At 55.3% G+C, this 70,416-nt stretch overlaps 1 protein-coding gene and 1 pseudogene across 2 annotated transcripts; both read right to left on the reverse strand.

The window, feature by feature from the left end:
- Positions 1–8,765: 8,765 nt before the first annotated feature.
- On the reverse strand, positions 8,766–8,963 carry LOC124523825 (uncharacterized; annotated as a pseudogene).
- Positions 8,964–12,996: 4,033 nt separating this feature from the next.
- TENT4A (terminal nucleotidyltransferase 4A) lies at positions 12,997–59,584 on the reverse strand. Of its 2 annotated transcripts, none has more exons than XM_047094174.1 (13): positions 58,819–59,584; positions 31,966–32,089; positions 31,366–31,412; positions 30,318–30,438; positions 28,020–28,127; positions 26,724–26,852; positions 24,126–24,339; positions 21,848–21,974; positions 20,723–20,823; positions 19,706–19,878; positions 19,116–19,274; positions 16,672–16,836; positions 12,997–14,844 (listed from the first exon to the last, which is right to left on the reverse strand). In XM_047094174.1, exons 1-13 carry the CDS (start codon positions 59,553–59,555, stop codon positions 14,653–14,655), a joined length of 2,397 nt encoding a protein of 798 aa, XP_046950130.1. In that variant the 5' UTR covers positions 59,556–59,584; the 3' UTR covers positions 12,997–14,652. The 2 variants fall into 2 exon arrangements, with proteins under 2 accessions (XP_046950130.1, XP_046950122.1); XM_047094166.1 differs by having other exon boundaries at positions 12,997–14,847.
- Between the last annotated feature and the right edge of the window lie 10,832 nt (positions 59,585–70,416).

Raw genomic sequence — 70,416 nt, forward strand, 5'->3', positions numbered from 1 at the left:
ACCCTTCTTACAAAGAAGCCCGAATTCCGTTACCTCTAGGTAGGTACTCGATCCTTTTTGGAGGAGTTGTGTCAAGGACCCACTGGGTGCGGGGGGACCCACCTCACAAACTAGCCAGCTGCTCCCCCACTCGTGACCCAAGGATCGCGCTTCAAGAAACTTCCCAACTGCTATGTGCTGTGGACGGCAGTGAAGAGTTAAGTCATTGGCAGTAAATTTACACGTGAGAAGGATCCGTTGTCCACACCACAGCACGGTGAGAGGAGGGTCGCAGCACGAATGATGTAAGTAAGGAGGAGGAAGACCCTCCAAGGTTCTTGGGGGTGATGGCGTGACAGCTGTGTCTCAAAGGAGGAATAAGACATTTTGTCATCGAGATAAAATTCACCATCTTAAAGTGCACAGTTCAGTGGTTTTGATACTGGCCGTGTTGTTGTGCAAACACCCCAACCATCCAATTCCCAAACATTCTCCCCCTCTCCCCACCTGCAGCCACTGCTCTGCTTTATGTCTACGTGTTTGCATAGAAGGGAAGCGCAAACCAAAACCACAATGAGATACGGCTTCATACCCCCTAGGGTGGCTAGAATTGAAAATTCGAGTAATCACAAGTACCGGTGAGGATGGGGGAGAGCCAGCCCCTCCCACATCGCTGGTGGGAACGTCAAATGGTAAAGACGGTTTGGAAAGCAGCTTGGCCGTTCCTCGGTGAGTTACACACCGAGTCATCATATGACACAGCATTTCACTCCCAGGTGTATACACAGGAGAAGTGGAAGCCGACGTCCAGACAGAAACTTGCACGTGAATGTTCATGGCAGCGTTGTTCGAAATGGCTAAAAAAAGTGGGCATGACCCAAATATCCATCAGCCAATGAAGAGATAAATGAAATGTACATCCACACAGTCCAGTGTCGCTCCACCAGGAAAAGGAATGAATTACTTCTCCCTTCTGCTCAGTGAAATAGGGCAGACACAGAAGGTGACGTCACTGCATGATTCCATGAATAGGAATAAGACGTTAGCAGGTGAAAGGGCGCCTGGGGGGCTCAGCGGGTTGAGCGTCCGACTTCGGCTCAGGTCACGATCTCGCAGTTGGTGGGTTCGAGCCCCATGTCCGGCTCTGTGCTGACAGTCTGGAGCGTCCTTCGGATTCTGTGTCTCCCTCTCTCTCTCTGCCCCTCTCCCGCTCATAGTCCGTCTCTCTCTCTCTCTCTCTCTCTCTCTCTCAAAAATAAACATTAAAAAAATAATTAAAAAAAAAGACATCAGCAGGAGAAGAGTGAGGGGACCCAGTGGGTAAGTAGGAACAGCAGAACAGTGAACACTTACTCTGCACAGGAATTGCCTCGCCATCCTCCACACAACCCACAAGGCAGATATTATTTTATCTCCATTTTACAGACGAGAAAGGTCCCAGGCTGAGACCTCACCTAGGAGACACGGTGGACCCCCAGCGGGCTGGCGGGCTCCAGAACTCAAGCCCTTCCCAAGCAGGAGCCCGAGTGAGGGCTCCACCTGCTGCCGAGGAGATGGGAAAGGAGCCCCTTCACCCTTGCCCTCAGTGTCTGCCCTCAAACGCCAGGCCAGTCACCAGGCTGCATCTGACATCCACCGCGAACTCCCTCTCAGAGAGTAGGAGCACCGGACCCCCGCAGGGGCAGGGGAATGGTCCCTGAGCTTGAGCCCCACCCTGAAGACGCAGGCCCATTGTCCTGCTCCCCACGAGGCCGATGACACATCACAGCCTTAGTATCACTGGTGCCCAGAGGGATGCGCTGCTGAAGACGTGACCCCCTTCCCCCTCGCTGCCCCACAGCGCCCTGTGTCTTCCCCATGGTCAGCCCTCGCCGCCGTGCGGTCCCTTCTTTGCCGGCATGAGGAGGCAACGTCTACAGAAGCTGGGACCATGACCACGTCCGCCAACAAGCCACTGCTTACCTCATCTGAAGGAGGGAGGGAGGGAGGGAGGGAGCATTGTGGCTGTATGTTTGTGTCCCCCAAAGGTCCTGTGTCAAAGCCCTAACCTCCAGTGGGATGGCATTAGGAGTGGGGCCTGTGGCAGGTGGTTAGGTTTGGAGGAGGGTGGAGGATTAGTGTCCTTTCTGTAGAAGAGGGAGACCGATCTCTCCCTTCGCAGGCATGCACCAAGGAAAAGCCCCATGAGGACAGTGAGAAGGCAGCCAGGCACCAGCCAGGAACCAAATCCGCTGGCGCCCCGACCGTGGACCTCCAGCCTCCAGAACCGTGAGCAGTAAGTGTCTGCCACGGAAGCCGCCCAGCCCGTGGCATCTGTCACAGTGGCCAAGCTGACGAGGACTGGGGAGAGAAAGCAGTGGGTTGGGGTGTGGGGCTGAACTGCGTCCTCCAAAAATGCACATCCACCAGGAACCTCAGAGTAGGATGTTGATTGGGAATAGGGTCTTTGCGGATGTCATTGGGTAAATTAAAACGAGGTCTTAACTGGATCAGGGTGGGCCCTAACCCCAAACCGGTGTCTTGAGAAGAGGAGGGAAATGGACACAGACACGGACGCAGAGGGAAGGCGGCCATGGGGAGACGAAGGCAGTGATCGCAGCGAGGTGGCCACAAGTCAGGGCCCGCCAGGGAGTGCCAGCCGCTGTGACGGGCTGGAAGAGTCCAGGCAAGGCGCTCCCCTGGAAACTTCTGAAAGACCATGGCCTCCCAGTGTGTGGCACTTTGTTAGGGCGGCCTGGGGACGCTAGGACAGCCTCTGGTGAGTTTCTATGCAGGACAGCCATGTGCGTCTGGGCTTTTCAGGCCCTGGGGCTTCAGCGCTTACGGAGCCCCGGCTGGGCCCACAGCACCCCTCCCAGCCCTGTGCACCTGCTGTGCTAAAGGGGCAGAAGAGGCAAGCCAGGAGGCCTGGGGGCAGAGGCCGCTGAGCTGCAGGTGAGGGTCTCGGGGAAGGGGGGTCACGCACGTCTCCTACCTCCTCCCCCTCCCCACCAACCTGCTGATCTTACCATCGCTATGTCCTGGGGCGTGACGGGCATTTAAACACATCAGGAGGAGCCAAATGCTCAGAGCGGTGCCTGGGGCACAGTGAGCCCCGTGTGGACCGCTAGCGTGTTGTGTGTATGTATGTATGTGCTTCTGGCTGGACAGCCTCTTTGCAGGGGCCCGAGAGCCCACACACGGCCGCCTCCTTTCTGCCACCAAGGAGCTCGTCCTCCAGAGCCGGGCCTGTGTAATCGCCTTCAATCAATACCAGCCAGGGGCCTACTCTCTTCCTTCACGTCAAGAAGGGAAAGGTCAAGTCAGGATGAAAAGGTTAAGTTGGAAAGATCATCAGCGTTCCTGTCATTTTCTAGGTCAGGTGGGTTCCACTTGAAATCCTGTCACACAGAAATTAGCTGAAATTGTTTCAGGAAGAAAATGCAATTAGAAGAAGATAGAACCAACGGGGCCCGATCACAAGCCGCCGGGTGATTATTTGACAAGCTCTGCGTTGAGTTTGACTGTGTGTTTTCCTGCCCCCTGCACACTCACCCACATAGGTGTGCACACACGTGTACGTATAAGTGTGCACACACACGCATGCACGCCCGTAGAGGTGAGTGCACATGTCCATACACGTCACCGACCATTAACACCCATTCCATCAAATTCCATCATTCGAGCCTTTCCCAGATGCAGTCTCTGAAGCGGGATGTTGTCCTGGGGCGGGGAGGGTGTTGGGCCGGGAAACAAGCATGTGATTCTTTTTTTTTTTTTTTTTTTAATTTTTAAAAAAATTTTCTAACGTTTATTTATTTTTGAGAGATACAGAGACAGAGCGCGAGCAGGGGAAGGGCAGAGAGAGAGGGAGACACAGAACGTGAAGCAGGCTCCGGGCTCCAAGCCGTCAGCACAGAGCGTGACGCGGGGCTCGAACCCACAGACCGTGAGATCATGACCTGAGCCGAAGTCGGACGCCCAACCGACTGAGCCCCCAGGCACCCCCTGTGCAGTTCTTCTAAGTCATCAATCTGCCTGCAAGAGTCAGGCTGGGGGCAGGTGGGCTTCATGCAGGTGACATTGGATGGGTCTTGGAGATTCAGTAGTGCTTCCAGGTGGACAAGGACAAGAGCTCCCAGCTGTCGCGGAGAGACCACGGGCCTGGGGGTGGGGTGGATGCCAGCATCCCCGCAGCCCTGCCCGGACCAGTGTAGGCACAGGCCAGTCACATCACCAGCTCTCACGGCCACAGCACACCGCCATGCTTGGCCCTCTCAGCAAGTTGGGGCTCCCTCCAGTCACCACCCTTGGGAACACCAGGGACTGTGCCCATCCCTCCCCGGGCTGGCTGAGGAAAAGCTCTGAGAGCCCCGGCAGCTGTCCCTGGAGGCCTTAATGTCGTAGCTGCACCAGAGGTACAGGAACAGCCGGGGAACCAGGCACGGCTCACCTCCAACGCCGCAAAGGGAGACGCCGCCCCCCAGATAGCCGGGGCCCTCCCAGGACGGGGCTTGTGAACCCCCCACCACAAACCCCACCAAACCCCACGCGAACATCAAGTATCCGGGGCCCACGGCAGCGGAGCAGAACGTACCCATGAGCCCGTAGCCCCCAGCGTCAGGCTGCGCACTGACCAAAGAGAGGCGGGCCAAAGCCACGTGGGGCTCAGCCTCCGGCAGCCGTCCCCGGTGCAAGCAACCCCGGACCCTGACCCTGCCATGCCGAGCCCCCTGCCCACGCACGTGGGCACCAACCAAGAGCAACAGAAGGAAAAGCAAGATGGCACCCCCCCACAGCGGAGTCCCCCCTTGGAGGGGACGTGCGCCATGGTCTGTTTCTTGGGGAGCGCGTGTTAGGAATGCTGACCAGTAGCATGCGCCCTGTCACCACGCAAAAGCATTTCCAAGACCTCGGCTTGAACAGCTATTCTGGACACGTGGGTGATTCCCGCGTCCAGGCCGCGGGGGGCACCAGGACCGCCTCCTGAGACGGTGTGAGTGGCGGCCAGAGGCTCACTCCCCTCCGAGCCCCTCTGGTGTCTGTCCCCGTGCGCGTGCTGAGAGAGGTCGCAGATGTCACCACGTGGGACATCTGAGTGTGTGAGGACGACCCCCCCCCCCCCCCGGAGGCCTGGAAGTGAGGCAGGAGCTGGGCCGTGTCCCTTCCGTCACCTCAGAGCCGCCTGAAGCCCGGCCCTCCCAAAGGAGGACGCGTGCTGGGTTGACCTCCTTGTGACGGCAGGCCAGGCCAGTTAGGTGCTCGGAGCTGTGAGTGATTTTTGTCCCCAGGGCTCTGGCCTCACTGCCCTGCACAACAGGGTGCCACGTTCACCTAATTTAAGGAAGCGCACGTCAGCACTTTCTCTCACTCCTCGGGGAGGCCCCTGCGTCTCCCTGTGAACCAAGAGCGCGAGCAAAAGGACTTAAGGGCACAAGTGCCGGGCCCAGGGCCCTTCCTCCCGCCTCGGGAAGCCCGAGGGGTGACGTGTCAGCCCGCAGCCGCCGTAAAAGATGGTCACAGACGTGGTGGCTCAAAATGACACCGATCCTTCCCCACACGGTTTCGCAGGCCGGAAGTCCAAACTCAGTTCGCAGGTTAGCGCTGAGGCAGGGCCGGCTCCTTCTGAGGGGTCGGAGGTCACACCTGCCCCTCGACCCTTCCAGCTGCACGTGGCTGCTGTCATTCCTTGGCCTGTGGCCACGTCACTCCGATCTCCGCTTCTATCACCACGTTGGCTTCTCTTTCTCTGTCGTCAGACCTCCCCCTACCTCCCCCCACCCCGTAGGATACTTGTAATTATAGTCAGGGCTCACCCACATCATCCCAGGCAGTCTCCCCATTTTAAGCTCCTTAACTGATTACATCTGCAAAGTCTCCCTTGCTGCACACGGCAACGTCACAGGCTTGGGGGACGAGGACACGGGCAGCTGCTACGGGCCTGAACCGCCCCCCCAAATCCCCCCCAAAATCTCCCACTGAAGCTCTAACCAGTACCTTGGACCATGACCTTATTTGGAAATAGAGCTGTTGTGGATGTAACTAGCTGACAGGACGTCACCCTGGAGCAGGGGAGGCCCCTCATCTGACGGGTGTCCTTATAAAAAGGGGAAATGTGGACACAGACTCGCACACACAGGGAGAAGGCCATGTGCAGGTGCGGGCAGACAGGGTGATGTGTCCACAAGCCAAGGGGTGCCAGAGATGGCCAGGAAACCCTCAGAGACTAGGGGAGTAGCCTGGAATGCATTCTCCCCAGGCGCCTTAGAAGGAAATAGCCCACTGACCCCTTGACCGTGGACTTCAGGCCTCCAGAACCATGAGACAATGAAGGTCTGTCATCCAGGCCGCCCGGTCTGTGATATTTTGTTACAGTGGCCCCAGGAAACTGACCTAACATCTTGGGGGCAGGACTCAGGCCAGCCGCCGAGCGGGTGGCCTATGTGGTGACCTGAGGTGGGGCCCAGGGGAAGTGGGGTCAGGTGAGGTGGGGGAAGTGAGATGGGGCCCAGGTGGGGTGGGGGGAGGTGAGACGGGGGGGGAGAGGTGAAGCGGGGGGAGGTGAGGCAGGGGGAGGTGAGGGGGGCACGAGGCCACCTTGCTCCCCAGTTTTTCCCCCACAAGATGAGGAGCAAGAGCCGTGCACCCCAACCTCTGAGTCCACAAACTGCACCCCACCCACCCGGTCACCTGCTGTCAGCACCGCAAATGAGAGACCCCCACCCAGGAAGTTCCTGCGCGCGTGCCCGTCACTACAAAGGAAGCCCGTGGATGGCTCTAGAGGACAGTGGGACCCCGCACATCCCCTCCGTTGCCCCCCGTCCCTGGAGCCTGGCCCTGCCCCCCAGCAGCAGCGGGACCAGGAACGCGACGCAGGAACGTGTTCCGTGCTGAATCCCCTCTGTTGCCCTCATCCTCAAGCCCCGTCTGCGAATAGCAGCCCCCGGAGTATTGTTGGGGTCCTCAGATCCCCCTCGGTTTCCGTGGTTTGCTAGAAAGACTCAGAGCACTCGGAAATGCTGAGATACTGGGGTTTACAGCGGCAGCAGGATACGGGCCGTAACCAGCAAAGCCTCGAGGGGCGAGCCCAGGACAGACGGCACACAAGCTTCCAAGGGCCCGTTCCGGGGAGCTGTGCGGACGGCCCTGAATTCTCACAGCAGGGACGCGTGGCCACACAGGTGGAGCACTGCCAGCCGGGGAAGCTCACCCAGAGCCTTGGGTCCAGGGATTTTGTGCGTGGCCGACCTCAATTCTCAGGCTTCAGCCCCTCTGCAGGTCAAACCGAGGCAGTGGGCCCCGCGGCCCCCGTGAATCACGTTGCCCGCCTGACAGCTGTCAGGGCCCAGAGCCCTGTATAAACAGAGACGCTCTTGTCGGGCAGGACATCACAGGGGCTTAGAGGTGACCCCTGGGAATGGTTAAGGACCGCGCGTGTCTCTCAACGCTTCCCCGCACGCTGCTCCAAGCCCAGTCCCTGCTGGTCACGCTGGGAGGCCCTGGCAGGCAGATTCCTTCTGCGCACCTCTGAATCCAGCCGCCCGGACAAGACCCCATGCCTGGATCTCGCCAGATGTAACCGTCTGTGGACGTGAGTCAACGACTGCACTGCTAACCTGAGGGAATCTCACCAGATCCCTTCCTCCAGTTGGAAGAGAAGCCCTTCCCCGCCAAGGTCTCCACATCCGAGTCCACAGGCCCCATTTTTAGGGCCTTGAAGAGCAGTAGCACAAGGAGCAAAAAGGGAATTGGCTTCATAACTCTTGTAATTTCTTCAGTATTTATAACAAATCAGTTATAGATTTTTATAATAAATATAAGGGCGGCATAATGAATCTGTGAAGCTGTGGCCATAAAACCCACCGCCCTCCAGGGCGGAGTTTGCTGGTTCGAGTGGTAGAGTGGATTTGGAGTCCTCAGAAGATATTCTTCACTCTTAGGATTTTGCAGATCTTTTTTCCTTTTTTCAGTTCTAGAAAAAAAGTGGCAGCCTGATTTCCCCGTACTTGTCTTTCACCACAGCACATGGTTTCCTTTCCAATATTAACTTATTTCACAGACCACCTTTGGGGGGCACCCACCCACCCTCAGGGGACCCTCTGGCCAGGGGTGAGTGAGCCCTGTGGCCAGGGAGGGAGGGAGGGAGGGGTGTGGAGGTTTGCAGGGCTGAGGGAGCCTACCAGTGAGGCAAGGGCGCCCTCTCTCTTCCCTGCAGGGAGACAGCAGCCAGAGCTTCTGGAAGGACGGGACAGCGGAGAGGGGGCAGGGGGGGGGGTAGACTGCGATGCCCACCTGACACCCCCTCGCCCCCCTAGCAGGCAGCAGCGGGCAGTGGGGGACACCTGTCGGCGGACACAGCCCATCCAGGAACCCGATAAAGCCGAAACAAAGCGTCGGCCGTTACGTGGCTCCCTCCCGGCTTCAGCTTTCCTTCTTCCAGGGCAGACAGCGGCAGGCACGCTATCGAAACACCGAACTCCACCCTCTGGTCACAGCTAAAAGGAGGACTTGGTATTTTAAAAATCCTGGTTCAGGGGCCCCTGAGTGGCTCAGTCGGTTGGGCGTCCGACTTCGGCGCAGGTCACGATCTCAGGGTCTGTGAGTTTGAGCCCCTTGTGCTGACAGCTCAGAGCCTGGAGCCTGCTTCGGATTCTGGGTCTCCCTCTCTCTCTGCCCCTCCCCTGCTCAGGCTCTATCTGTCTCTCTCAAAAATAAACATTAAAAAAAATTAGAATAAAAATTCTGGTTCATATCTGGATTCCAATTTTCCTTAAAAGAAAAAAAAAAAAGCACCTTGAGTCTTAAATCTACTTGCTGCTGCTTTTGGTAATGTGAAAAAATTTTTCACTCACTAAAGCTTTGCTGTCTGTTTGTTCCAGACTTTCTTTGGTATGTAATAACGGAAGCAAGGGAAGCGTGACCACGTCCCCATAACAGTTTTCAATTAGCAATAATCGCGCCTCGGATAAACCTCATTGGCTACGATACTGCCACTGCGCAAAGCTACGTCCCCATAATAAACCAGTGAGCATCTCAGGCAATTTCTGGGTGGCGCCCAGCAGGGTGACGATCCTGGGAGCATCCCCCCTCCCCGCCTCCAGAAGGCTCGTGATCTATTAGGAAGAGGAAATTGAAAAGGAAATGCCACTTTCTTGCCATGATATAGCAGATGTCAAAAGGAAGAGAAGATCAACTGGCCAGTGATGATTCCAGGACTGAACACCAGAAGAGACAAAAACAATCCTTCTGGACACCTTCAGGTGGCTCTGGGGGGAGAAGGGACCCACGTGATGTGGGCGAAGGGGCCCGTCGCAGAAAAGGTGGACAGAGATCATGGAGGACGAGGTTGCCCCCGAGGACAGCCGACATTCGTTCGGCGCTCCAAGAGACATGGGACACACAGGTGGAGACCGAGGGTGTCAGGGCCTCCCAAACTCAGGCAGGACCCCCTTCCCGGCACCAGACCTATCCCTGGGGTCTTCTGAAACTTTGCAACGAGCTGAAAATCCAGGACACGAAGAGCGAGGGAGGCCAGCCCCGAACACCCCAACTGCTTTGATCTGTACTCCAGACAGAGTTCAGCACCATTCATTATATCTTGATCTTTGTGGACCCCGCCCATCTGAGTTTCTTGAAAAGCGGCACATAGGGTGCTTAGCCTCTCTGTGCGACGTTTGTTCCTCTGGAGGTGGGAAGGACCCCTGCGCCCTGGCGGCGGGGGTGGTGACGGCGTGCCAGGTCCCTGAAGTCATTAGCTCACGTCCATGAATGGTCCAGGCTCAGTGCCCCAGCCATGCCGACCCACCAAGTGCTCACGACGTCAGCCTCCTCTCAGCGTCAGGCCCACCTGCGTGGCCTTGGCCGGAGGCCCCGGTGTCCCACACCTGCGTGTACCGGGAGAAGGGCCGAGGGAGGGGAGGAGGCGCCAGGGACAGAGGAAGACGGCAGAAGCTGCCAGAAGCCGGGCGAGTCAAGATGGAGCTACAACTACCGGCTGGGTTTGGAGCGTGCTTTTCCAGAGCCCGCCTTGGCGAGGACCCGCACGGTAAGCGTAAATGCCGACCGCGAAGGCCAAGGCCGACGGCAAACCTCCACATTTCACGAGCCAGGAGGCTTCAGCCTCACCATCGAAACACATCAAGCCGGGCGGCTCTCATCACTGGTTGCTGCGTGATGAGAATTTCCACCGTCCGGGCCAGCTGTCCACAGGGAGCCACGGATCAGGCCACAGTCTGGAAGTTCAAGGGACTCAATGATGGAAGTGGAGGTTTTTCTGCCCAAACCGGGCAGCGGCTCTAAGCTCACCGGAGGACCAGAAGGGTGGCTGCGCTGCTTGTGAAGAGCCCCCCATCCCCCCGGCCGCCGCAGTCAGGATGTGTCATCACTTCGGTCCCACCTCAGGTCCGCCTTGTGGCCCCGAGACCCCGCTCCCAGGGCCGGGCTTCAGTGTCCTCACCTGGGGCAGAGCTGCCCCGGCTGGGCTCCAGAGCCCTTCCGTCTTCACAACCCTCTCGTGATTCCCCTGGAGCCCAGCACACACCTGCTGAGTAGGCTTGCATTTGGCCACAGCCGTCCACACCCATCATCACCGTGGAGACACTCGGGACTTCGGGAGATTCAGGCAGGAAGAACTCAAATCTGCGAGCCACCCGCTTTTTACCAAAACTTTAAATGACCCACAAGAGAACCTTCATGTGACCTGTAACACTTGTCAGTGCCTCAAATATCCGGGTTCAGAGGTCACGGACAGAGCACGCAGCATCTGCAAGAACCCAAGTTGTGTTTATTGATCTTGCCCGCAGTTCACTCCAGGGCCTCGTAAGCCGTGGGCTGGCCCTTGCCCGGGACCCACTGAAGCCGGGAGACTAAAGGTGCGTGGAACCGCCAGCTTTGTCCACGATGCCTCGTGACAAATGACTTCTGAACTGCCCCACCCCCACGGAGCTGTGGAAGCACAGCGAGGAAACCGGGTTTCAAGCCATTCTTGACAAGAATTAGCCCCAACTGTGGGGTGTTTGGGCTGTTGTGTGTTTCATCCTTTCTCGGGCAGCCTCCTCTGGTCATGTAAGTTACCCCACGACGGGCCAGGACTCTGCAACTTAGCAAATACTGATAGCACACCCTTCTCCTCTCCCAAGTTTCAGGAAGATCATCACAGGGTGAGGGCAACAAACCGTGCACACGTGGGCTGGTCTGTCTGCATCGCAGAGGTCCCACCTCCCGCGCTGCACACGGAACGCCAGGAACCTGGGAGAGAGACAGCGAGGACACGAGGCCCCAAGCAACTCCAAGAGGCAGTCACGGAGCAGTGGCCACAAGGGAGCTAATTTGGAATCGTGGGATGTCCCGCGGACGGAGTCACTGTCGTGACCTGCAGGTGACCGACCTGAAGCCGTCACAGGACAGTGGGTGCAGGTATCCCCAACTGGGGTGGGGTGGGGGTGCTTACGTTTCAGGTAACTGCAGTCTCCCCATCCCCTTCCCCGAGGCCCCGGGCTCACAGGCGTGACCTACCAACTGAGCGGGCTTCTCCCAGAGGCCGGGGGCTCCCGCAGATCGCGCCTTTCAGAGAACCGTGGGCAGAAACCCACCGGGGGTGTGGGGCCACTGCCCTCCCACCCTGCCCAGTCCATCAGGTGGCCTTGCCGGTCCCACCTGCCCGTAGCTGCCCGCGGCCACCCCTGCTCACCCGGGCCACCTCAACGTCCTCCTCCTGCCCGCTCTCCGATGAGCGGCCACAGTGACTTAGAAGCCCTCCCACTTCCCGTCCGTCCCGGCTCACCTCCCTCTAGCCTCCGCTTCTGCACCTGCTCCCGGCCACCGGCCTCTTACGGTGCCACCAATGCGCCAGCTCCTTAACCCTAACCCTAACCCAGCTCAAGCCCTCTCCTGGTCGGTCCTATTCGCAGACACACCTGTCACTCTGCCTCCAGCCACAACAGTGACATCTGGCACATCAGTTGCTTTCTGGGGGTTTCTGCAGCCTTGCTGGAACTCAGGTGCACCTGCTTGGAGCACCCTTGAAACCTCTGTGGAAGGGAGGAGCGGATGAGTGAGGGTTGTACCAGGCTGTGGCTGAGGATTCTGGCACGCGCACTCCACGCAGGGGGGCGGCGGGGGGGGGGGGGGGGGGACTGCAGCTGACACTCGCTGCTCTGTAACAATTTTTAGATACTTCCTTGTAAGTTCTAAATGTGTCGCATTTTAAGTTACATTCTGTTTGGCTGTTTCAAATGTGTTATTTCTGAGTGATATAATTTGACCTACGAGAGACGGAGACGGACGCGTTTCACCGGAAAGTCTTATCAGTACGCAGTGGTATCACACATCCCCTTGTCAGAAACGGCACGTAAGTAGCGTCGTTTGAGTGGCGTTCCTGAACCCGCCGGGCTGGCGTGGAATGCGAGCGCAGACTGCCTTTCGGCCCCATTTCTTCTGCGCACAGCCTGGCACGTCAGCTGGATTCCCATTTCCTGAACCGGTGATAAAATAATTTTTCGCTGCTCTATTTAGAAACTTCAGGGACATGAACTTAGAGAAGCTCCCCCTCCTCTTGAAAGGAAAGCAAACGTCAAACACAGACACCACCTGGTTTCCAAAGTTTATTAAAAATCAAAGAATAGAAAAACTTTACATAAAAATATGTCAATTTTAGCTTCCACATTGTTGTCCACACACAAAAAAAAATCGAAACATGATATCGTTTTGTTCAACCTGCAGCGCGTGACCACAGTGGTAGCCAGGCCAATTCATTCGGTTCACCATGACGGGGACGGGGTGTGGCGCCTGTGTCTACGAATCGAGCTTTAAAATGCACACCCCCCGGGGCCCTCGCCCCGCGGTGGCTCCTTGATGTAGGGTTACAGTCAATATTGCTAATGTGCGGAGATTAGTACAGGCCTACGTATCAGTTTTTATAAATATTTCTTTATCAATAGATTCACAATTTAAATATCTTTAAATATTTTTGATAACTTTCGATCAACAAGAACTGCAGACATGTGCTACTCTGTTCTGGAACGCCGCCCCCCCCCCCCCACCACCCCGACAGCCCACAGCCCCAGCTCTCGACGGCGCTGTGAGCCAGTCCTGGGTCCGAAGGCCGGCCGCAGCAATGCGGAGCCGCCCTCCCTGGGGCCCCACCACCAGGTCGCACTCCAGAGCGCCCACTCGGCACATCGATCAGGTGTCATGGCAGTAAGTCTCGCGACTCGACGTTCTCCACTAGTGGACTTCAAAGACCAGCCTACCTGTAGTGTTCAGCAGGGCCGGAACCCCCATTTTAGAACTGGGGGCTCAGACGGCCTCTGAGATGCAGCCAACAACACCCAGGACAACTGTGGTGCTCCGAAAACTCAGGGTTAGGCAGGATGGACATATTCTTGTTGAGAACAAGGCCAAGGACAGTGGCCGCCGCGGCAGACTGAGCCCGCGTCCTACGCCTGTAGGCTTCTCCAGTCGGGCGCCAGCCGCCCCCGGCCCCACCCCTGGGCTGTGCTCTCCTGCAAAACGTTAAAAATACTCCCCACGGTGCACTGAGCAGCTGAAGGACTCCTCATAGGTTTGCTCTTAACAGAACGAAGGCATACTGCTATACAGATTCCTCAATGGAATCAACATAATTCCTTTCTCCACATTCCTAAAACTGGGTACCATTGTCCGTACTGATATTCACCAGACCCATCCTTACAGGCCACGTTACTAAAACTGACGGAAGCATCTCAAAGTTCACATTTGTTTTTTTAGGATTTTATAATGTGACAACCCTTTCTCCCCTTAGAAAGTTCTGGCACTTTAAATGCTGGATTTGTTGTCTACTTTAAAAGAACCAAAAACCAAAACGTTAAGCTCTGTGGTCAGAGCGAGACAACAGACGGGCCGGAGGGCAGGGCCGGCGGGCAGCTGGTCAGAGGGCTTGGGGGCCGAGCCGCTTCCGAGAACCGCCGGGGCCACTCGGCTCCCCCGCCGGGCGCTGAGAGGCCTCGTCCGCGTCTGACCAAAAGGAAAACACGAAAACAAACCCCGAGCCCCTCACTCGCGGTGTTGGTAACGGTGCTCATCAGACAACCAGCCGACACGATGAACCCAACTTAGAAAATGCGACTCGGGAAAGGACCTAAGCTTGTTTAAAAAAAACCTCCTCCCTTAAATATAACTTATGTGAAAATATGAATTAAATAAAAATATCTGAGTTATTGCACAAATCATAACTTTTCAGTATTTACATACAAAAACAGTTCTGACACGGGACACGAAGCGTGAGGGCAGTGAGACGATGGCGGCCTCCCCGCCCCGCCCGCCGAGGAGGACACGAGACCGGGGTCGGCCTCTGTCGCTCCGACAGACGCGCCACGAAAACAGCCGCACCGCGAGGGAGCCAGACCCGCTGCCGAGGAGCGCCGAGGCCGACGTCGTGTCCTGCAGGCCCCGTCCAGGCCCGCCCAGGCGCCGAGGGAGACGCCCGGGCAGGCGGAGGACAGCGTCCGCGCCGAGTAAGGCTTCACAGACGAGCACAGGGAGCTGTTCTTGAAGATGGACGCGACCACCACACGAGGAACATGCAGAGTGAGCGGCGGCGGGCGCCCCGAGGGGCCCGGCCCACGTGCTGGATGCTGGTCTCAGTTCCCGGCCGGGCGCGAGGTCGCCCGGCGTGAGTCTGCGGAGAGCGGGGGCCGGGAGGCGCCGTCGGGGCCATTATCTGCTCAGACTGACAGGCAGGCTGTCCCTCGTGTGTGTGTGTTTTTTCCTCCTCCAGCCGGTGCGGTTGTACTGGTGGTGGCCCCGGTTGCCCACAGGGGGCCGCACGCCTCCGCTGCCCACGGAGCCGTATGTGCCGCCCTGGCCGTGGCTGTGCGAGCCTTTCATGGACAGTTTCATGCCACTGTGCTGCTGGAGAGACAGAGGGGACAGCAGGGTCACAGGCCGCCCCGGAGCCACCGGGTGCCACGGCCACGGGAGGCTCCCCACCCGGCTGCCGCGGAGCGTCCCCCAAGCCACGTCCCCCCCCGGCTGGAGACCCGGCCTGGCCCGTGCACGGCGCACACAGGCTCCCGCCCGTGGCGGCCACGCAGCAGTCTGGTCCCCGCTGCACGCACAGTGTCCCCGTGACACTAAATGTGGAGGAGCTGAGAGAAAGTCGCCTCTTCCAGGTCACGTCGGCCACTGCATGTGAGGCGGGAAGTCCCACGCCCACTCGGCGACCCACCCGGGTCAAACCACACACGTTCCCGCCCAAAGATGTTAGCACCACACTTCCAACTGGTCCTATGTGTCCACAGAACTAAGGGGCCCCTCGGCTTTTTTCCTCCACTTTGGCTCTGAAATTCTGGAACACGTGCACGAGCTCTGTGCCCAGGAGGCTGGGGGCGCTCAAGCGAGCCCCCAGGGGTGTGACGCTGGACACGCCGTGGCCGGCGCTTGGCGCTCCTACGCCCGAAGCTCCACGCAAAGCAGAGCGGAGGAAACATGCCCGCGGTCAGGAGTGTCACAGCAAACAAGAGCAGGGGGTGGGAAGCAAAGCCAAGCAAAGCAAAGGCTCACGAAGGCGCCTCCCTTCTCGAAGTCGTCCCTTCACCCTGTTTCTAGCAGGGCAGCGTGATGCCCGTGGGGTGCCACGAACACCCCTCGTGACAGGATGGGTAAATCCAGGAAGGAATGTCTATTACTCGGCCCCAAATAGAAAAACCAGTCAGGACTTAATGACCTAGCTCCAAAGAGCCAGACCTTAAGCATCAAAAATTCACTGGCAAAATACGATCAGATAAGCATCAGAGGAACTGACTGGAGTAATCGAGGGGAGTGTCCCCGTATCCTCAGAGACAGGGGACATTCGCCTGGGGACACTGCACCCTCATTCCCACGGGCAGACGCCTGCTCTCGGAAACACTCCGGCGCTTTGAGAGCATACGAAGTTGATGATGACCTGTTTTCCCATCACCCAAGTTTCTCACGTGCAGCATCTGGAGAAGCCACAGGGGAACGGACATGAGCATTCGCAGGGACCCCGGCGAAACCAGGTCAGATGCGGGCCCTCCCAGCGCACCCCGGCCCCTCTCCACCCCAGGGCGCACACACAAAGAAGGGGGGTGAGATCACACGGCCACACCTTGCACTGGGCCACGCCGGCATTTGTTCTGGATTGTACCACTGGCTTCTTGAAATCCAAAGCATTTGGCATATAATTAACAAATGAACATGAAAGCAAAATATTCCCCACTTTCAACCTTCTTTCCAACTTCAGTTTTATGCTAACAGGTTCAATCAAAGAATTATGGGAGATGCTTAAAACTATATCACACTTGAAAATAGCTTAATACTTTTCTTTCATTACAAACAAAAGCAAACATGCATTTTGTTACGGATTATCAGAAAACAATTCCACCTTAAAGAACGTCTCTGTGGGGCAGTTAAACATCCACCTTGAGCGCAGGTCATGATCTCGCAGTCCATGAGTTCGAGCCCCACCGTTGGGCTCTGTGCTGACAGCTCAGAGCCTGGAGCCTGCCTCGAATTCTGTCTCCCTCTCTCTCTGCCCCTCCCCCCCCACTCGTTCTCCCTCTGTCTCTCAAAATAATCAAACTTAAAAGAATCGTAAGAGTAAATAAATAGTAAAGAGCTTCTCTGCGGAGCCCTGTCTCGGGCGGAGACAGCATGGAGCCCCGGCCTGTCACAGACCCGCGTGGGTGGGCACCACCAGCAAGGGGGGCGGCCTACCTTGTGATACAGGTGAGGACTCGAGAGCGGGTTGGGAGATGCGGACGGAATGGCCGGGGAAGACATGTGGTGAACGGCTTTCAACGCTGGAGCTCCTTCGACGCCAACCTGTCTGCAAGCGACAGGGGCCACCCCGAGGGTCGGTGGAGGTATCGTGAACCTGGTCTAGGAACAGAAGGAGCAGAGACATCAGCGAGGCAGCAAGCCGACAGAGGTCACGGTCCCAGTTGTCATGCTGAGCCCGAGAAGGGAGGGCGCTACTTTGGAACAGCACTTGGCAAACAGGTTCACGAACGTTGTTTGTGTTTTCCTATCACCTGACAAGACTTTGTTTTGCCGCAAGAATACTTCACATTCTGAAACAGCATTTGCAGTATCAAGTCTGCCCGGGAGGCCAAGTCATAAAAGCTTTTGCTCTTCCTGGAAGACCAAACACCAATGTAACAAACGAGTCATCAGAGTGACAACCACCCCTCGCAGCTCTGGAAAGAGCTGAAGCATAGTCCCCGCCCCAACACAGGCTCAGAGGCCGCGCGCTGGCCTGTGGAGGGGTGCTGGGGAAGGCTGCCCCTCCCCGTCCTCTCCGGCCCCTGGACTGCTTCTGTCTCCGAACAGGGTGCCCCTGGGAACTCTCTCAGACCGTTGAGAGAGGCACTGCCCACATCTTAGAATCCTCCGTGTGCCCCACAGACCCCTGGGGACTGCAGCCCCCACCCTGAACAGCGCCTGGAACAGGTTGCCGGGACAGGTGCTGGGGTGTCCCAGATGGCACTCTGAGGCTGTGACACCTGCAGCCGCAGGGTGACGAGGGCACCGGACACAGGCAGTGGCCCTTCCTTACGCTCCACCAAACGAAACTCCCCACCGGGGCCTGCAGCGCACACGGGCCCTCTCTCTTGTCGGTGGGCGCTCTGCCCTGCCCAGGAGCTGGCATCACCGGGAAGAGCCCACTGGGTCTGACAGACTCATGCCCCAGCTCCACGTGCCCATTTCGTCTCGAGCGGGGGACACCTCCATGGAGACCGCACGCACGAGATATTGCAGACAGGAGTGGTTTACTCAGTTACTCTGCTAGAAGTAATGTCTGAAGTTCAGAAAGAAAACCAAGTGGGCCTCAAGCCGTGGCTTCAAATCTGAACGACCGCAGCTTTAGGCTCACTCACTGTCAGCACGAGTGACAGAGCAGACCACGGCACCAGCACCCGGCCTTCGACCTATCCCCCAAACATTCCTGCACTTCCTGCCAGAATCACACGGTCGGCATTGGCTGGACCACCACGCGGCGGCCGTGCTGGCCTTTGGGGGACCGGGGACCTCAGGCAAGGTCAGACCCGATGACTGATCCGGGAAGACCGTGGCCACTACCACCCCCAGAGTTCGTGGCAGAATATATTTTGCTTTTAGTTTTTTTTTAAGTTTATCTATTGAGAGAGAGAGTGCGAACAGGGGAGGGCCAGAGAGAGGGAGGGAGAGAGAATCCCAAGCAGGCTCCACGTGGACAGTGTGGAGGCCGACGTGGGGCTCCAACTCACGAACCGTGAGATCAGGACCTGAGCCGCAATCAGAAGTCGGACGTTTAACCGACTGAGCCCCCCAGGCGCCCCCAGAATCCACGTTCATAGCACAGGAAGCCACCTCAGCATTACACCCGCACGCAGTTCCCGGGAGCTCTAGCGGGGCCCTCCCGCCTGCCACCGTCGCCACCCCGTGTCACGGCACGCTGCCCTCGGCCTGCGGTCTGGGGCGCGTCCTGTGAGGACAACCCTCCCGGGGCAAAGCTCCAAGCCACAGAGAAATGAGCCCGTACGTTTGCGCCCACGTCCCTCTACGCTCACCTCATAACCCGCACTGTAGAGATGACCTTTCTTGAAAGGCAAATCCACGTGTTGGGTTTCTCCACACACGTACTCAATTGTGTGTAATTGGGAAGAGCCATCAGATTTAGTGTTTTTTGAGATTACCTTTCAGACATCTAGTTTTGTCCAAATTAAAAAACAACAACAACAGGAAACATATTCTAACAGAAAAAGCCCTATAAATACTGCCTAATGAGTGACATGAGAGAGTCGAAGTTTTTGGAGACCGGGAGAGGACGCCGAGACCACGGCCCCTCCCTGCCCAGGGGCAGCGCCAGACCCGCCAAGGACAACAGTCGCACGCGGGGCTCAGAGGCGTCTTGAGACAGACGGTCGGCCCGCTCCCCGTCAAGAGCCCTGTCAGGGTGGGAGGCCAGCTGTCCCCCCAGTGCACGCCTGCCCAGAGTGGGCCTCGGGGACGCGCTCTCCCGCAGAACGACCCAAGTCACAGCCCACCAATCCGCGAAAGACGAGGGTTTCCTGCGAGGCAGAAACGTGCCTGCCGCGACTTCAGGAGTCGTTTACGCTTCAACAGCATCGGCCGGTCCCAGGGCCCGCCCCCAGGACAGGCGCCGGCCGGCCACGTACCTGAGTGTTAGTTGTCACGACCAGCGTCCTGGAGGTGGCGGGCTGGGCTTTGCCGCTCGTCATCGGCAAGGCGGTGGGCAGGCTGGCCAGCAGGGGGGTGGGCGCCTGCAGGCTGAACTGGTAGACGCTGGGCGTCACGCAGGGCGGCGTGTCGGAATCCTGTAAGCAGGAACAACGGCGAGGAGCTGAAGACGGGCGCGCCGACGCGAACGTCGGGAGCCCACGTGCCCATCGGCCCCCCGCCACAGGAGCCCGAGGCTGCCCAACGCGGCCTCCAGTCGTCTCCGGACAGAACGGCATTCGAGCCGCGTAGGAGACCCCTCGCGTCAACGTTTCGTCTCCAGACGGCCTTTGAAAAACCACTCGAGGGCGTCCGCCCTAGCGACGTGTGGACGGCTGGACGGCACGCCGGCTCCTGGGGCCCGCGGAGACCGGGGTCCCCGACTGTCGGCAGAGGCCCGCGGCAGAGCGGGGACCCGTCGGTGCGGTCTTGGGGTGCCCCCCACCCACACACGCACGGAGGGGAGAGGACCCCCGGGCTGCTAGAGTTCAAAAGCCAGCCAGAGACGTCTCCTGGCCGGCGCACTCACAATGTCGCTTCCCGACAGCGAGGACACGGAGGAGGTGGAGGAGCCGGACGAGAGCAGCTGGGGGCTGGGCAGAGACAGGGTCAGGCGCTGGCTGTAGGCGGACTCCGGGTCCCGGCGCTGCGGCTGGTCCCCGTCACACGGGCTGATTCGCTCCTTTATCTTGATTCTGTCGTCTGCGGGGGAGACAGGCCTGAGTGGCCTCACTGAGAGGACGGGGTGGGGGGGGGGGGGGCGGCCACAGGTGCCGCTGGGCCCGGACCCGGTGCGAACGAGACCGACCAATTCAATTCCTAATTTTATTCAATTTTCTTAGTTTTTAAACTTTTTTTTTTTTTTTCAACGTTTATTTATTTTTTGGGGACAGAGAGAGACAGAGCATGAACGGGGGAGGGGCAGAGAGAGAGGGAGACACAGCATCGGAAACAGGCTCCAGGCTCTGAGCCATCAGCCCAGAGCCCGACGCGGGGCTCGAACTCACGGACCGCGAGATCGTGACCTGGCTGAAGTCGGACGCTTAACCGACTGCGCCACCCAGGCGCCCCAATTTTCTTAGTTTTTAAAGCTGTGCGTTTCAGCACTGGGACACCTTCAACTGTGCTTAGAACAAGGTGGCTACGGGAACGGTTTCCGGCTGTAAACCTTACGAAATCTGAACACACAGCCCGTGTCTGGGGAGCATGCGGTGTGCACGCAGGGTCTCACGGGCCCAGCAGCACGGGAGTAAAATCTCTCAAAAATGTTTTATACACGTCGCGTGTTGAACAGAAGTTGAATAGAATACGTGAAAATGAGTTTCACTGTTTCTTTTCACATTTTTAATGCAGTTACTAGAAGAGACGCTACAAGTCCACGTGTGGCACACGTCGTATGTCCAGGGGCCTAAATCTCATGGCTGCAAACTCTTACGTTACAGAAGACGAGGCACTTAGTCTGACAGTTACCACGGAGGGACCGAGAGGCACTGCCACACGAGGTGCCAAAGTGCGCGAGTGACAGACGCGAGCAGGGAAGTCTCACCAGGCTCGGGCGCGGGGGGAGCCTTGCCGCCCCACTTCTCCTTGATCCACCTCCGGTAGTCGATCACCTCCTGAGTGACCTTGATGATTCTTCCCAGAGTGCTGCAGGAGGACACGGCGGGGGGTGGTCAGCGGAGGGCGGCAGCTACTATGAGCCCACAAGCCCTTCCGACCGGCTATTCTCTATTTTTAACAACGTATCCCTTTGCTAAGTGAAAGATAGTAGGAAGAAAGCTAAAATAAGTTTACAAAGCATATATGAATTCTGATGCTTGAGCCCAGATGTGCTTTGAGATCATAGCATAGAAATGGTGGGCTCGCTTATACAGACGTCCCGGGGCCTACAGCTACCTACAAAAGATGGTTTCCAGGAGGTGTCTAAGCAGGGGAGTGCACCCCCCCCCCCCACCGCCCAGCACTCACGAAGGTTGGACATGGCGTTATCCCCTGCGGAGGCAGCCAGGGCTGAGACTCCCAGCACCCAGCACCGGGCCGAAAGCCCTGCCGGAGAGCACCGTGCGCGGAATGAGGCTCGAAACCCTCGACAAGCCGATCACCGGTAGCGCCGGGCCTCAAACTCCCCGTCCGGCACAGTTTCCACGAGCACTGGCCACCACCTCATTGTTCTTCCTTCCCACCGCCCCCTCACTCCATCCGCCCCCCCAGCCATGCCGCAGGCACGTCTCACAACCCGTAAGAGTCCTCTGAAATGGAGACTCAAGAACGAGCACGCACAGGGAGGAGGGCTGGGGCCTGTGCGCCCAGAGGCCCAGATGCACTCACTCAGAACTCAGTATGTGCATTTTGAAGACAGCCTCAAGGGAATGCATCACGTTCCCAAGTTTTAAAAAGCCAGAAATCACTTCCCCAAAATCAAACGCCCTGAAGAAACCGCCAAGTCCCCAAACAAGAAAGTTTTGGTGCCGAGCCATCCTGAACTCCCGCCAGGCCTTCCTCATCAGCATCTTTCTGGGCTACAAGGCGGGGGCACATCTGCCAGTAACTTCACGGAAGCAATGACAGGGGCAGGCGGGGCAGGCGGGGCGGGCTCCGCAGAGGCCGAGGTGTGTGGCCGCCACACCGCGGGGGCCGCGAGCCCAGGACAGCGACAGGGGACTTGCGTTACCTTTCCGAGTCTCTGTTTGGATAGGACCTCGCGAGGGGCGACACGGCATGACTGAGAACAATGTAGGCATAGTCAAACACCTGCTTCACCTGCATGGCCCCATAGGAACTGCGGCCCACGTCATTTCCTGAAAGAGAGAGGCAGCTGTCAAACCCTGCCCAACATCCGGCCCTTGATCCAGATGTTTCCCGTCTTCTCCCGTGAGTCACTCTGCAGCGGGCCCTCCCCACTTCCGGATGCACCAGGAAGGCCGAGCCAGGCGCCTGCCAACACGCTGCCCGTCACTGGCGCCATCTCCTGACGTTCGCGGGCTACGATCCGGGTCTACCTCTGTGCGATGTCATTCAGAGACAGAGTGACAGTCCGTGAAAAAGTCAGGCAGCTCCCCAGGTGGCAAAGACACCAGAGAGTCAAGGCAGCGACTGTGACCGACCACGGTGGTGCTGGCCAGGCATGCACGAGGCGGGCGGCTGGCCCGAGACACAGCAATCCTGTCAGCACCGCCGGGACCTGCGGGGAAGCCCACCCTTTGGGGCGGAAGGCCGCAGGCCCAGACTCTCCCACGGTGAGGACCGGCCGGGCGCGGGGCGCATGGAGCCAACAGGGAAGTCACCAAGTGAGCCACAGTCGAGGAACTTTTGTCACAGGATAGTTTTGAATTTTAATCAGCATCCTTCACAATCCAAGTAAGCAGGACTTTTTTAGGAGACATTCTAAGTATTGGGATTTTTCCTTTTCCAGATTTGGTAATACAATCCAGTGATAACGTGGGCTTTCCTCTTTGAAGTATGTTTAAGCAGATAGTGAAGACACTGGAAATACCTCCAACTTAACTGATTGGACACAGACAGACGTGAAACGTGTTCCTACACTGCTGGGGAATCACTACAGAAAAAGCACGGCATTAAGTCACGTCATTTATGAACGACAGAACAGTCAGCACATTTCCTTTCAAGAGGCTGTTAAGAAGTAAATTCCACACTCCAGCAGCCCCGAAACAAAACAAAACAAAAAAACTGTTACACTTGAGGACATTAAAAAATATATAGTAACTGAACAAGAAATGCCAAATACAGATGTGAGAGACAAGCTGGGGAGAAATAAAGGACAGTGTGATGACAAGGAAAGCTTCCCTAACACTCGCACAGGATTTCCCAGAACCACTCTGGGTGAAGGGCAGTGTACCTGGAGCTGACATCCCACCCCCCCACCTTCTCTGTCACCTGTCCGTCACTGACTTTATCACCAACAGTAAGAACAGTGTCTCACCTAATAGACGCTCAATAAACATTTGTGGAATCGATAGATAAAAATTGGGTCAATCTCACTAAACCACAAAAGAAATCTAAATTCGGAGCACGTGGGTGGCTCAGTCGGGTGGGTGTCCGATTTCGGCTCAGGTCATGATCTCACGGTTCATGAGTCTGAGCCCCGCGTCACGCTCTGTGTTGACAGCTCGGAGCCTGGAGCCTGCTTCGGATTCTGTGTCTCTCTGCCCCTCCCCAACTTGTGCTCTATGTCTCTCAAAAAATAAATAAATGTAAAAAAAAAAAAAAAAGAAAAAAAGAAAAAGAAATCTAAACTCAATGAAAATTTATACTACGTGGTTCTGTTAGACCAGCAAAGATTAAGAAGACTGTCCCTACACTAACGGGGACATGAGCGCCATCAAATCCGCTCGTGGGAATAAAAGTGGAGAAAGAGGAGGCCGCCTCAGGACCTTCTGTGCGGCAATCCTTGTAGCGGAACACGCCTACCTACGCACAGAGGAAAGGGGCCTGGGATGCGCTGTTAACTAGAACGACGAGTTGTAAAGCTGTGTGCATTATGGGGGCCACTTAATTAGTAAGATTACAATAATAAATGTTAATATCCGTGTAGGAAAAACCTGGAGAGATAACACGCCGAAACGGAAGGGGATTGCGGCACACTTTCATTTTCTGTGTGACCTGCTTCTCAGAAGTGAATGGTCTACGACGGATATGTGGATATGTTATACTTTACTAATCAGAAAAAATACGCTTTTCTTAATTTTCACTTTCTACATTTTTCTGGTTAATCAAGGAATGGAAACAAAACTCCGACGTTGTAAGAACTAGAAGCATTAAACGAAAGAGTTCTGAAGGTATCCCGCTTAACTGTTAGCACAGTAGGAACCCGCCTGGAACCCAGTGCACTGCCCTTGGCTGCAGGGACTGTAGACACGCCCCCTCCCGGCCCCGCCACGGCCACGGCGTGCACTGGAGATACCAGCTAACTCGGAGCAAGGTGCCCTCACCTGGCAGCAGAGGGTCCTCAATGCACAGCATCGATGGTCTGTACCCACTGGTCATGGCTTTCATGATCTCTTCTTTGGCGATATAGGCACCTCCTTCTTTTATTCTAATACCAGTTTTCAAGTAATTAAAATTTCTTCCGTAGAGTTCAAAAAATTCTACAAGAAGCATTCCAAGGTTTTCATCAGCTCTCCGGGCATCAATTCTTGGATGCAACTGTAAAAGCAATATATCCACAATTTGGATTCAAGTCACTTTCTAAATAGACGGCATGAAATCAGGAGACCTACAGGTCTCTCCAAGGAAACGCCCTCCGGGGCACCTGCTCTCACCAGTTCTGTGAGGACGCTCCGAGCAGCAGAGGGGAGGCCCTAACCGAGCCTGGAGAGCCTTCGTCAACAGAGAGAGTTCAGAAGAAATAAAACCTTCTCATCTCTGTTTTTTTATTACAGTTTAATTCTCCGAAATTCGTGACCCACAGAGCGTCTTCCTACTAACGCAGACATGTGATTAACCACAGATTAGCAAATACCGATAAATACGCAGAGCGTCTTCTCCACAACAGAGAGTCCTCTGGCCGGTGAATGCAACGTTACAGACTCCATCCAACCTTAATTCCGTCATTCCAAAATACAACCCATAGAGGGCAGTATCAGACCGGAGAGTGTCACAGCGTGACATACAACCAGAATGTGAGATTAATTTTAACTGTGTACAGGTGATTAGTACTGTGTCATAACATTTACACCAAATTTACATCCCTGCTCGTCACACGGATTAGTGCTAGCCTCAGTTTGGTGCCCCATTTTCTGTAAGCGGGTGACGGACTTATTCTGAACCTAGGACGCAGCCTCTGGATACCCTCCTGCTTTACGAGGCTTGGGAGGCAGGCCTGTGCTGCCCACAGTGACAGCCACAAGCCATGTGTGGCCATTCATAGTTAAATTAATTAAAACAGATTAATTGAAAACTCTGTCGGCCTTGCTGGCCAGGCTGCGAGGGCTCAGTGGGCACGTGTGCTCACGGCGCCACTGCGGGACACGTGGGGCGTCACGCCGGCCGGGGCGGGCCTGGAGAATGACGGCCACGTCCGGGTGAAAGCCACAGTTCCTGAAAACTCACACAGGTCCCTGAGGAGAGACAGCTCCTGGCACCGACAGGTGTTTCCGGGGCTCACAAGAACTGAGGATGTGCACGTGCCAACGGCACAAGGGCAGCATTCGTGCTCCTGCCCTCCCCGCTTCTCTTCCTTCCTGCTTGCCCTCCAGTCAAAACCAAGTACCTGAGCGCCACCCAGTGCAAGGTTGGGGCTCTCACCTCCGTGGGCCGCGAAATGGACTCAGATGCTGCTAGGGGCCCGGGTTCGCGGCACGATGCACCGGGCAGCAGGGGGCACGAGGCCAGTGGCAATCCCACGCACACCGCGTGTGGCCTTCTGCGGGGTCACAGGACTGCGCCCGGGACCCCGTGGGGAATGTGCCAGGAGGCACCGAGCTCAGTGCCCGGCACCATAAAAACAGGCAGTAGCCATGACGACAGGCGACTGAAATAGTTCTCAATCAGAAAAACGGGAGGGAATCAGAACAGTAGGTTGTACTTAGTTCAAAATAATGGGAAGAACGGGTCCAAGGGCAGCATCACGGAGGCCAAAGTGGAGGCAAAGCGCTGGGAGCAAACTGTAAGAAACTGTAAGAAAACAGGTGTGGAATCCCAGTCTCGCTCTTCTTAACGCATCTCCGGCAGAGACGTGCCCCGGAGTCAGAGGAGTCAGACTAATGAAAGGCGGTGTGACCATGCCTTGAGCCAGCAGTATGAACAATAAGGAGAAAAAGGGGCCAAACCTTGGCTATCAAATCCCAAGCACGATCACAAGTACAAAAATCAACGGTAAACACGGAGGAGTAGCCCGGCACAGCTAAAATACACGCGCAAGGTTTGTGTGACGAACAGAGAATCCTTCAAGAAAATGTAAACGGGGTCATCAAGGTTTCCATTCACTTAGAAACTGGCTTACACGGTCACAAGTGTAAGCACAGCTTATCGACGTCCCAGCGTTGAACACTCGGGGAGGTTTTCTACTGACAGGCTGCTGCACGGTCCTCAACAAAACAAGGGCAATGTAAAATTCAAGACCAAGTATTTGTGTCTTGTCAATCTGAGAAAAAAGACCCTCTTTTCAGCAACTTTTTCAACTGTATATGGTACCCAATTTTTTTCTGCGACAAATTTTTAATAAGCCACAGTTAGTGACCAAGAAAACCAGCTTTTTATGGTCTGTCGAGGCACGACAGCATCCACATGCACGGAGCCCTCGACTTCAGACTGGTGCACGCCTGACTGCTCTGGCCAGACAAGCCTGCCCTCCCTGTAGCAGCTCAATCAATTAAAAAAATAACCTATGAAGGAGAGAAATGAAAGAAGCATTCACCAAAATAATTTTGTCTTGACAATCAGAGGTTCATTTCTTCTGGACGGGAACACAGGAGTAAAGGGCAGCAAGGACCGTGGGAGCATGTGGAGCAGGGACTCTGCAACATCACGGAAGCATCTACTCCTACAAAGTCTCAGTGTCAAGGTCTCTAGAGAGAACACACACTCACCTGTAGAAAGCTAATGGCCATTAAAATTAGGCTGTATGAGCTAATTCCACCTGTAAAAACTTCATTCAGGTCCCTCTGCAGGAGGAACTGTTTCAATACTAAAATCAAGTAAGGCAGCAATGAATATTTCTGTAAATTCCAAAAAAAAAAAAAAAAAAAGAGGGAGAGAGAGAGAAAATATTGGTTAGTTAATATACCTTTAAAGATTTCACATAGCCAATTTCACATAGTAGGAAGAAAAGCTTAATCCTCTTGCCACTTGGAAGGCTCTGGGCCCGTCATCCTCAAACTTTAGGGGCCTGAGAATTCATTATGTGAGGGGCTTATTAAGACATGCCCCACCCCCCACCAGGAGCCACATCCCGGGTTATGGTTCTGCAGGGATGAGGTAGGGACACTTGCATGAACAATCCCCAAAGAGGAGGTCAGGGAACAATGAGTGTATTCCTTCAAATGATTTCCCATGGCCTGGCTTGCCCTGTGACAGGTGCAGGGTGGGGGGCGAGGAGGCGGAGAGGAGGGATGTGGCAGTGAGCCAGGAAGAACCCGGAAACAACACCCGAGGCACCCAGAGAGGACCAAGTGGGGTGTGTGTGTGCAGCTCGTGAGTCGGGAGGACAGGAGCAGAGGGCCACGGAGAGCAGGGTGAAGGGAACAAGGAAATGCAGAGGCTGGAGAAGCAGGGGGGTGGGGGGTGAGGGGTGGGGGTGGTGGGGAGACAGTGTGGAAGCTGCTGTTGTTTTTCACGTTCTGCTGTGGCAGAGGAAAGGGAACAACTGAAGGACCAGGGTCCCTGGGCTTGCAGGAAGAGGCAGCGTCCAGACGGTGACACTGGGGTTGCCTCTGTGAGGGGCTTCACCTCTTTCCCTGTAACAGGAGGGAAAGACCGCCTGTCGCACTGGACCCCCCCCACACCTGTTGGGCTCAGTGAACAAGTCGGCTACCCCGCCCTCAGGCACCGAGACAATCCAAAGTAAGCAAACTATGTCAGGACGTCTTCCACTTCCGGTAAACTACCCTTGCAAATCTGGCACACTGAGCTCCAGGGACGGTCAGTTTGTAATAATGAGAAAGAACATTTTAACCAAGCTCTCTAAAATAACACTCTACTTCCTGGTCAGAGTGGAAAGTGAAAACTTACAAAAGAGCTACACAATTTCAAAGCATCTCTAGAAATAATATCGGAGATAAGTAATTCAACTGTATTGCCTTTATCATGAAGACTATCACAGAGTTTAAAGTGAGATGCTGACGTAACAAGGCCCGTTTTTACAGCGCTAACGCGGACGACAGCACCTTCATGTAATTCTTGATGAGCTCCGCTGCCCGGACCCCAGTCTCCATGTTAAAGCTGATGTCGACTTTAACTTCAGTCTCCTGGTCTGTGAGCTTTATTATCGGTACCTGCAGAGATTGAATTTTAAAAAAACAACTAGATTCTACTGGCCAACATTCACCACAGTCTGATATCAAAATGTTTCCGAACTTGTACAGAGGGGTTTTCTTTTCTAACTCACAAAAGAGCTGAGAGATCATGAGTCCCAGGCTTTAAAGAAGAAAAGAGATTTTGCAGTGTGAACCTTGACCTCATGGGTCCCTGGAGCCCCAGACCCTCCTCCAAACCCCCCGACAACAGCCGGTGCTCACCTCTGCCCGGCCCTCCTGGCCAGACTCAGCATCAGTCATGGCCACTACCTGCGGGAAGGCTTGGGCTCCACAAGGAGAAGCTGGCTAAGTTCTTGTCCCGCCCCCGGGGGCACCTGGTGATGGGGCGACACTCCAGGTCCCCAAATTATGTTTGCGAGAATTTTTGCAAACGCTCAAAGGAACTCCAAAGCCAGCTTTTAAATTATGTTTCGTGCTGATGTTTCTCCAAACAATCCTACTTTGGGTTTTCACTAAGACAATTTAACTAAAAAACAAAACCAAAGCAAAACAAAAAAGCAAAACAAACAACACAAAAAACCACTTTCCTGAAAACCCAGAGTTAAGAAGCTAGACTGGAAAGGTTCTCACCATAAAGATGTGCAAGGTGCTCAAAACCTGCCTCGTGAGGGCTGCCCAAGCAGCCATACTGACCACACCCCTCCCCACCCCACCCCCCACAGAAAATGAACTGTGTACTTCCAGAACAAAAGGCAGCCTGGAAGCAACGAAAAAGCACTTTCCCTCACCAAAACGACTGGTCTAATTAAAGGTCTGGATACAGGGTGCGCACCTCTTCTGGGCCCTGAAACGCACCTGGCAGGAAACTGCCAAGGCCACACAGGGATGTGACAGGGATGGGCCAGCGGGTGGTGACTGTGACTCCTGGAGACCAGCAAGACCAGCAAGCATGGGCAGCTACAGCGAGTGTGGTCCAAGAGGGCAGAAAACCAAAATGCTTTCCCAAAGAACTTCCCAGACGGTGTTTCAGAAGGAGCCCACGTGTCCACAGCACAGTCAATTCCTCATGAACAATCCCTGCTCCCCATCACCGCTGGGCACGGCACCTCCTTGTCTACACTCACGGGACGCTTTCCCAAAACCCCTCCCGGTGCTCGCCTGGCTTACACACACACACCCACACCCACCCACCCACCCACCCACACACACACACACACCCTCCTACACACTCACAGATTCTAGAGATTAGCGACAATACCACAATACTTATTTCTCGGTCGCTCAATACAGACAAGCTTCCTTCTTAAACCCGCTCTCAGGCTGGCCTCCGGAGCCCGGGACGAGAAGCAGGTGAGGCCACCAGCAGAAAAGGCGGCCCGGCGTCAGCTCATGCTTAGAGAACCAAGCAGTGCCGGACCTGCGTGGCTCGGTTCCCCTGAAGTCTACACCGGGCCCCTGGCAGCGGAGGGAGAGGTGTGCACAGCAGCTCCTGTGACACCGACTGGACCGTCTGTCCGCCCCGTGCTCCGAGCCAAGGGCAAGCAGGGCCTTCTTCCGCTCCTCTGCATCTAACCAGAGACCACCGCCATCTCGTTCCCGTCAAGGACAAACGGCAGAGCCCCAGAGGGCAGGGTGGGGGGCTGTGAGAGGCACCACGCGAGGGGCCAGTGAGAGTCGAGGGCCCGAGCAGTGTGTGCCCCAGACTTGGACTTGGGTAAACCTGGATGAGTGCACGTCAGAGCACCCGCATCTTGCAACTTGTCCCCGAGATAAAAGGTCTCCACAGGTACGTGTCTGAACGATGAAAGGAACGGACAGGTTCTTGCTTAACTAGAAGCCGGCAAACGGTCATTGTCTTCTGTGTAACAAACGCCGTGTTTTAATCACTGGGCTACGGGAGCGAGACTGGGCAGCACAGGAACGCGTCGGTTCCTCACGCATCCGGACGGAGGCTGGCCCTGGCCCAAGCATGCACTTCAGCGCCAAGTACTGTGTGATGCTCTCACAACGTGCCATGAGGTACGTGCTCGGCTGGTAGTCCTAGCTACTCGAACACGGCTACATTTACACCGGAAGTAGAGAACTCTTCAGAACCCTACGCGGTGACGCCCGTAAACAGCGTGAGCTCAGACACAGGAGAGTCACCGCAGCTGGCAGGTGTGCGAAAGCGCCAACTGGGGCTGAGGGGCCCGAGCCGCCCGCACTTACCGTCGCTTTGTCAAGGACTTTGATGGAGCACGGCTCGGCCACGTTGTGCTTCCGCAGGGCCTGCTCCAACAGCTGCAGAGGAGGGCGCTCCCATTTTCCAAAGACCACTAAGTCGATGTCGCTGGACAGAAGAACACGTGACCGTGAGCCACCCGCTCACATCACTGTGCAGTAACACGCGCACATGGGGCACACGCTCACAACTCCTTCGAGGGGCACACCCACCCCCACCGAGCACATCCCTCTGAGGGAGAGAAAACGCGGTGTGCGAGCTGCTGGTAACGTGTGGGCGGAGAGCCGAGAGGCGGGAAGAACCTCCCAGCATCCTCAGGTAAGTAAGGAGGTTGAAACGCTCCTCGGAGGTTTCCTGGCCCTCCGTCTACACTGTTGTCTACACTGCACCACTCTGGCTGACCTGTGGCTCCTGGGTACCCGGGATCTGTTCCGTTCCCTCCGGGCCCTGCCACGGCTATCCCCAAATCCTGGGATTACAGCCCTGTTTAGTCTCCAAGTGTTAACAGTGGGTTCGGAGAAAATAAGCTGTTAACAAAACACTGCACATAAAACCGATCTGGGTATCAAGATAGTTCTTGCCGAGGAAATACTGAAGCACAACTTTAGGAGGCTACCTCGTTGGCTGCTTTTCAATTAAATACAAATACAAAATACTGCTTGAATAGAATTCTGCTGGAATCTTCATTGAAACATCAGATCAGTTTTCAAAAACCACCCAAACTTTCAGAGTTTTCTCTACCGCGTTGTCTTCCCATGGCCCTCCCGCTCATCTTTACGTTCCTAACGGCCAGCATTTCTGCGACACCCCAAATCAAGCGCAAGAGGGGAAATGCAATCAGTTATTATAACACTAGATTAAACGTTATTTCCTGCCCTGTTCCCTCTGTGCTGCCGTCTCTTCCTTTAGCTCACGTTTCTAGCCTGGGTTCTGAATATGAGGAGCCTGCGTTTAGCCCTGACCGCACACTCAGATGTCGCCCGCCCCAGCTGAGTGGCCGTCGGGCCGGCCTGTGCAGGGCAGCCTGGTACTCACCTCGTGGGAAGATAGAGGCCTGTACTAAAGCTGCCGAATATCTGTACCTGAAAGAAAAGAGTGGTCGTCTTACAGCACAGGCCAGTGCGAGCAGGCAGCCCTCCACCCCCCCCACACCCCCCTGCAGAAGAATTTTTTAAAACTCAAAATTGAGAGATGAAACAATTACTGGCCTTTCCCACAAGTGCTCAGAGCAGAGGACTTTTCAGAGCTGCTTTCAAACCCTCCAACCCCAGGGCGCAGAGGTTGAAAGACAACCGTGTGGGAGGTCATCTTCCAAGAGGAAGGGAATGCAGTGGCCGCCCGTGCCCACGGGGACCCCCCCCCCCACCCCGCCGCACCCTCCGCCAGCCCGGCCATCAGGAGGGGGGCCCACATCAGGATGGGTGCCGTGGGCACAGGACGCTTGTGGAGTGAGGGCAAGGGGTCGGATTTCGGAGTCCGGAAGGTGCAAGGCGGGGACCTGGGAACGTGCATTTCTAACAAACTCCTGGGTGATGCCTGCTGCCCCCCCAGGGCCACCCCTGGGGAAGCACGGCCCCGGGCAAGGAGAGCCCAGGCCCCGGCCTGACACAGAAGCACAGTGAACAGGGCACCCACATCAGCTGCTGGCCAGAGGTCCTTAACCACCGTTTCGATCCGTTTCACCACCTCCCGTCTCATGGCTGCTTCTTCAGGACAAGGGGACATGAAGTTATAAAAGTCAATTATTTCCTCATGAAGTCTGGTGGACAAAAGAGAAAACACACGCATTATTGCTCTGAAAGTCAACCACGTCCACTCTGCTATTCGATCAACAGGACTCTGGAATAGCCGTTGGGCCCAGAGCACCCCAGCCCTTCTCCCCTCGGCAAGCACAGGACGGAATGAACACGCCGTGGGCGACGGCGGCCCGGCACGCCTGGCCACCACGGGCGGACTCGGGGAAGTCTGCCAGGACACAGAGGCTTCCTCTCGGCCCTGCAGGACCCTCCAGAACAATCCCCACGGGGACCACGTTCAGAAGCCGAGAGAAGCCCGTCCACAGAGCGCAGAGCGGGGCCGGCTTGGCACCCAGGCCTCCGATCCCACCGCACCCCGGGGACGAGAGCCCCCTCGCCCTTGCTACCACACTTGGGGGTACGCCCCCCAAAGGCGCCAGCCGACCAAGAGGCCCACAAGCAGACGCGGGCGCGGTGCCAGTGCGAGGCCCTCTCTCCCTAACAGAGATCTCCTTAAGCAGCGGCCGGAAAAGCCCATCCCGTGGCAGGCCCTGGCTCATGGAGCTCGGTTTCAGGGCCAAGGATCTACACGGAAGCCTCCTTCTGCAGGAGGGAGATACGGTCATCCTCAGTCACTTTCAGGGATTAAATTATGGGGCAGGTGATCTAATCCTGGGAAGCAAAACAAATCCAATTCACCTACTTCCTCTCTAAGTCTGATCAGTGAACAAAGAAATGACAAAATAGAATCTGCTCGATAACAACATAACGTTAGCGCGACAGCCAGCGGAACAGTCCGCGTGACAGACGGCGACACTTCTCAACAGGACCTGTTAGTGTCAAGTGACAAAGGCAAGGGGCATCACATCCCCTTACGAGTCACATCGGCCCTCCACTCCCTCGCCTGGAGCGCTGCCCCGGCACCCCCGAAATCCCTGTGCAGCGACCGTTCCTAACACTCAGCAGCCGGCTGACAGGCTCCTGGAGGCCGCTGAAAGCTCGCTGGGGGCTCTAGCTGGCAGTCGGCGATCCCCCACACCTCTGCCCTGGGTACGTCCGCACTGGATGTAGGCCAGTTAGATTCAGGCCACCACTGGAGCTTAAAATCAGGTCTATCATGTTCAGCTTCGTAGGAAATCAAAAAAAGAAAATCCCACCCAGGCACGCTGCTGCCTGAGCCAGCACAAGAGCCCACGGGCTCCAGGGCCTCTCAGGACCCCTCTGATGACAGAGGTATGAGATTTGGAGGCAAAATTATAAAGACACAGATCTAGAGAAGTTAAACAGCTGACCGACCCAAGTCGCAGAAGGGGAATACCCAAGCCAGCATCTGGAATTCTATCCACATCCCACACGCCTAACCCGTGAAAACATCTGGCAAACGGGGCGTGCCACTTTCCCGAAACGTCACTGCAGGCCGGCACCTGCAGGGTAGAAGGTACCAGGACCGTCAACTTCCTTCTAAGCCGCGTGCAACTCAAGTGACAACCTAAGACTTTCAGCCCCCGACGTCCCAGGCCTCTGCCCTCATCACCCTCAAGGCTCCAGAAAAGGAAGGAGCAGGAGGGACCCCTCGCTGTCGTCTGCACAGACACCACCAGCGAGCGTCACACCGTGTCCTTTTATCGCAGGTCCGCTGACCGGCTGGAGACAGAAGACGGGGCTGCCTGGCGTCTCCCCTCCCACCCCCGCCCACATTTCAGGAGAGATGAACAACGAGGTCGAGGCAGGCCCACGTTCCCAGAGCTCGAAGTGGTGCCAAGTGCAACACGAGGCCTCCCGGTTTCAGGGTCGCGTTCCGCCGAGAAGAGAAGATGCGCTGACAACGCACCGACCTGAAATGCGGCTTTCGCCGGGCCTAACCGGTAACAGCTGTGACAGAGACCAGACAGCAAGAGGACTCCTGCTTTGCCTTCTGGGAATAAGAAGGGCACTCCCGGCGCACGCAGGGACTGGATGAGAAGCCCCCGCTGGCCCTTTCTGCAGGCGAGCAGGGTCGGCGAGCCACAGTGCGACTCCTGCAGCTGCGGGGACCACGGCGCTCTGGGCTGCGATGGCACCGTGGGCCAGACAGACAGGAAGCTCTAGCCATCACCACAAGTGGGCAGACCCCAAGAGCCCCCTCGGCTGCTTGCTCTTACTCAGCAGGGTCCTTGCGGAGCCCTCCCTCAGCTGAGGAGGCACCCAGGACTGGGTGAGGAGGGTGGGGGAATTGAGCAGGGAGGGGACGACCGCCCAACCCCAACCCGAAAAGGACTGTGCCATCAGAGCAATTCAACAGACACCACAGGACAGGGGCGCCTGGGTGGCTCAGTCGGTTAAGCGTCCGACTTCGGCTCAGGTGGTGATCTCACGGTTTATGAGATGGAGCCCCGAGTCGGGCTCTGTGCTGACAGCTCGGAGCCGCTCAGATCCTCTTTCCCTCATTCCCTCTGCCCCTCCCCCACTCTCTCTCAAAAATAAACATGAAAAGAAAAAAACAAAAAACACAAGACAAGGGGGGCAGCACGCCTCTGCCCTCCCACCCACCCCCCCTCCCCCACCTTCACTGCCCCCTGCGTCCTTCCCGCAGCGTGGCGAGGGCCTCCCCGCTCACTGCCTGGCCTCCAGCGCCCGAACAGTGCTGGTTCCTGGGGAGCATCTGACTGGAGTGTGTGGGATGAATCAAAGCAAGCTCTGATTAAATGAATGCTTTGCTTAGGACCTTGTCATTTAACATCTACATTCCCCATGAAATACACCCAAACTTAACATTCCAAACAGGGCTAAATACAAGTTTGAATTATTTTATTCACGCCTAACATTACGCGTAGTTTTCATCACTTTAAGAAACTGCATCTCATGTTGTCGACAATACACTTTCACAATGAAGTGTTATCAGCCACAGGCCCAACTGCAGGCATCAGACACCCCACAGGTCAATTTATTAGTCTGTTACTCCCGACCCTGAATCCAGCAGCACACTCAATTCTCCAAAGTGGTTCAGAGTTTCGTCCGTCATCATTTATGTCCACGTGATCATTTCCACACAGCAACAAAAGCGAGGAGGCTCACTCTTCTCACACATCAAAACCTCAAAGGCATTGCACATCTGACAAGACATCTACATAAAACCACACTGAAGTCTCCGTATCTACGATTAGTCATGATCTCTTAGGGCTCAATGTCAGCCACCAGCATTCGGTCTCCAAATCTTCCATGGAAATTTCTGTGCTGTGACCATCATAGAAAAATCTCCTCTATAACGGATCACAGAGAGGGCATCTCAAAACCACCAGGACACTACGATTATTTAATGAGATTTCCTGGCAAGGTTTCTTAAGGGAAGAGAGGCCCACGTGATTGATTGCGAGAAAGGCCCCAGGTATGGAACAAGGAGGGCAGGTGAATGCAGTGGGCCAACCCCATGATCTAGACTGGACCACCAACACTCCATTACTTCTGTTCTCTGTAGCCAAAGTGAATCCTGAACAGGAGCCTAAAAACAACGGTGTAAGAGTCCCACCTTGTTCGACACTTGAGAATGTAACACAGATGCAGGGTGGAACTTTTTAAGTGAAAAAAGCCAAACATGAGAAGGAAAAACCCACAAGGAACCATCAGCAGCTCGGACTTGAAGACGGCCTTTCTACGCTCTCATACAAAACGACAACAATCACAACACAGAGACTGAAGAACTTCTCTCCAAAAACATGCTGACAGTAAACAAACTAAAAAGCGACCGGCAACTGCACGTGGCAGAAATAGGACGAATCCGACTCTGCAGAAAGACCAGGCCCTGGCATACTCTGGGGTAAGCTGACAATTTATCAAAAGGCTGACCCAGTCACTCCACTTCCGGAAACCTGTGCTGAGACCCTGAACCACCCCCAGAATCTGCAGGGCCTGCTCAGTGCAGGACTGGGGCCATCGGACCTGGTCCCACAGGAGACGCTGTCCACTCATTAAGAACACGGAAGACGTGAGTGCCCCGGTGAGGAAGATCCCACGACAGCCTGCTGGTACGAAGACTGATAACAGACCCGGCCCCACTTGCGTCTGAGTGCCCGGCCCCTCCCTGTGTGCAGCACTAAGCACAGGACAAGGTCTAAAAGGCCACCTGCTAACGCTCACAGCGTTTCCCACCCAGGAGACTCAGATGGGCTGGCCTGAGAACAGTCCACTTTCGAATCTCGAGACTTCTATGCAGATTGGGTTTTTTTTTTTTTTTTCAAGAACGTGCTCATCATACAAATTAAAAAATGAACACAAAAGAGTCAACTGCATTTTAGATGACCAGAGTGTGATTTTTAAGTTCTCTTTGCCTTGTGCATTTTCTAACGATGAATATAGATGCCCTGAAAAAAAAAAAAGAGGGTATCGAGTCAGGCCTCCCATCTGCCCCACACGAGGCAGTGGACTCCGGGAGAGGTCTCCCAGAGCAGACCGGCAAGGGGCGCACAGGTACCAAGGTCGCCTCCGGGAAAGGAGGGGTACCTGCTCCCCACACGGTTGGCCGTGGGGATGGCACGTGCTGTGCGAGGGCCACTGAGCACCCGGGACGTAGTACTGCACGTGCACAACCGCGGACCCGGGGCTCTAATCTGCCTGAACGTAAATCTAAACAGCCACACGCGAACTAGCGGGCCTCTCGCGCGGCCCTGGCGGCCGCTTCCTGACTCCCCCCCAGGACCAGGCTAAATGAGACACGGGGCAGGCAGGGGCAGCCCCACTTAGGGCACACTTGTCGAGCTTCCCCAGAACTGCACGCACGGGCTCTGTCTCATCCCCCAGATCCTCCCTCTTCTCACCCTTGGAGGACCTGGCAGCCCCCGAAAGCAGAAGTGACCCCCCCACCCAAGGATCGGTCTCGCTTGCGGGGCTCCACCAGGCGCACACAACCCTCCAACCAGAGCCCAAGTGGACAAAAACGCACTGTGGTAAATAATGCTGCAAAAGAACACAGGGAGGCACAGATCTTTTCACAGCACCGTGTTCATTTCCTTTGGGCAAATACCCGGCAGAGGGATTGCTGGATCAGAGGGTAGTTCTGTACGCATTAAAGGAGCCCCCACGCTGCTCTCCACAGCGGCTGCACCAACTGACGTTCCCACCGACGGTGCACAGGGTTCCCTTCCCTCCACGTTCGCGCCAACACTGGTTATTTCTTGTGCTTTTGGTACCAGCCATTCTGACACGTGGTATCTCATCATGGTTTTGATTTGCATTTGGGCATCTCTTCGCGTGTCTGTTGGCCGTCTGTACAGACAACACGTGGAGGCAGCTCAAGTGTCCTCTGACAGACCAATGGACAAACACGTGGCGGACCTACACAACGGAATATTACTCGGCCACAGAAAAGAGCGACATCTTGCCATCTGTGACCACAGGATGGACCTGAAGGGCATGTTATGTGAAGTCAGTCAGATAAAGACAAACAGCATATGATTTCACTTATATGTAGAATCTAAAAAATAAAACAAGCAAGCAAACAGAAAAAACAGAAGTGGACTCATAAACACACAGAACAAACCGGTGGTTACCAGAAGGGAGGGGGGTGCGGGGATGGGCAGATAAGTGAAAAGGATGAAAAGAGGAAGACTTCCAATTATAAAATTGGTCACGGAGATGAATAAACAGTACACCACGGGACCAGAGTCAACGGTACCGTAATAACTGCACGGTGACAGATGGTGGCCACATCTGAGTAATGTAGGGAACTGGTGAATCAATGTTGTGCACCTGAAACTAACACTGCATACCCACTCTACCTCAATTAAAAACAAACAAGACAAGGCAGCTTCTAACAGGTCTTGGGACTCTCTTTTCCAAACTTTCTCCAAAACACATGTTCTTGAATCTCAGGGCTAAAAGCGGGTAAGAGAGAGTCATGTCTGTCAAAACTAAACATTACAGTTCTTGATAGAATTTAGACACATACTTACTGTTACATTTACAAAACTGTGGTTTAACAGCTTAACAAGATGTTAGTAACAATGGTGCCTGATTACGGCATTTTCCAAAGACGCTGATCTAATTACAGAACTGGGCAGACTATTCTTCCAGTCTCACTGGAAGGCACTCTTTTCCCCCAACGTTCTAACATGCCTGGAACTGGGATGCAGTTTTCAATCAATGCCCGGGCATCAGATCAATTTTAAAATTAAACACTTTTCTTCCTTCATGGTACATTTCACAATGGTGCATCTTTTTCGGGTCAGCTGATCTCTCCAGGAAGTTGTCTATATGAAGTTTATATTTCTGACCCACGAAAACAACTTCAAATGGGTCAGGGTTTTGCATACAATGGCACCAGGACCCAAAGAAATGCAGGAACTAGAAGCTGACCACAAGGCGTCCAGTCCCGGGGAGGCAACAAGAGTAACAGCAAGGACCCCCGGGAACGTGATGCCTTCCCCGCCACACTCTCCAGCCTCAGAGCCGTGCGCAAACCCTGGAGCCTCTGCGCAGCGCAAACTTCCTACTAAGCAGAGAAGCCAGGTGTACGTGCTGCTGGGGGCCGTGACACTGCTCTTTTGACTGCTCAGTGGTGGCGTCGCAGCCTCATCGGAAGCGGATCACCAATTTGGGCAGGCGCGGTGGGAAAGGAGGCCGCGAGCAGCGTGTGCGTCTCTGGGCGGTGGAACGCAGGTGCTCCAGCAAGGCGCCCGGCCCATTCGGGTCGGGTGCGCTCTGAGATCCCATGTGGAAGATCTCACCTTTGCACGTGGCACTCGCTGCAGAGAGCCCTGAACGATGCATTTTCTGGTATTTTAAGAAAGACGGGAATGGTGAGAGCAGAGTTTTCAGTAAATTTCAGTTTTAATCATGGAAGTACTCGACTTCTGAAGCACCATTTCCCAGCGTACTCTTAAACTAAGGATTAGAAAATACAGTTCTTTCAAAAACAAGACACTTCTCATCCACAGTTTGTTCTCTTCCAAGAGTCCAACCCCATTCAAAACGTAATGACTGCTCAATTTCTAGTCGGTTTTGCAAATTCTGCTTTTAGTACCAAATATGAAGATCAGTAATGTTTCAGTATCTATCTTAGCACCTGGTGTATGGTTGCTGTAAATATCTATGAAACCCAACTCCAGTGAGCTACTTGGAGGGTGAAATGTACTATTTGGTTAGCAAACCCAACCATCTGATTTAGCAGCTCCTGGGGCTACTGATGAACACAGACGACCACTGCGGGAGGACGTCTGATTTTAGAAGCTGAGCTGGAGGGCTTACATGGTTCCCAACTTCGTCTAATCTGCATCGAAGCCAGCGAGGAGGGCTGGCTGGTTCCGAAGGTGCTGCAGGGCGAGCACCCCCCTCCCCCGGGGGGGGGGGGGACTTGGTGCCCAGCCCCAGGCAGAGCCAGCTCTTACCCCCTTCCCAGCCCCGGCACCCTCTGCCAAGTGACCCAAAGGTGGCTTCTCTGCACCCACCACGCAGGACAGGTAGGGGTGCTGCTGCAGGTAACGGACACAAAGACACAGGGGCCAGAAGCGAAGATGATCAAACGTATTGCAAGCAAGACACACGGGAAGAAAAGTGGCAAAGGAAATGTGCTGAACAGGTAACAATGCTGGCCCGGGAGGCGGGAAGCACAGGTGGGTTTGCCTGTCCCCCTAGATTTCAAATCCCGCGGTTTCTTCCAAGGAAAGCAATGGCCAGAGGTGAGGGTTTGGTCACCATCTCCTTAAGGGAAAAGGGATGCCAACAAACGTGCACAGGGCCTCGGACGCAGCCCCGATTTAAGCACCCGCCTCTCTAAATACGAGCTATGCTCCACAGGGCCACCAGGGTGGATGTTCCTGGCTCACTGAAGTCTCAAACCCTAAACACTGGTCCCCAGACCCCTCCCTGGTCCCCATGGTCCCTGTCAGTCCTGTTAGCCACGTGTTCTAGTACACCTTCACCATATGCCCCACGAACCTGGTCAATTCCAAATGCTGGGGGAGAAGCACGCTTTCTATTACAAAGGAAAATGCAATAGAAAACACCAGAAATTGCGTTCGACTGTTAACTTATTCCCTCCTCTCCCCCACTTCCTCCAACTCTTCTTAAAACCTTTCAAAAGCGTCAGAGCACCTGAGTGGCTCCATCAGTTAAGCGTCTGAATCTTGATTTTGGCTCAGATCATGATCTCACAGCTCCTGGGCTCAAGTCCTGCATCAGGCTCTGCGCTGAGCGCGGAGCCCACGTGGGACTCTCTGCCCCCCCCCACGCTGCGCACCAGCAAATGCTCTCTCTCAAAATAAATACATAAACTGTAGCAAAACAAAAAACCTTTCAAAAGCCTTAAAAAGCCAGTGGTTTCTCATAAACTGGAGCTCCTTCCCCTTGACTCCACATGTTCACTGTCGACATTTTTGCCAAAACCACTGCCTTGATGAGACTATCTGGAGTTAACCACTGGAGTCTGTCCATTTTGAAGCACGCGCCAATGAACCTGCAGGGGGACGAAGGACTCAGACTCCACCCCACTGCACAGACGGCAGAGAGGGAGGTGCTGACTCAGATCCGAACCGAAAAGAATGGGCTGCTAAGCCAACGGCAAGTGCAGACTTCCACGAGGGAAAGGCTGAATCATTTCTATTTTCGGGGGTGAATGATCCTCTTTAAATTACCCATTTACGGATACGGTTAATGAACTAATTATGAATCATTTTTATTTATTTTTAATTATATTACAAGACAATTAACATCTGCACCAAGTACTTAGAAAACCTTGAAGAAGGCTTTCAAAAATGTATTTGTTTTTTTAAAATACAAGCTCACTGGGGTGCCCGGGTGGCTCAGTCAGTTGAGTGACCGACTTCGGCTCAGGTCATGATCTCACGGTCTGTGGGTTCGAGCCCCGCGTCGGGCTGTATGCTGACAGCTCAGAGCCTGGAGCCTGCTTCGGATTCTGGGTCTCCCTCTCTCTCTCTGCCCCTCCCCCACCATGCTCTGTTGCTGTCTCAGAAATAAACATTAAAAAATTTTAAAAAATAAATAAGATAAAATAAGATAGATAAAATAAGATAAAATAAAATAAGATAAAATAAAATAAGATAAAATAAAATAAGATAAAATAAAATAAGATAAAATTAAAATAAAATAAAATAAAATAAAATATAAAATAAAATAAAATAAAATAAAATAAAATAAAATAAAATAAAATAAAATAAAATAAAATAAAATACAAGCTCAGAAGTGGAAGGAAAACCACCGGAACTGCAGATCAGAACCCAGTGCTTCCAGGGCGTTCCTCTACTTCTGCTGTTGACGCGGCAGCTCCACGCCAGGCTCCCGTCAGCCTGCGTGAAGGGCCTGCACCCCAGCACTCCCGCTCCGGAGACCCACCTGTGTCCCCGCCTCTCCGCAGAAGGGCTTTGAACAAAGCTGACCTGCACGTGGTGTAACATGTGAGTGGAAGAGCGAGGCCCTTGGGAAGCTGCTACAAAGGGAGGGGGTTGAGAGCAACAGAGAGGAAGAGGAGGTACCTCCCTGGGGGAGGGCAGGCAGGATGGGCTGGGAGGGCACAGCTGCCGTGGGGCAGGCCACGGCCAACCCAGGTTGAAGGGGCCAAACCCAGCTAGCATTCACAAAACAGCCAGGCCAGAAGGGCGCTGCAGCTTTGGAATCATCAATGCTGTAACTCTGGTCCCATGCACATTCAGCTCCCAATAAAAATGCGCTTTCTATCCCCTTCCGTCCAAGACCCCTCCTGGGATCGTTCGGCCGACAGTGAGTCCTGGTGCAGGCAGATGTCTGAGGGCCTTTCAGAACCTAAGCTGAAGGCCAGCAAAGGAAATGACACTCTTCTACCTTAGCAAAGCAAACCCAAGCGCACTGCACATGCCCAGCAAAGGCCCTGGGGCCACTCAGACACCACAGATCCACAGCAGTCTTCTCTTCCCCTCACAACAGAAAGCAAGAACTCAGACACCAGAAGCTTATAATTAATCCATGACAAAAGTACTTAATTTAACGCATTTCTCCTGAACTCACTGCTAGAGAAGAAAGGATATTCTGACATGGCTTCGAGAAAGAGAACTCTAGTGAGGCACCCGGGAGCTTCCTACAGACCAGAGTGAATCTAACCCAGCATTTCACAAGCTGAGTCATTAGAAAGTCCAGTGGTGGGGTTAGTGCTACTCAGAACCATTTTGTATTATTACCCCCGAGAACCTATCCCATGCCACGGGTACCAGCTGGAGAAAACCCGTTTGCTTATTAGCACGTCCACAATCCATCAGGGGCAAAAATGACCAAAGGGCTCAGTCTCCTGACACCGGTGCCCTACAGAGCCCACAGTGCAACCCACGACCTACAAGTCAAAGGACTAGCTCACAGCCAGGAGAGCTGCTGGGGGGAAGGAGAGGCCAAGAAGGCACTCTGCTGAGCCACATATGCCGGCTTTCTCCTGCGCTGGCTCAGGCCATTGCCACCAAGACTTGCACAGCAGCCACGGCACAATCAGGAAGCACCGTGGCCACCTGTAGGGTGCTCAGGGGGAACCGTATGGCTGTGTCTAAAAGCCCAGATCCCGAGCCCTGTTTGCCAGCTCGAGTTGCTGCACCATTTTTGAAATGAACACAGCTACACGTTCTGTCCTCTTTCCAGAGATCCCGACCCTCCATGAAGACAATCATCGTTTGAGGAAGATTAGTAAGAGTCTGAAAACGTTAATATTCCGGAATGCTACACAGTATCGTCTACGTTACCAGCATTTTCATGAGCCTCCCAGTCCTGAAAGCAAGTACTGTCTTCTCTTTACAAATGAGAAAACTATTCGTTAGGCAGGTGGTAACCAGCCCAGGATCATGCAACCGAGACTCAGACCCAGAGCTGTGTAGTTTGAACTTCAGCATTTAGCCACAAAGCTGGGAAGCCACACTCAGGAGGTGACCCGACATACAGAAACCTGTGCAGAAACTTCTGCAACGTGGGTCCCTTTATAAAGAATGCAAAGTCATGACTATAACTCTACTCGGGGAGTAACGTACATCCACATAACGTTTTAAAATTGTTTAAAAGAGCTTTCTTTCCAATGACCGAGGAAGCACTGATCGCGAGTTAGATTTGAACAAATACAAAATGACACCTGTGCAGTGTATTTAAAGTAGCACTAAAAACAGCAGAGAGGGGCGCCTGGGTGGCGCAGTCGGTTAAGCGTCCGACTTCAGCCAGGTCACGATCTCGCGGTCCGTGAGTTCGAGCCCCGCGTCAGGCTCTGGGCTGATGGCTCGGAGCCTGGAGCCTGTTTCCGATTCTGTGTCTCCCTCTCTCTCTGCCCCTCCCCCGTTCATGCTCTGTCTCTCTCTGTCCCAAAAATAAACGTTGAAAAAAAAAAATTTAAAAAAAAAAAAAAAACAGCAGAGAAACACACTTGAGTGCCAGCAGGAAAATCATGGGTGACTCCTCTTCCCTATTGTCCAGGTCTCTTCAACAAGTACATTACTGCTCTCATAACCATAACCCACCAAAAAACCATCCCATCAGCTTCGTGAACTGACACCTCTCTACCTCCGAAGGTTCTAGGGCAGACATCCCTGTACCTGTGGTAAGTCTTCTCTAAGACCCTGGTCTCCTGCCCCTACGTCTCGGGCACACCAGCAAGGGCGCGTCCTCTGGCCCTGTCAGCCCACGAGAGAGCCGTGCCCAGCGCCGCGACTCTCGAGGAGACTCCACGCCCGCTCAGCTCCGAGGCCCCTTCATCGCTAACGTTCTGGTTCCGGAGCCAGCCAGCCAAGCCACTGGTTCAGGAAGCTACCGCAGACCGCAGCATTCACCCCCCGCCCCCGCAATGCCCACCCAAGGACGGGGCTCCTGGAAACACTACCCTCACGTTCCCAGAAAATCCTCCGCAGGTGCCAAAGGATGAACCCAGAGGAGACGTGTGCGAGGCTCTCTGGCCACCCCACACCGGGCACGCTCATCAAAGGCACTGCTGCTCAAGGGCTGCGTGTGGAGGGAGGTCCGAAGGCTACACGTGGACTCGCGAGAAAAACCCCACAACTCCCTGGCCACACGCGTATCATCAGCTGACGTGTACCACCGGCTTGCTCTGTGCAGGCACCGCGGGACACGTTTCCTGAGCGCGACCCGGGTAACCACCAGCATCACCCCGTCCGACGGGAGGCTCGGCAGTTCAACACCGCACCGGCGCTGCGCTCCTGCACAAAGAGCTGAGGCCGGTCAGCGCCCCGGCGGCCTCTGCTCCCGCTGCGCAAAGTGCTCCCTGGAGCCTCCCACTCAGCCGCCCTCCCGTGTGCTTCCTGCAGAATCTGGGACCCCCACCCTCCACCGCCACCCGCTGCTTGCCTGGCCTTGACCACTCAGCAGGACCAGAGGCACGCACAGTCTCACTGCCGGTGCTGTTCTAAGGAGACAAGTCGTCCCGACGCCCCTGACGGAGGATGTGAGGCCACCTTCCCTGTCACCAAGACCGGAAAGGCACTGGGTAAGGCCTACATCCGGTTCCAAGTGGCCCCCCCAGACAGGCACACGGCAGGCGCTCATCACCTGCCCGGCGCCAGGGCCGCGAGCCCCCATCCACCCCACACGCTGGCGCGTTCGCCTCCCCGGGACCTGCCCACGTCCGGTACCACATGTGTCACAGTTCAACGTCCGCTCCCCAAAGGAGAAAAGCTCCCGGGACTTTCACTTACCGTATGCGTACTCTTCAGCCAGCCACGACTGCTCCCGTCCAGTTTACAGGACCGACTGTCAGGGGCCCACGCGGGACACCACAGCCTCTTTAAGGCTCGGGAGAGGGTTCAGCGCTCAGCAACCTCCCAAGGTCCCTCCAAGAGGACTGAAAACGTTTTTAAGAAAAAGCACAACAAGGGGCGCCTGGGGGGCTCAGTCGGTTGAGCGTCCGACTCCGGCTCAGGTCACGATCTGACGGGTCCGTGGGTTCAAGCCCCGCGTCGGGCTCTGTGCTGACGGCTCGGAGCCTGGAGCCTGCTTCAGAGTCTGTGTCTCCCTCTCTCTCTGACCCTCCCCCACTCATGCTCTGTCTCTGTCTCAAAAATAAACATTAAAAAAAATTAAAAAAAAAAAAAGAAAGAAAAAGCACAACAGGACTGGAAAATTGCTGGGGAGGGGAGAGGAGGAGGGGGAGGGCTTAACGGATCCAAAGGTTTAAGGCAACACGAAGCGCAGAAAGCAGACGCAAGTCCTCTCTCTCCAGTTTCCTCCCGCAGACCTACGAGACAGCAGGCACTACCCTGCTGCTGGCTCTGAGCAGGAAGCACAACGAAGTAAGTAAGGCCCTTGCTCAAAGTCTGGGAGAGCAGAGAGGGCAGCGCGGAGAGGGGAGGCAATAACCACACGCACAGCCCGGCCGTGCCCGTGCTGCCGGAGGCTGGGTGCCGAGGGGCCGGGGCTGGTGCCGGGCTCGCAGGGCCCGGCAGCAGCCAGACCCCACAGCTCAGGGGGCAGCGTTCCGGGAGAAGGACGTGCGGCAGGGTCCCCGTGGCAAGGGTGAACTCGGGAGGCCTGGGGAAGCGGAGGACGCCCAAGCCCGGGACACAGGGGCAGCTCCCCTGGGCTGACTCCCGAGCAAACAAGACTGTGGGCACGTGAAGACACCCCATGGCCAGAAGGAAGAGGGCCCAAGAGGCCTGCAGAAGCCGGAGTCATTCAGGAAGACTCCAGCCCCCACAAAGGTGCCCGCCGAGTCCCCCAAGCCTCTCCTCTAGACCCGCAGGGCTGCTAGGTCCCAGAGAGGCCGGCCTCGGACACGGCCTTTCAAGCCTGAGCTGAAGCTTCTCAGTGAGGTGGGAAGGGTACAGCAGGAACACACTTGTGCCACGTGGGCACAAAGGTGGCCTGTGAGGAGGGGGTGGAGGGGGGGAGGAAGAGAAAAGAGAAAAGAAACAGAACACAGCGAAAAGAAAAGCTCAAAGAAACGAAATGAAACACAACACAAAGAAAAGAGAGGAACCCAGTACGCAACGGAAGCAAGGAAGTCAGTCGGGAGGCAGGCACAAGCGGAGATCAGGACAAGTGTGCTCTGGAGCCTTGTTCTACAGAGAAGAAACCTCGGTAAGAACGTGCCCAGGAAGTCGGGGTTACCCGACTTCTGCTGACAAACAGCAGAGTGAGGGGAGGGAGTGGTCACACAGTAAGCACACCGACTGGGAGCCGAAGCAACGGGAGCCTCGTTCCACAAAACGAGCGCAGGGTAGAAGGAAATGACTGCAGTCATCTGAGGGGAAAAGGTTCCGGAGGGAAAAGACACCCCATTAACAGGAGGACGAGGCATTCGCGGCACAGCCGGTCTCCCTAAAGTGAGGGCAGAGCCCGCTGTGCGGGTGCGACCGACGCTGGGACAGCCGCGGCACAGAGGACCGTGCCTAGGCGAGGGGAAGGCTTGGGACAGGCGACTGACAAACTGACCAATGCGAAGCACCCTCACCCACGGGGGAGTCCGACCTGCCTCCGATCTCGGACAGCATCCACAGCCAGACACAACGGCCAGGTTGAGGCAGGGAGACTGGCACCGGGGCCCGCAGCGGGCCTCCGGGAATGTGGCCCCAGTTAGCTCCCCTTTAGAGACCTGAGTGCAGGCACATACCAGAGACACACCAGAGGCTTCTGCATGCAGAGCTGCTGAGTACGCACAAGGGCTGCCGGGGGCCCCCGGTGCTCAGCGGAGCTCGGTGCGAGGACCAGGGGCGCCCCGGCCAGAGCAGAGCAAGGCCAGGGTCACGGCCAGAGGAGCAGGATCTGCTCCTGCGACGCCGACGACAGCACCTGAAGGCAAGAAGGCACGGCTCCTGAGAGCTCTGCCAGCGAAGCCGCACCCTCGGTGAGGCCCACTGGAAACAGCGACCCCGCCGAGAACTCGGAAATCTTCAGGAACCCCGTAAGAGTCCTGGTGGTGAGCACCGAGTTGACATAAACACAAAACCAAGACTAATCGATTGTAAACTGTGGTTTCCGGTGTCCAGGCAGCACTGCAGAGTCACCAGGCATCCAGAAGGCCTGGGGTCAGAGGCCCTGCTGCTTTCCAGCTGGGAGACCTCGCGGGGCCCTGCGCTGTTCCACGTGAGACACGAGGATGCGCACGGTGCCCACCCCTCCCCCCCCACGTCACTGTCATGAAGATTTAATGAATCCAGACGAAGCACTTAGAATAGGATCTGGCACTCAGTAAAGGCTCAGTAAATGGTAGCGATTCTAATTACAGAACAAAATACAAACGCTTAACTCATGATGACAAATAATGTAATGCAAATCAGGAGGTAAAGATGTATAAAAGGGCTCTTTTAGTCTGCCCAGGCTGCCGTAACAGGGCACCACAGACCAGGCAATTTCAACAAGAGAAATGTATTTCTCACAGTTCTGGAGGCTGCAAGTCCAAGATCAGGGCGCCGGCGTGGGCAGGTTCCGGCGAGAGCCCTTTTCCCGGGGTGCACACGGCTGCCTTCTCACGGACAGGGCCTTGGAGCTCTCTGGCCTCGTGTCTCACAGGCACTAATCCCAGGGTGAGATCCCCATCCTCATGACCTCATCTAAACCTAATTACCCCCTCAAGGGCCCCTTCCCCAAATACCACCACACTGGGGTTTGGAGCTTGGAGCTTCGACAATGTAGGAATTCAAGGGGGACGTAATTCAGTCCACAGCAGGGGCTTAACATCTCTATGTTAAGCAGGAAGCAAACTGCTATGATTTCATTAAAAGTTTTACTCTCTTTTTGCACTTAGCCACTTAAGGTTTCCATCTTTTTTTTATGTTCTTGGTCTTCACAACACCTCTCAGAAGCTAGTATTTCTATCTGATGCTCAACATTACTTTCACTTTCAGGCAAAATTAATAATGTAGTGAGTGTATTTAAAGAGATGTGAGTGGTAATGCAACTATTTCTGTTGGTCAATCCACGTGTCCACCCGTGCGTGGGCTTAGAGAGAGAGAGGTCCCCAATGGCAGTCACCTAATTGCACTTTGCTTTTCTCCAGGTGGTGAAAGTAATGATTTTTAAGCTTCCTTTTTTTTAAGAAAACACAAACACACACAAATCCATTTAATAAAATAATACACTTATTTAAAAATCAGCAGAAAGCACTCTTGGAAACGCCCTCTAAAGCAATTAGGGCACAGGGGCACCTGGGTGGCTCAGTCAGTTGGGCATCCAACTTCGGCTCAGCTCATGATCTCATGGTCCCTGAGTTCAAGCCCTGTGCTGGGCTCTGTGCTGACAGCTCAGAGCCTGGAGCCTGCTTCGGATTCTGTCTCTCTCTCTCTCTCTCTCTCTCTCTCTCTCTCTCTCTCTCTGCCCCTACCCAACTCGTGCTCTGTCTCTCTCAAAAATACATGTTAAAAAAATATCAAAAAGAAAAAAAAGCAATCAGCACACAGAACTGTAAGAGGCACAGCATCACATGTGGCAGTGGCATCACTGGCCGCTTACAGGAGTCACTTCGAAATGCCGGGTGACGGCACCAGGACCTCACACTTGGGTTTGTCCGAAACTACTTCGGGCTCCTTCTGGGGAGATCAAGGCACAGAAGCCCACCTTCGGGGTCCCTGCCTCGTTCGGAGCCTGGGCAGAACTTCAGGCTGCCACCTGCAAGCCGAGAGACCGGAATTCAACGTAATCATTTTCTTCCTATTGCCGTACCTCTTCGAACAATTCCCTCTTTGCTCTGCACGTCTCGCGGTTGACACGACGCACTGTGGACTCAGACTGCCTGGGACCCAAAACCAGCATGGCACCTGCCAGCTGTGTGAGCCAGGGGCCGCCCTGCCCGGAGCCACACCCTCCTCCTCTCCCGGCCGAGGGCCACAGGAGCCGCTACACAAAGGGGTGAGAGTCAACAGGGCCAGTGATGATCATTACAGTGACAGGTGCTGTAGGCCATTGGCTAGACGGGAGCAAAGGGAAGACTGGAGTGCCCGCCTGTGAAGGAAGACTGGAGAACAGTGAGCCATCTTCCCCAACCACAAGCTTCTCACTTCTGCCCATCTTTACCCAAACACAATCCTAAAAGGCCATTTTCACTCTTACCAATTTTGCAAGCTTCAGTTCATTCCAAACTTTAACCTGTGACAAATTCTCACCTGGAATTGGTCTCCGTTCCATGCTCGTTTATGTTGTGCTTGTATGCAGACCTCGCATCTCTTGTGAGTCGGTCTCTGATAGAGCCACAAACTCTCTAGACAGACTCATCATCAGCTTTTTCCCAGGAGCTCACTTATAGCAAGACCTCGGGATGTCTGCATTTCACAAACCATGTAAGGTATCCTCTTCTGTATTTTGGATCACTCAGAGTTGTCCTTCAAGTTTTAGAAATCTCTGCTTAAACTTAGAGACGATGTCTATAACCAAGATACTCCACTGCGTTGCCCTATGGCTCCCTTCTCTGCCAATTCACCAAGTCCTCGCGTCTTGCTCCTAACCCGAGCACACCAGTTCTGCTCCCGGAGGGGCAGTGGCGAGGCCCAGGGGCTCTGTGGTCAAGCGGGCCCACCATGGGGCTGCAGCTCTTCTGGTTTTCTAGGTGCACCCTGGACAAGGTGCCTCATCTACTAAAGCTTATTCTCTCTTTAAAACGAGCTCTTGTCAAGAAGAACCGGGAGGAGGCAGTCCAAAAACGCTCACGGGTCCTGCTCTTGGCCTTCAGTTGTGTTCAGCTAAAACAGCAACTCATCACGGGCTCCACTTTTCCTAGATGGCAGCTCGTAAGGAAGCTCCAGATGGGAGGAGCCCTGCTCCTTCCAGGTCGGTTCTGGAATGCCTGCAGAAGGCAGGAACCGCAGCTCCCAGGGCCGCAGGACGGGCTCCCTGTCCCCGAGCCTCCCCCACAGCATCTTTGTCATCATCTGCCGTGTCTCACAGCCCCCACAGGAGGACCTCGCCCTCCCTCTCCCCCGTGCCATCTCGCTCTTCAGGAAAGCAAACACATTGGAGCCAGATCTGCAGGGTGAGCTGCGAACCGTCGCCCGCGAAGACGAAGACGTCTCCGTCATTCAGCGTTGCTTGGAGCTCCTGACGTCGACACTGGAACGATCGTGTTCGCCTGTCTAGGCGTTAGTTACTTTTCTGTCTGCGAGACAGGGGTGGTATTTCCCATTTCCTGGGCCTGCTCTCAGAACACAGGGAGGAGGCTCGCGCAGAGAGCCGAGCCCCACGGAGCCTCCGTGGCCGCTGCGTGACAGGGAAGACGGGACCGTCCAGGTTCCGGCACGCGCCCGGCAGAGGGGGTTTGACACCACCGCCCACGGGCCAGACTGGACGCTCTGAGCCACACGCAGTCGTTCCGTCTGGTACCCTGCCACGGACGGAGCCCAGGCTTCGTGTGCCACCGAAACAGCAGCCCTTTGAAGAGGATATACGCTAGGAATTCCGAAACGCAATTTCTAGAGCTTTCCCAGTGGGGACCGGCCGAGCACCACAGCTTTTGCTGTTGTTCAGGTTTGGGCTCGTTTAGGCAGCAGCTACTGAATCAAACTTTGTGTTTCAAATAAAGAATCTAAAGTTACCCTAGTTCGGTGCCGTCCAAACACAAGGCTATCTAAGTTTTCACTAAAATTAAATGCAACTAAAACTCAGTCCCACAGTTGCATCAGCCACACTGCAAGCGCTCGAGGGTCACGCGTGGCTGGTGGCTACCGTACTGGACCACACAGACACAGAACTCCTCCATCTTCCCAGAACATTCCGCCGGACAGTCTGCTCTACATCGCAAGTTCCCTGCCCCTTCCTGCTGTGTGCACCACCACACCAGAACGGAAGTTAGAAGCTGCAAGGAGCTCACAGAAATAACACAACAGCCACTCCTACCATGAACACAGGACAAAAAACCCTCAAGGACTTCAAACAGGTGACATGCGGAGACAGACCTAAGAGATCAGGAGTGCCCTTAAAGCTCTGGAAAGACGCTTATTTAAAAACTGCAGAACGCATTACTTAGGCACAGTTTAAATTTTTAAACTCGGAGAAGAATTCCTTCAAAGGGAGAAGCGTCTTCACAGCATGGCAGGGGCCCCAGAGGACTTGGAACTTCAGGCTTTAGCAATTTCTCCGAGAAAAGCTTTGGCCGGAGGGGGAAACTTGTATTTTCAAACCCGGAGCGAAAGGCTTTTTCTGTCCAGTTGGCAACAAGCACCGCCTAATTTTTGGTTTCCATTTCCTCAGAGAGAAGAAAAGGGGAGGGAAGGAGCGGCCGTCCCCGTCCTCCATGTGACAGCTCACATGGCTCTTCCAAGTCCCCTTTATTCGGTCCGTCCTGCGAGGGCGATGTGGCAGACTGCACTTCAGAGATGGGGAAACTGAGGCTCAGAGGTCAAAACCCAACCTGGGAACGAGGCCCTGGGGTGCGGGACGCAGGCTAACCGAGCTCCAGGCCACAGGCCCGCCTCAGCGTTGGGAGACAGACTCCCGCCAAAGGGTTCAAAGCAAGAAGGAAACGATGTGATTCTGCATTTCCCTCGGACCCCTGCATCCCAGCCACTCCTTCGGATCCACGGGATCGCAGAAACAGGAGGATCACACACGGAAAGATAAAAACTACCTACATCCACATGTGATCACTTAGGAAATGAACTCCAGTCTTAAACCACAGGGGAGCCCAAACGGTTCCACGGAGCGGCTGGTTTAGGAATTAAAAACGAGCACAGACCCACCATAAAAAGGCACGTCGCCGACGGTGAAAGACATTCCTTGCCAACGGGAACCTGGGCACCTCCAAGACACTGCCATCAAGGCTTCCCTGTCAGTGGCTAACCTGTGCAGAGGCCTGCTGAGCCTGGAGACCCAGCCCCGCCTCGCCACCAGCCACCGACACACGGGAAGCAGGCCTCGGGAGCTCAGGACCCCCTACGTTGATCACCGGGCACGCGCCAGGTGGCCGAAGGATGGGCAAGCTGTCTTTATACTCTTAGTGTCTCCTAACTTTTCAGGGTTAGGTATTAATTTTACAATAACAAAGAGAAACCGGCTAAATCTAAATGGATGCCTTTCAAATACAGGATTTTTTTTTAAAGCTGTCTGCTTTGTGTTCTACGTTGCAAGGTATTAAACTGGTTTAACCACGCTCTTTGGGATGATGAGCAAATAAACTGCAATCAATTTTATTTTAATGTTCTGCATTAATATAACTTCAGGTTGGCCATCAAATCTTCAAAGGTTCTAAGACAAACCATACGAGTTACCTTCAGCATTTGACTTCAACTATACAGCCCTGCCCCTCCTCATCTGTTCACCTAAGCGGGCAGATCCTGCCATTCATTCCCTCCCTCGGTCACCAGGCGCTCACTGGGAGGTGGCCGCCAGCGGGTACTGGCACTGGGAAGGCAGGCTGAGACCCGGGGCTGCAGGAGGACAGAGGTCAGCAGTGTCAGAGCAGAGGGAATCGCAGGAAGGGACCAGGGAAGCACCGTGTGGGGTTTTCATGCTCTGCCTGGAGGCGGCACAGGGCTCTGAAACCAGGGTCACCCCCACGAACTTGGGCCGCCGTCTAAGTGGCGTGGCGTCTTCTCAAAGCAAAGACGGACTGCTATGTATGTAGAAGTTCCAGAGACAGCTTGATGGATGACCTAGCACCCCTGACCTCCCCCACCCCGACCCCACCACAGGAAGGACAGCTTTCCTAAGCGGGCCCATGCAGGATGCCTCCTGAATGGTCCGTCAGTCACTACAGCTCTCGTGCGTTCAGTCACACGGCTTCCACGTACACTTTTCTCTGATGACAGATTTTAAGAGAAGTTCAGGTGAGAGAGGCACAGAAAGGCACTCAGAGCTAGTCGCTCTGGTTGTCCGAGTTCAGTTGTGACACAAGCCCGAGGACAGGGACCAGAAATCTACCAGAGTCATCATGATGGGCTGGAGTCCAGTCAAGGGAGAGAAGAGCTGGCAAAGAAAACCACAACCTCCTTGTCACCTAAGGCAGGGAAGTCTACCTACAGGAGCACGCCTCCACACATGGCAGTCGGCCTCCAGAAGATTCCGGGCCCCAACCCCCAGAACCTGTAGCTAAGACGACATCACCATCACTCCCGTGGTCCCACTGTATTAGTACATGCCCTGAAAAGAGACAATCGCCTAGGTGGGCCTGATCTGAGCACACGAGCCCTTGAAGCACAGGGCTTCCTCCAGCGGGCAGAGACCTGGCCAGAGAGATTCAAGGCACTGTTGCCAGTTGGAAGACGGAGGGACCTGGAGTCAAGGAAGGCAGATGGCTTCAAGGAGCTGAGATAGGTCCCCAGCTGGCAGCTAATAAGGAATCGGGGACCTCAGTCCTACAACAGCAAGGAACTGAACTCTGCCCATATCAGGAATAAGTCTGCAAGAGGTCCCTGTGCTCCAGCTGAGAATACAGCAGTCTGCCTTCAGCCTGGGGAGAGCCTGAGCAAGAACCCAGCCCAGCCATCCCAACCTCTGACACGCAGAGTCTGAGGCACAGCAAACGAGTACTGGTGTAAGCCGCTAAGTCTGTGGTCATTTGTTACACAGGAAAAAAAAACAACACTGCGCACAGGATTCTTAAAATAAGACACTTACTTTGCAGGGAAAATCCCACACCGTAGGGACGATGCGCCCCTGACCACCCCGCTTGAGACGTATACCTGCACGGGGGGCAACTGTCCCCGTTACCAAGATCACCTGTCTGCCTTTATTCGGCCGCCCCGCTCCCTCAGCAGCCTTAGGAAAAGAGAACCCCCTGACGGGCTGCCCAGAGCCTTCTGGAGGGGCCCCTCCAGAGCCACAGCCAGCAGCAACTTCCAGGTGGCACTGTGGCTACACAATGTCCTATGGACGTAGTTAGCATGAGGCAGTTACCCCTCACCTGTTAGCCTGTGTTGTGGCGGCAGCGTCGAAATCCGGTTTCCCAACCTCTGCATCACAGGGTGTTTCGGTTTGTTGTATTTTTCACAACCCGCTTTTATTGCATAACTCAAAACCTAGATCCTAAACAATACCAGAGTATACCAAGGTATAGAAAATCCTCATTTCCCAAAGATAACGATCACCCCTCCTTCCATCGGAGGTATGGGACTCTCTTTAAAACAGGAACCCAAATTTCCTATCAAATAGCAACCAAAAGGAGGTTTGAGGCCTAACCTTGAAGTACAAATCTTAAAATTATGAGAACCCGATACTTTAAAACACTGACTTACAAACCATCATCGAAGGCATTCGGTCCAGGCCGCGTTATTTCTAAGGCACGAACGGCACTGTGTCATTGCTTTCTGGTCACAAGCTCACAGCAGCAACACGGGGTCCCCGTTCCCCCACTCAGACGTCCTCAGCAGGAGCGTTACCAAGGCCAGTTTTTGCAGAAGCATTTGTGGGCTCGACCTTCCCACAGGACTGCCCCATCCTTCTCTGGGGCGCCCGTCCTGCCCTCCGCCTCCTCCTGGGTGCCCCTCTCCCGTGTCCGCAGTCCTCACCCTGCCCGTGGGCATTTATCAGGGAGCAGGTGGAAGTGTTTCCAACCTCACCAGAGCGGCACCCTGCACGAGCTTCCCGACATCACTGTGCAGTGACAGCCGCCGGCAGGACGGGCTGGACCAGGAGATGCTATTAGCAAGCGGGGAGGAGTCCCAGGGTGGGGGCTCATCTCATGTGGCCGGTGCAGGAGGAACGTGTGCACCATGTGGTCGCTCCTATTTCCATCTATGGCCCTACACTTTTGGGGTCACAGGGGACAAGCATGAGGAAGGGAGGCCCATGTGCACCCCCATCACCTTCTAAAAATTTTTGTTAACTTTATTTATGGGGGAGCGGGGCAGAGGGCGCGAGAGAGAATCCCAAGCAGGCTCCACGCTGTCAGCGCACGGGCTGACATGGGGCTCGAACCCAGGAACCCTGAGATCATGACCTGAGCCAAAATCAAGAAAATCAAATCAAAATCAAATGCTTAACCAACTGAGCCACTGAGGCCCCCCACGCACCCATCACCTTCTGAGGAAGGTCTCGCACTAACCTCTGCCATGCATCGCTCGGGGTGTGCGGGCAAGGCACGCTGGGGTCTGCGGCGGCCCCGCGGGTCTCACCTGTGCCCTCCCACCGGGTCCCCGCAGGACCATGCTGCAGGAGGGAGTGCCGGGCACTACGTCCGGCATGCCAAGTCAGGCCGCAAGCACAGAGGGGGACGAGGGATGCCGGGCGCGCCTCCAGGCTGGCTCTCAGAACAGAGCGAAGAGAGCACACGTGGAGTAACAAGGCCAGCGTGGCTGACCACATCCTCTGAGCGACATGTGTCCGTCTCTCACCAACTTCAGATCGAGAGCTGTCTTTCTCTGAGTGAATAGATGTCAAAAAATTAAACATTGCCGAGTACCCCGCAGAGAGAATGTGGCCCCAGCGAGGCACGCCAGAGAAGACCTGCCGAGGGCCAAAGCCCTTGGGAAGCCTGGGCGGGGCGCAGGCCTGCAGGTGCCTGCCAGGAGCTAGAGGCTTTGCCTGGTTCCCCTGCGCTCTTCCCGGGACTTCCCAGGGCACCTGTCAGGACATGGCCAAGTTCTGCGGTCCACGCTCCCGCCCTCTTACCCGGGCCTTCTCTTCGCCTTCAAGGAGGTTTCTGAAGGATTCAGGACCAAGCCGGGCAAAGTAACAATGCACTGCTGGGCCGGGGGTGAGGAGGGGAGGGCATGGGGAAAGGGAAGGGGCAGGGGCAGAGGCTGGGATGCGCAGGGCCCGTGAGCCTGTCCACACCCACCTGCATCTCCGAGTCAGAAGCCTGGGTAGAGAGCACAACTCACACCGCTCCCAAAACAAAAAGCTGGACGGTTCAACCAAAACGCAGAACACGAACTAGAGCGGTCTGGAGCTCTCCGGAACCAGCGTTTTGCCTTCCCCGCTTCGGAAGTTCCTGTACTGATCCCCGTGCCCTCCTCCACTCTCTTTCTTCACCTCACTCCAGGAGGAAAGCAGACCGGCAACCCCCCCCCCCCAGGGCTGGGCCACCAGGTCAGGTTCCTAAGGGCAGAGCCCCCTCCCCAGAAAGGAACGAGCAGTGCAGGCTGCCTGCCACACGGGCTACCACGCAAAGGCCGTAATGGCCTTGGCTGATGCTACTCTGGCTCCCGCAGCACCGGGCTCCTGCTCACCCGTTCTCGGGGCCGCAGACACGATCTTTCCAGCAATGCCTGTCCTGGGAACTCACAGGAAGCCTGAGCAGCTCCTCATCACCAAGGCTCCTTGCTACTGACCGGGCCGAGTGCTCTCCTTCTAAGCTACAGAAGAACCACGTCGTGGTGACCTTCCTCGTCGCTTGGAGGAAGCCGGCGCCCGGAGCCAAGTTCTCGACCAGCGCTACTTCCCGATGCCAAAAAGTTCTGTCGCGTAGGCCCGCTCGGCGGAAACCTCACTGCAGGCACAGCTCAAGTGCTCCTGAGGTTTCCCATTCCTCTCCTCTGTCCCTCCTGAAACGGGGTCTGCTGGAAGCGTGCAGAGTAGCAGAGCGAGCAGGGGCACCGGCCCTTCCAGGCGCCTGGCAGGCAATCCCACAGGGTCCTCCCTCCAGGCACAGATGGCAGAAAGTGGGGAGACCCAGAGTGGGGCCCGCGACCCACAGAGGCAGGCAAGGAAGGGGGGCCAGCAAAACAGAAAATGGGAGCGTGACCCCACGCGTTGCTGCAGTGGCCCCCGTTTAGGTAAGTTAGAATGCAGAGTTCCCGGGGGCCCCGGGGCCTACTCTTCAACCCTACACGTGGCCTCCGCACAGGTCCAACAGGGCCAGCAGGGGTGAAGGGGCAGGACCGTCAGCAGGCCCCCAGACAGGGCACCGAGCAGCAGGGCCCGGGAGGCATGCTGAGGGCTCAGGCTGAGGACGCGGGAGGTGCCATCACCAGGTCCTACGCGGATGGGAGCTGACCAAAGCTGCTGACAGAGGCCATTATCCCACTGGCAGTTCTGGGAGAGGCCCAGAGGCCAGCAAGTGCATGTCAGATGACCACGGGCCGCTGGAGCAATCTCGAGGAGAGGGGACTGCTCTGCAAAGGGTACAGAGAAGAAGGCGCAGAGGATCTACTGAAAGACAACACTGGGGACACAGACGAGAAGGAGGACCCGCACGCCTGGACAGCCCGTACTGCTGTGTGCTGGCCAGCGGCACTCACGGAGGGCCTGGTTTCAGAGTCAGGATCTAGAGACGGGGGGTCTCCCAGGCCGACCCTGCCCCCAGATCCTAGCAAAGAACCCGGTACACAGTGGGCTCGTTTGTAAAGAAAAGCAACACCAACGTACGTACCGCAGCTCACTGGAAACCGAGGGATGAGGAAAGGGGTTCTGGGGCCTGAGAAATTTGCACAAGGGCCTGGTGCCACCAGGGCTAGAAGCTCACGGAAGGAAGACGCGGGACTTGGGACTGTCTGGGGCCCCAAATGCTCTCCCAGTGAAAAACACGTGTCTTCCTACTTTCCTGGGGCTAAGGCACGGAGTCGGTTCCAGCGACAGGACAGGCTGGAAACCTGTGGTTCCTGTCCCCAACCCCACCCCAACAACTCAGGTCAAACGCCAACATCAAGAACCCACTGCGCGACACCTCTTCTTGGACAACTCCACAACGGCTCCTACTCGGGGCTGAGGCGCATGCTCCGGCTTCGGCCAATTTACGAAAGTAACACTTCTAACCCCAACCAGGTGAAACAGGCTGCTGGGCATGGAGCTTTTACCGTGGGCACCTCACAGACTTTAAAGGAGCACCAGCTTAAGTGTTTTCCAACTTGAATGAACAGATGTGTTAAAAAAGCAGCAAGAAAAAAGAGAATTTCTTAAGAAGTAGCCTCAGTATCTAGCCATTGCAAGATTTACAGAACTCTAATATCTGTGAATACCCTGACAGCCTAGAAGATCCTTGACTGAGCGCCTTTTTAAATCAGGATGCGATGTGCAAGGAAAGTTGATGAGTTAAGTCTTGAAATACTGACATAAAACCTGGGTACAAATACTTCATTTCTAGGTGCTCAGAAGAGCACAGAAAGGCAAAGGAGCAGGGTAAGTGGTGTTTTCACCTGAGCAGCCTCACCTGGGACTGCTTCAACCCACACTCCCACCCCCGCCCACGCTGTTTTTGGTTTTTTGCTTGTTTGTTTGTTTTTAACCACACCTTGCCATCTGTAATTGCACTAAACTTAGAACTTCTCCTCCTCTCCAGGCTGAGAAGAAAATATTTCAAGAAAAGATGGCATCTTCCAAAGAATATGTGCTACAAATGTTTTTATTCCCCTCAAATGCTATTAACTGCCTTTTAAAAACTACAAAAGAACTTTTATGTTATTTTCTGCATAAAATTAAATCACAACAGGCAAGTCCTTATCCAAAAAAGTCACTTGTAAACTCACTGTTGGTTAAATTGTATCGCTACCAAAGAAACCAATCATCCCTCAAAAGGATTTTCTCAGGAAAAAAAGTTAGTATTTAACCAGTATTTGCCTTCAACTTGATTCAAGTTCCTGGCAATGCTGACACCGTCTGCAACTGACGTAAAACTCCACAGCTATCTGCATGCACCCCGCTTTGACCAAGGGTACCTAACATGCGTTGGGGAGAGGACGAAAGAAGTATCCGTACCCCCTTCCAGGGGCACTCAAGAGGCTGAAAAGGAAAACCTCTGCACAAGTCGGGTTCGGGGGCCCCTTCCTCGCGCTTGTCAGTTTTAGGGCCCGAGCAGAGCCCTCGTTTACAAGAGGAATTTAATTGTTAATAGAACTAAACACCTCGGGGCACAGAGTGGAACCCGGGCCTCCCACAGCCACCCTCCGGACAAAGCGGGCCCCCCCTCCCCTCCTCTCCCCTCCCCCCCAGCCCCGGTCCCCGCCGGCTCCGCACTCACCCCTGGATGCCCGGGCTGTACGCGCGGCTCTTCCACGGCGTGCCGGGCCGCGGCGCCTGGGGCCCGGGGCCGCCCCCTCCGCTCAGCGCGGCCGCGCGGCTGCCGGACAGCAGGTAGTTGAGGCCGTAGGTGCTGGCCTTGTTCTCGCGTTTCCGGCGGCCCGGGTGGAACTGGTGCTGCGGCGGGGAGCCGGCGGGCGCGGGACCGCGCGGCCCCGGGTGCCCGTTGGCCGCGCCCGGGGCGCTCGGCGGGCCGTCGGCGAAGTGGAAGAAGGCGCCGCCGCCGCCGCCGCCGCCGCGGCCGCCGCCCGCCCGGCCGAGCGAGGCGCTGCTCGAGGACGACGACGAGCAGCCAGGGCTCTCGGTGCCCGACTCGGCGTTTGACGAGGACGACGACGACGACGACAGCGACGGCGACTTGTGCAGGCGCCGGGCGCCCTCGGCCGCGGGCCCCAGCGCCGTCAGCAACGCGGGGGGTAGTGCGGTGGGGCCGGGCACCGGCGACGGGGGCGACGCGGCGGGCAGCGCGGGCCCGGCCAGGCCGCCGCCGCCGCCGCCGCCCAGCCCCGCCGCCCCCGCCGCGGCCGCCGTGTCCAGCGCGGGCGAGTTGAGGCAGAAGTAGGACGCGAAGCCCGAGCCGCCGCGGCCCACGCCCTGCGAGGTCTCCCAGATCTGCATCCACAGGGCATTGGCCGGCCCCTTCTGCTCGGGCTGGATCCAGGCCACGCGCGGATCCATCCACGCGCCGCCCCGCGGGCCCGCGCGCCCGCCCGCCCCGCCGCGGCCCCGCCCCCGCCGCGCCCCGAGCCCCGGCCGCGCCGCGCACGGACGGACGGACGGGCCGCGGGCGGACGGGAAGACGGGCGCGCGGGCCTGTGCCCCGGTTCCGGCCGGCTCGCGGCGGCGGCGGCGACGGCGGCGGCGTCTCCCGTCGGGGTCCCGGCGCGGGGCGGGCCCGGGCAGGCCGCGGCGGGCGGCTCGGGCCTGTCGGGCTCCCTTCACGCGGCGCGGGGCGGGCGCGGGGGCCGCGGCGGCGGCGGCGTTCCACTCGGGCCGGGGGGAGAGGCCATCGGAGAGGGGCGGGCGGCCGGGCCGAGGGGGCGGGCCCAGGCGCCGCGCGGCCCGGGACCCGCGGGAGGGCCGCCGCCGTGCGCCGGGCCCTCGGTCACGCTCGCGCCGCTCGCTCCGTGCTCCTGCAGCGGTGGCGGCGGCGGCGAAAAGACACTCTCGGCGGCGACAGGGCGCGGGGGAAGGAGGGGGCGCCGCCGCCTCCGCTCCAATGAGGGGCGGGGAGGGAGCGGGGCGGGGAGGAAGCGCGGCCTCCCTCGTCGGGGCCGAGACGTCAGTGCGCACGCGCGGCTGATTTCAAATCCTCACTAGACACCGCCGCCTTGGTTACCGCGCCTGCGCACGAGGGCGCTCCTCCGTGAGGGTGGAGAGAGCAACGCGTCGGAAGGAGACGCGACTGGGAGGGGCTGAACGGGCGGTGGCGGCGGTGGCGTGGGTCTCCCTAGACTAGACTTGGCTGCGGTGAGCGAGGGAGAAACGAGGAGGTCGCTGCGTCGCCTTTGGCCGGGCTACGTCTGCCGGCCCCACCTCCCGCCGCCGCGAGAAGGCCGAGGCGTGGAGACATGCGCGCTGTGGCCGGGGTCCCCGGCAGCCGCCCGGTCACGTTGCGCGTGCGCAAGGACGAGACGCCGCCGCCGCCGCCACCGCCGCCGCCGCCGCGGCTGGGTGGAAGTTTCCGCGCCGCCGGGCGGGGTCGGGGATCCCGCCCCGTGCCATGCCCTGGGGCTGCCCGCTGGCCGTGCGTGTGGGCCAGGCCAGCAAGGACCGCGGATAGGCCACTCTTTTAGAGAAAGGACAAAAATGCCCCGAGTCCCGTCCCGTGCATCCTCAGGCGCCCGTGTGCAGCCGGTCACGCTGCGGTCACTCGTGCCCGCCCACGTGTTCACCGGCGGCCTGGGCAGCACTGCCTGCTAAGTCGCGGCCCCGGAGCAGGACTCTCCTTGGCGGGGTTTTTTTTTTTTTTTAAGCCTTTTTTGTTTCCTTTTAAAAATGATTTTCTATGAAGAAAACGAAGTTAAAACTTCCAAGCTAGCTCGCTGGTGCGATTCCCCGAGGCCGACTTGGCAGTGCTGCCTGCGTGCTTGGGTGTCTGGCCTCTAGGCCGGCACTGGGTTGGCAGGATTCCGTAGAGGTCCTGTCCGCTGTGCGAGTCCCGGGTGCCCGAGGATGCTCTAAGCCCGGTGTGACAGTGGTATTGTTTGGAATGTGACGCTAACCACACGTTTTGTGAAGTCCAAGGCAAACGCCAGAGTTCATTATGTAAGTCTGCGTGTAGCCACTGGAGCCCGGCCAGCGCGGACACCATGGCCCTTCTAGAGCCCCCACACCCCCTCCGCCAGATCTGGTCCCCGCCCAGCGGATGCAAGCCCTGGCCCGGCAACTTCGAGGAAGCGCAGCGCTTGGGCTGCATTCCTTTGAAACATATTGAAACAAGGCCTTTTCAACATGCTCTCCTGCCTGGCCTCTGCCGTAGGTGAGTACACATTACTAAGCGCTGACACTTCAAACATCCTAACACGGCGAAAAATCCGTGGATTGCCTACGGAGGCGTTTTGGCAAATGGTATAAATAATAAAAATGACTATTTTGGTTCAGACATTTTTCAGCCAGTGTATATTGTACACGTGGAAATCACGACCAAGGATTAGAACGTGTGCGTTAAACAAACTGGAGAAACAAATCGTTATTCTGGAACCCCTTGCTTCCAGGGCCTAGGGCCAAAATTCTTGGAGTCATCGCAGCTTCCTCTCTCCATAACCAACAAATTTTCCTGGGTTTCCCTGCAAGAAACATCCAAATCCAACAGCTACCCCTTCCTCCCTCCCTGCTCTCACCTATAGCCCCTTCAAGCCACTGCTATTTCTAGCATATTTTAAGCCAGTGCCTCCTTGCTAGTTTTCCACATTCCATTCTTGCCCTCTTTGGCATTTTTCTCCACAGAGCAGCTTGTGAGTGATCGTTTAAAAAGAAAAAAAAAAAAAGAAAAAAGGTTATGATGCTCTCTTGCTCAAAACCCTCCAGTGGCTTTCTTTCTCAAACTGAGGCTTACTGTGACCTGTAAGTCCCTACCTTGTCTTGTTCTCATCCCTTTATCTCTCATTTAGTCTTTCAGCTCTTCCCCTAACCCACCCTGCCCCAAGCCACGAGCATTAGCAGACAGGTTTGAGCCTCAGGACTTTTGCACTTGCTGCATCCACCTGGCTCTCTCCTTCCCCACTCTCGCAAACCTGATCCTCAGCACTCGCCCCGTGCATTCCGTTTTATTTTGCTCTTAGCATGCATCTCCATTGGTTTCCTAGGGCCACGAACATGACAAGATACCACAAACTGGGTGACCTATAACAACAAATTTATTCTCCTACGGTTCTGGAGGCTAAATGCCCGCAAGGTAGGCAGCAAGGCCAGGCTGCCTCTGGGGTCTCTAGGGGAGGACCTGCTCCATGGCTTTCTCTTAGCTTCTGCTCTTTTCTTTGGCATTCTCTGGCTTATAGGTGCCCCACTCCGGGCTCTGCCTCCGTCATTGCGTGGCGTTTCCCCTGTATCTATGTCTCCTCTTGTTAGAAAGATGCCGTTCATACTGGATTAGGGCTCACCCTAATGACCTCATGTTACCTCGATTACATCTGCAGAGACCTTATTTCAAATAAGGCTAACATTCTACTGGAGGGTTAGGACTTGAAGTTCATCTTGGCGGGGCGAGGGGCACAGTTCAATCCGCTATGCCATCGCGTGAATTTTATTTACCTTGTTTATTATCTATGTCCCCTCCCCCCATTAGAATCTAAGGCTCCACAAGGAGAGGGCTGTTTATCTGTGCTTTCCCCTGCTGTGTGCAAGCTTGAGGACTGTGATTGGCACATTGTAGGTCCTGGATGAACGCTGGTGAAATGGCCAACGGTCGGTTGACCAACTCAACAGGAATGAAAGCCTTTCCTGGCTTCCAGGATCTCTTCCATAAATTGTTGTTTACTCCTTTTCAACGTTCTCAGTTTGTTTTCCCCGTGGCTGTCTGCTCTATGCTTGTATTTTGTCTCCAGCTGATCCCTCTAACTTTGGTTCATCAGCCATAGTTAACTTCCTATCATTAAATCCAGGGTTTCATTATTTATGTATCTGATCATGAGTTTTTACATAAACGAGAAGCAATATATTTCTTTCTGTAAAACAAGAAATGATACTAAGTCAGCTGCATCCCCTGTGACTCTGGGTAGGGGAGGTCTTGGTCATTGCTTATCAGTTTTCACAGATAAGCCATGCTTTTTTTTCTGTGGCCAAAATCAACTTTTCTCGGCCTCTCTCCTGATGTTAAAGGACAGGTAATGTTAGAGATCATACTGTGGTTTAGTGATTCATTCTCATGAACAAATGGTTTCCGAAGCTGACACTACCGTGGGCTTCCTGTGCCAGAATCAGATATGCTGGTTAAAATGCAGATCTCTGGAGCTCACCCAATCTTTGGAAAGTTTCTAAGAGTGAAGTCCAGGAATCTGGATAAGTAAATTCCCTGGCCAATTCCCAAGCACAGTGAAGTTGGAAAAACTCTGCCTAATTCAGGGTCCCCGAGCCCAATTGCTCACAGGAACTGAATAGGTTATAAAAATAGCTGAAAAAGAATCTGGGTGTGCGTGTATTAGTCAGCTACTGCTGGGAGATAGACCACTCCCAACACAGTGGCCTAAAATTAAGGTGTAGTGTGGCTCAGAAGTCTGCACATCACCTGTGTGGTTCTACTGATCTGCTTCAGACACGGCTCATCTTGGCTAACGGATCGCTTCCAGGCTGCAGTCCGCGGCCAGGTGAGCTGAAGTGAAGCCGGCTGGTCTAGCGTGGCCACACTCACACGGCCGGCCGTTGGCTGTCTGGCTGTCTGGCGGGCAGCTGGGACACCAGGGTCAACTGGTGCGTGTATCTCTCATTATGCAGCAGGCTATCCCCAGCTTGTTCTCAGGGTGGCTGAACAGGGTTTCAGGAAGGCAAGCAGACATGCACGAATTACGAACTGGCATGCCTTCACTTCCTTCCTCACCATTCTGTGAGCTCGAGCAAGTGACGAGGCCTTGACAAGATTCAAGGTGGGGGGGGGGGGTGTAGCCTCCACCTCTCGATGGAAGAAGCTGCAGAAGCTGCAGTCACATTGTGAGGGGCATGGGACGCTGGGAGGGGAATAATCAGGGCCCCAGGATGACGTGAGCCAGGAGCAGTAGGGACGGTAGGGTCCTAGAGAGCACCTGCCTGGTGTAAAGGGGTGTAAAGCCACTCCTCTGCAGCTGGCGGGAATGCGGGAGCCACCCGAGGTGTGAGACGGCCATTCTCCTGAGAAACCAGCTGTGGCACCGTGAGCCTGAATTCTCCTGTCTTGAAATGTCAACCTCTAGGTGGATGCTGCTGGTTGCCACACAAGTCCCTTGTCCCCACTGCCCCTTTCTGCTCTAGCCGGCAGAGCCCTGATTCTGCTCAGGTATTTTCATGGCCAGGCATGGGGGCAGGGTCCCTGTCACTGCTGGTGGTCTCATCCTCTCTGCCAGCACCAATGTAAGCACAATACCCGCCTCCGTTCTAGAGGAAAAGGCTGTCAGGACACTACACTCGTGGGAAGGCCCTCTGGATGAATAAAAAGAGACACGGCAGGGGGACACTCCCTGCTTCACCCCTGGACAGGGTTGCATCCGCAGAGGACGCCTGGGACAGCTGCAGCCACCTTGAGGCCAGAGGAGAGATGTGACCACCACCCCAGGAACCAGGCCAAATGAGGGAAAGACAGCCTGGACCGTGCCACCAAGCAGCAGAACGAGCTCCACCATGGGCCCCCTGCAGCTCCCTGGCATCGGAAGCGCTAGGCTGTCTGGTGACTTGTACCATTTTCTGGACACATCTCACTGCCACTTGCTACGGACAGCACCTTAAAGCAGCAGCCAGTTCAGAAAGTGCCAACGCAGCATGGAAAGCGGACAGTAGGAGGCGAGTTGTGTCTGGCTGGTGAGTAATCTCCGATCCCCAGAAAGCACGTGATACGATGGGGTGGCCGGGCGATACCGTGCGCATTCACGGAGACAGGCTTCCTTCGGAGAGCGGCGTTCCTGCCCAGGTGGCTGCTGAGATTTTTGAGTTTCAAGCACCAGTGTCGCTCGTGAAAGGAAATCTTGGGAATGAATTTTTTGGCAAAATGATCATCCTTTTATCCTTAATTAAGGAAAGTTGCAAACTTCGACAACAAGTGGAGAGACCATACGTATTGAACTCCCGTGTGCTCCTTACCCAGCTTCAGTAACTCCAAGTCGAGGTCACACTTGTTCACCAGTGTCCTCACCTGCTTTCTCCTTCTCCAATTATTTTGAAGCCAATCCCAGATAATATTTCATCTCACCCATAAATAATTCAGTATGCGGGGGGGGTGCCTTTGTGGCTCAGTCGGTTGAGCGTCCAGCTTCGACTCAGGTCATGTTCCCGTGGCTTGTGAGTTCAAGCCCCACATCGGGCTCACTGCTGTCAGCACACAGCCCACCTTGGATCCTGTCTCCCTCTCTCTCTGCCCCTCCCCCATGCTTGCTCTCGTTCTCTCGCTCTCAGAAATAAAAACATTAGAAAATAATAATTCAGTATGCATCACTAAGTTATAGTCATACGCGTTTTGAAACATAAGTACAATATTATCATATCAAAGCGTGAATGATGTTTTACTTAATATCACCAAACATCTGATCTATAATAAATATTTTTGATTATCATAAAATGTGTTATTGATATCTCAAAAAAGAGGTCTATAAATTGCAATTCATTGATTTGTGTCTTCTAATGCTTTTAATCTATGGTTTCTCCTATCTTTTGGGGGGGCGGGGGGGGCAATCTGTTGTTGAAGAACAAATGGTTCGTTTGTTCCCACAGTCTGGATTTTGCCAATTATATCTCCCTGTGGTATCATTTAACACATTTCCTGTCATCTGTATTTTTTGTAAACTGGCCGTCGAATCTAAGGTCTTGATCAAATTTGGGTTCTGTCTTTTATCGGCAAGACAACTGCAGAAGTGATGCTGTGTCTCACCTGGAGGCCTATGGCATCTGGTGCTGTCTTTGGTGATGTGAGCATGAGCCCCTTTGCTGAGCACTGCCCCAAGCCCTGCTCCTCTGTCTCTGCAGTAGGAACCATCCCCTTTAAACAGCATGGGATCCCAGGACTGCCACTCTCCCGGGATTTGAGAAACCGATGCCCTGCAGATGGTCAGGTCAGTCTCCTGTCTTTCCAGATGAGAAGTCTGAGGCTTGCCCGCAAAAAAGGCCCAATAGGGACGATTAGAGTTGGGGGCTCAGCAGAGCAAGTTGTACTAATTAGACCCCATAAAAATTAACTGTGTTATGTCACGCGGAGTATGACATAATCGAATGTGCAAGGATTGGGGAAATAGTCTGTTAGGGAATCTAGAAACAGGGAGCCCCAAATTATGCCTTGACTCTCTTGGACCAAGAAGGCACTCCCTGACCGTGGTGGGCACAACAGAAGGTGGGCTCTGTAGGAGGGGGAAGATGTCAAAGGGCCCCACCTAAGGAAAAGGGGGGGAGTAACTATGTGAGAAGGTGGATACGTTAATCAGCTTCACTGTAGTAATCGTGTTACTGTGTGTATCACATCACCATGTTGTATACCTTAAATACATACAATCATTATTAAACTAATATAAAGGAGATTGAATTTTTTTTAATTCTCATAAATTAAAGCATATTTTTAAAAGATTGGTTTGAGAAAGCAGAAAATGCATATTTCAAAATGCTTCAGGATTAATATTAAGTAGGTATAGAGTAGAGAATATTAGAAGTTTGTCACCACAGAAAGTTCTCTGTAGTATCAGTTGGTGTGGAAAGTCCTGTTCCCTCAGAGTGTAAGATAAATGATGTATTATGTATGGTGTCTATTTTAAACATCTCAATGATAAAAAATAAAGACTAAATTAGTGGTAAATACTTGGAGCCCATTTTTTTAAGTTTATTTATTTTGAGAGAAAGAGAGAGAGAGAGAGAAAGCACGAGTGGGGGAAGGACAGAGAGAGAGAGAGAGAGAGAGAGAGAGAGAGAATCCCAAGCAGGCTCTGCACTATCAGCACAGAGCCCGACATGGGGCTTGAACTCACAAACCATGAGATCATGACCTGAGCAGAAGCTGGATGCTTGGGGCACCTGGGTGGCTCAGTGGGGTTGGGTGTCCTACTTCAGCTCAGGTCATGATCTCACAGTCTGTGAGTTCAAGCCCTACTTCAGGCTCTGTGCTGACAGCTCGGAGCCTGGAGCCTGCTTCTGATTCTCTGTCTCCCTCGCTCCCTGCCCCTCCCCCACTCACACCCTGTCTTTCTCTTTCTCAAAAATAAACAAAAAAAAAAATTTTTTTTTTTTTTAAATTTAGATGCTTAACCAACTGAGCCACCCAGATGCCCCAACAGGAGACATTTTTCGTTGTCACGACTGAGAAGTAGCTGTTGAGGCCCTTCTGTGTGTCAGGCACACAGACAACCAAAGCAGAGTTTCTGTCCTAAGTGTTCTTGGTGCAGAAGACATGGTGACGTGCACAGCGTGCAGGTTCTTGGCCAGGGCGGGGTGGGGGGGTGGGGAACCACACGGTGGACGTTGCCAGACTGATCCTACAAGGTGCGGAGGGGTTAAGCTGGCCGAGGGAAGTAGAAGGCGGAGAGATGGAAGGCTGTTCCAGGATGAGGCTGGTGAGAGAAACAGCCCCGAGGGCAGAAATGCCCAGCGGTCCCGCGGCCAGGCCCCCGTGGGCGGTGCTGTAGACCCGACAGTCACAGGAAGTCCGTTCGCCACATTAGAGCCCCTGGAAGGCTGTGTCTGGAGGCACCATTGAAAGATTTACACTGAGGAGCCGATGGACTGACTTGTGGCCGAAGAGGCTGAGTCTGCCCTAGCGGCTGGCATTGTGAGGCAGAGGTTGGAGCTGGAGGAGAGGTGTCTCCTAGACTTGGAGAGAAGCGGAGAGGCAGTGACGGGCACAGCATTAACTCCGGAGGGATTTCCAAGGAGAAGAGATTGGTCAAGCAGCCGCGGTTGGCAGAGGAAACAAGCTCACGGCTCAGGGCCTGCCCGAGGCCGAGTTCCTTCTCACTCGCACGCGAGCCCAGTGGGAGTCTGTGATGGGGCCCGGCTGTGGCAGGGGGGGCCCACGCCACGCCACGCAGTCACTCGGGGACCCAGCCTCCTCCATCCAGAAGTTCCGCCATTCCCAGGGCCTTGCGGTCCTCGGCAGAGTGCCGGTGGGAGAGGGACCAAACAGCACGAGAGATCCTGCAGGAGGCTGAGGGCCCAGGCCTGGGGAGCCCACACGTAATTCCTGCCCGCATCCCGGCTGTCAGAACCGGGGCCGTGGCCCCATATCCCGTGAGGGAGTCTCGAAAATGGAGTGGAGCGGGGAGCCCAGAGCAGAAAGGAAACGGGTCTGGCCAACAGACAGCCCTGACTGCCACAGAATGTTTCAGGGGTAAAATCATCATCGGGCCGCGTAATTGGTTCCACATGGCGGAGCGGAGAGCCTCCGGGTTCCCACCAAGGGGCTTGGGGTGGATGCCTTGGGGGTGCACGCAGGAGCCCCTGCCTTAGCAGGTGACGCAATGGGTCCATTCTAAAAGCACCACGGGACACTTGACACGTGGCACGTGTTCTGCTGTGTGGCCTGTGTTCCACTTACACCAGTGTCTCCTCGTATGCTCCTTGCTCCCTGCCTTTACTCTTTCCAGGAAGCACTCACTGCTTTACGTACGTGGAGCGTGTGATGTTCCAGATCCCCTGCCCTCCTCCATCCCGACACCTGCAGCTGAGTCGCCCCCAGGCTGCCATGTCCCTCCCGCACCGAGCTCATCAGCAGCCTTGTCCAAACCTTGCCTTCCTAACCCAAAGCGCCGTGAGCTGGGACTCTGCGCGGGGACGCCGTTGTGGGTAAATGAACCCGATGGTCCAGCTTAGGGAGTTTGCTGAAATTCCTCTGTTTTTGGACTTGAGTCAGGGCGTACAGCCCATTGCCAAACTCCGATCTGTCTCTTTGGTTAGGAGCAGGGACTGTGGAGCGAGTTTTCTTTGCAATGGCTGTACCGTTTCCTGACTGCGAGGTCTCGGGCAAGCTCATGAACCTCGGTGGCCTCAGTTTCCTCATCTGCAGAATGGGACAATAGTTGTGAGTGAAGCTTTGGATTGTGTGAAGGTTAAAAGGATCAGTGCGCCTCAGGTGCTTGCCAGAGTGACCCATACACGGCACCTGCCAGACCTGTGCTCAGGATGTTATGCCTCCGAGATTCTTAGAGAAGCTGGAATTTCCCTTGCAATGTTGTCTCCTGCCGGTCTGTCCTCTAATGAGGGGGAGACGGGGCCGAGGGCGCACGGCTCTTGGGCAGGCCCCAACTGCCTGTTGATGGAAGGGAACAGCTCACTGCTCCCCACCCTAATGAACTCATTAATTTTTCTATTTCTCTAACTGTTCTCCGTTCCCAGCCAAACCCTTGGGGTGAGCGTTTTGTTCTGTTGTGCAAAGTGGGACTTGGGGGTGAGGAGGGGGGTAGGCTGAAGGCACCTCTCGTTGCTAAACCACCGTTTGACTCAGGAGCTTCTGTAGCTGACATGTGACAACCAGAGATAAGAGGGGCCTCAAAACCCACAGATACGCCACCCCTCCGTCCCAGGCCAGGACAAGAGGTGGGAACCACCTGGGTTTACGTTCTCTAACAGATCAATCTGTGTGTCTGTGAAAAGGTACCTGGGCTGGGGCGGGGGGCGCCAGTCTCGAGGCAGGGAACGAGTTCCTCGGGAAAAGGCAAGGGCACTGGTCGGAGGAGCAGATTCAGCGGAGAGTCTGAGGGGAGAGTCATCAGGCTCAACTGGGGAGTGAGGCAGAGGGAAGAGCAAAGCATCGGACCCAGTTTGGTGGCCTGAGCAGTTGAAGAAGTCGTCTTCTCCCCAGATGCAGCGCCTTGCGGGGAGCAGGAGGCGTTCCCTTTTGGAAAGGTCAGGTTTGAGGACAGGTCCCGGAGGCAGCGGGGCACACAAGTGCTGCATTTAGAAGAGAAGCTGGTCTGCAAAGGCATGCCTGGGCACGAACCGGGCACTGCTGGCCTGTGAGGGGTGGGTGTGGCGTGAACCCAGGAGCGGGGTGCGGCCGGCCCCAGAGTGCAGGGCCAAGGTGCCTGCCGTTTGTCTTTGTGAGTTAGCTGCATGGCATTTTAAACCTGTTTAAATTTCCGAGCAGATTCAAGATGTGTGTTGTTATTTTTCAAGGCCCTATTCAATAAAATATTTGGATAATTACTACACTCGGGAAACTGGCTCAGGTCCACCAAGACCTAAAAATAGCGAGTTTGCGGACCTGTGGATTCTTTTCTCATGACAGCGAGGCCTCCGGGGCCCGGCCAGGAAGTGGGGGGGGGGGCGCAGGGCCCCCTTAGAGGCACAGTCGGAGGCTGGACACGGAGACGTGCTGGCAGAGAGCTTTCCAGTGAATTCCGTGCCACCAGATAAACAGATGGAGGCTATGACTGGGCTGTCTGCA

The sequence above is a fragment of the Lynx rufus genome, unplaced genomic scaffold, assembly GCF_022079265.1.
Source record: "Lynx rufus isolate CCGP_SWC_20201006 ecotype Redwood Valley unplaced genomic scaffold, mLynRuf1.p SCAF_1, whole genome shotgun sequence".
Classification (NCBI taxonomy): Eukaryota; Metazoa; Chordata; class Mammalia; order Carnivora; family Felidae; genus Lynx; species Lynx rufus.

Excerpts from the sequence above, each read along its gene's own strand:
- TENT4A (XM_047094166.1), bottom strand. The coding sequence starts at position 59,555 with ATGGATCCGCGCGTGGCCTGGATCCAGCCCGAGCAGAAGGGGCCGGCC. Across the intron at positions 24,340-26,723 it reads TGGCCATTAGCTTTCTACAG|TTGCATCCAAGAATTGATGC; the intron begins GTGAGTGTGTGT and ends TTGCTTTTACAG. Across the intron at positions 14,848-16,671 it reads GTCCTCACCTGTATCACAAG|CAGCACAGTGGCATGAAACT; the intron begins GTAGGCCGCCCC and ends CTGTCTCTCCAG.